This window comes from Triticum aestivum, chromosome 7B (assembly GCF_018294505.1).
Source record: "Triticum aestivum cultivar Chinese Spring chromosome 7B, IWGSC CS RefSeq v2.1, whole genome shotgun sequence".
NCBI classification, from domain to species: domain Eukaryota; kingdom Viridiplantae; phylum Streptophyta; class Magnoliopsida; order Poales; family Poaceae; genus Triticum; species Triticum aestivum.
The window spans coordinates 242,916,095-242,988,183 of record NC_057813.1 but is presented as its reverse complement, the minus strand read 5'-3'; the positions used below and the strand labels follow the sequence as shown (position 1 = coordinate 242,988,183).

Below are 72,089 nucleotides of genomic sequence, written 5' to 3'. Positions count from 1 at the left end.
ATCGAGCATATTGTGTGTATGATTGAAATGCTTGGTATGTGTGGGATCTGACTATCTAGTTGTTTATTCTTAGTAGCCTCTCTTACCGGGAAATGTCTCCTAGTGTTTCCACTGAGCCTTGGTAGCTTGCTACTGCTCCGGAACACTTAGGCTGGCCGGCATGTGTCCTTCTTCGTTCATGTGTCTGTCCCTTCGGGGAAATGTCACGCGATGGATACCGGAGTCCTGTTAGCCCGCTACAGCCCGGTTTACCGTAGTCCTGCTAGCCCAGTGCTACAGCCCGGATTCACTTGCTAATGACCGACACGTTCGATGCTGGGTCATGGATGTCTGTCCCTATAAGTCTGTGCCACTTTGGGTTTACGACTAGCCATGTCAGCCCGGGCTCCTTACCATATGGATGCTAGCAACACTATCATATACGTGTGCCAAAAGGCGCAAACGGTCCCGGGCAAAGGTAAGATGACACCCGTGGGAATACCGTGCGTGAGGCCGCAAAGTGATATGAGGTGTTACATGCTAGATCGATGTGGCATCGAGTCGGGGTCCTGACAGCGTTGGCATTAGAGCCGGACTGCCTGTAGGTTCTCCAAGCCAAACTGGTCGATGTTGAGTCTAGAAATGCTTTAGTTATATGTAGGGGAATTGTTTGTGGGATGGAACATAAGGCTCATTTTACTCCTTTATCTCATGACATTCTGATCTGAGTCAGTCTATTCTTCCACCGGGGGTTAAGGACTAGGATCTCTTCTCTCTATCAGGTTCACGTGTTACTAATCAGTAGTACCTTATAGGTTTGATGGGTACAAGCCTAGTTCAGTTCTACTACCCCATTATGTTGCTAAGATGGACCCAGAACCTTGATATGATGTTGTTGAGTGTCTATGCAATTCTTTGTCAAATGCCTCAAAATCCTTTTTGAGCATTTACAGCCGTTATGCTGTCCAATTTCTGCTAGGAATCTTAATGTCTTGTGTTTATCATGTTCCAGATGGCGTCCCGTCCTCAGAATCAAGTGGTTCGTTTGACTCGATGTCTAGATGTACCCGGCTATACTGCTATGTTGGTCAGGGTAATGACCGAGGCTGGATACCGTTGGTATCCTGAGTACACGGTCGAAGAGCAATTCCGAGACTTTAATCAAAGTCAATATTTTTGCACTGTTAGGATATTTCCATCTTATCCTGGATCTACCGAGCCCCTCCACTGTTCCTATGGACTCGGGGTTACTATTGAGATGGCTGTGCAGGATGCTGCCTACTCTATGATGACCATCATGCGAGTCAGGACTGGCCTATTTCGGGACTCCGACTTCCGGTTTATGCCAGCTTCACTCCCGGGAGCACAAGGGTATCTCCAGGCTATCTATGCTGACTCCACTCAGGAGGATTCACTGACCCGCACCACTGCACAGTTGCTTGAAGACAAGGACCGTGAAAATCGGGCCTTGAGACTAGAGCTTTTCAATACCCGTGCTGATCATTGGGCCACTTTGACTCGGTTTGCACCGGCTGTGCAAGCTGGATATATGGATATGCGAGATCTCTATCCTGTGAGATCTTCTCTGCTAGACGTGATGGATTGGCGTGATGTAGGAGGCATCACCCCACCTCATGGTCCCCGCAGGCCACCATTTGTTAGTCCAAGACCTCATCCTAGCCCCTATGGTCCACAAGCTCCACGGGACCGACTGTTTCCGGATGATCACGTTGAGCTTCCAGGCTATGGAGGTGACTTCTATGAAGACTACTACGGAGCTGTCTGAGTTAGTAGTAGTATCACTAGTATCGTACTAGCTGTATCATCCACCGTCCTGCGTGACTCGTGGGATATGACTTAGCTTGTACCGCCTTTCGGAGGTGTAGAAAAATAATGTATAGGAGCTTGGAATGCCTCCGATGAGATGTAATCCTCTTTTCACCGTAGTAGTACTTTGTTTGGTTCTGTACTAAACCTTGTATGGTGTGTATGACGATGGAATAAAAGAAGCAGTTTTTGTATCTACCATGTCATACGGATGCTCATCTTACATTCCGAGTTATCCATTACATTCTACATTTCTATGTCACAATCCTATCATCCTGGACTTAACCATTGTCTTGTTTTCCTAGGATGGTTAACACCCGCACCAATCCTGCTCCCCCAGAGCAGGCCGAAGGCAGCAGAGTTGGGGGAACAAACCTGCCTCAACCGCCCTCTCTGGCTGAAGTTATGCTGGAAGCCGAGAGAAACAAGCGGGAGACCAACCGTTTGTTGGAGCGCATCGAGCAAAACACGGCACACCATCAGACGAATAACTTGGTGTCACTCAGTGATTTCATCAAGTTACATCCACCCACTTTCCACCACTCCGTCGAGCCTCTCGACGCCGATGACTGGCTTCGCAGTATTACTCACAAACTGCGTTCTGCGCTAGTAGCTGAGGCTGATAAGGTCACCTTTGCTGCATATCATCTCGAAGGCCCCACCAGTCTCTGGTGGGAGAACTATGAAGCTATGCGCCCAGCGGGCCATGTCACTACTTGGGCTGAATTCAGCGAGGCTTTCCGTGAACATCACATTCCGGAGGGTCTCATGGACCGTAAACGCGAGGAGTTCTGCAGTTTCACTCAAGGCCGACTCTCTATTGACGCTTACAACAGGGAGTTCGGTAACCTAGCACGGTATGCAACTGAGGAAGTCTCTACTGATGCAAAGAAGCAAGCAAGGTTCCGCAAGGGACTTAGCCCTGAGCTTCGCTGCGACCTCCGTTTGCATGAGTGCACATCTTTTCAGAAGCTTGTTAACAAAGCCATCAGTGCTGAGTCTGGTCAGACTGATTATGAAGCAACACGCAAGCATGGCCGTGACATGGGTTCCTCATCCGGTGCTGGTCCTCAGAAGCGCCGCGTGTGGGTGCCTAACACTGCCCTGCCACCCAGGTTCACACCGAGGCCATCCTTTCAGGCGCCTTGCCCCGCTCCATAGTTTGCACCAGCCAAGCTCTATGGTGGTCCAACCAACAATGCTCCTCCACGTACCAGCTCTGTGACTTGCTTTAAGTGTGTGGAATCGGGCCACTACCTACGCGAGTGCCCCCAGACCAACCCCAACCAGTCTGGAAAAGCTGTTGGCCATGGCAAGCCGACAGGAAAAGTGTTCTACGCCAAGCCGGCCACCGCTGCACGTGGCCATGTCAACTGTATCTGGGCTGAAGAAGCTCAAGAGGATCCCAACGTCGTTCTTGGTACGCTCCTTGTTAATTGCCACCCAGCATCTGTTCTTTCCGATACTGGAGCATCTCATTCTTTCATATCCGAAAATTATGCTCGTTTGCATAACACCGCATTCTGTGACATGCCGTCCACTATGGAAATTTCTACTCCTGGTTCTAGATGGCAAACCTCTAGAGTAAGCCATGAAAATGAAATTCAAGTCGACCGACTTGTTTTCCTCGCATCCTTGATAGCTCTCAAATCTTCGGATATTAATATCATCTTGGGTATGGACTGCATGTCAGCCCATCATGCCAAAATTGATTGTTTCTCTAGGACTGTTCAACTCACACATCCTTCGGGAAAGATAGTCAATGTCTTGACCCGAGTAGCTAAGCGACAGCTATATTCTCTTAACGCCAGTCCATTGCCAGACCTCGAAGACGTTCCGGTAGTTCGTGACTTCCTGGATGTCTTTCCAGAAGAATTGCCAGGTGTTCCACCTGACAGAGATGTCGAGTTCGTAATAGATCTCATTCCAGGAACTGTCCCAATTTCTAGAAGACCCTATAAGATGGCACCTTTTGAACTAGCCGAGCTTAAGAAACAACTCGATGAGTCCTTGAAAAAGGGCTTCATCCGTCCTAGTTCGTCTCCATGGGCTTGCCCCGTCCTCTTTGTCAAGAAGAAGGATGGTACGGACCGGATGGTTGTAGATTATCGACCAGTCAACCTGGTCACAATCAAGAACAAATATCCGCTCCCCAGGATCAACGACCTGTATGATCAGCTCGCTGGATCCTCAATCTTCTCTAAAATGGATTTGAGGTTGGGCTACCATCAAATCAAAATCGGGAACGGGACATTCCTAAAATGGCCTTTGTTACTCGTTATGGGCAATACGAGTACACCGTCATGTCCTTCGGTTTAACCAACGCTCCAGCCACTTTCTCTCGCTTAATGAACTCAATCTTCATGGAGTATTTGGATAAATTCGTCGTGGTTTACCTCGATGATATACTCATCTACTCCAAGAACGAGGAAGAACATGCCGAACATCTAAGGCTAGTGTTGATGAAACTTCGAGAGCATCGCCTTTATGCCAAGTTCTCCAAATGCGAATTTTGGTTGCTAGAAGTGACCTATCTAAGGCATGTAATTTCCGGTAAAGGTATTGCTGTTAACCCCGAGCGAGTTCAAGCCGTCCTTAATTGGACTCCACCTGAATCGGTCAAGCAAGTTCGGAGTTTCCTTGGCTTAGCGAGCTATTGCCGCCGCTTTGTCGAGAACTTCTCCAAGGTTGCTAAACCTCTAACTGAACTCCTTAAGAAAGATAAAAAGTTCGAGTGGACTCCACAATGTGAGCATAGCTTTCAGGAACTGAAAAGACGCCTGACATCTGCTCCCGTATTGGTACCACCAGATTTCTCTAAGGACTTTGTTATCTATTGCGACGCCTCGCGACAAGGACTAGGTTGCATTCTCATGCAAGATCGTCACGTAATTGCTTACGCTTCACGGCAATTGCACCCACATGAGGAGAATTATCCTACTCATGATCTAGAGCTTGCAGCTGTAGTCTATGCACTTAAAACCTGGCGACATTACCTCCTTGGTAATCATTGCGAAATCTTCACCGATCACCAAAGTCTGAAGTACATCTTCACCCAACCGGATTTGAATCTCAGGCAAAGACGTTGGGTTGAGTTGATCATAGATTTTGACTTAGGGATAACTTACACCCCAGGAAAAGCCAACGTCATGGCTGATGCGCTAAGTCGTAAATCTTATTGCAACAATCTAATGTTGCAACAAAGTCAACCACTTCTCCATGAGGAATTTCGGAAACTTAACCTTCACATTGTTCCTCAAGGATTCCTTTCCACCTTGGTGGCGAAACCTACCCTTACGGATCAGATCATCAAAGCACAGAAGGTAGATCCGGGGATTTCCCGCATCAAAAGAAACATCAAGAAAGGAGTTGCGAATTGTTTCTCCATTGATGATCAAGGAGTCGTATACTTCGGGAACCGTCTAGTGGTTCCCAAAGTGCGAAACCTGAGGCGATTGATCCTAAAGGAAGCTCATGAATCTCCTCTCACCATTCATCCCGGTAGTACCAAGATGTATCAGGACCTACGCCAGAGGTTCTGGTGGACTAGGATGAAGAGAGAAATTGCTCAGTATATTGCTAGTTGCGACGTCTGTCGTCGTGTAAAAGCAGAGCATCAACGGCCTGCTGGCACCCTTCAACCCTTAGCTATTCCTGAATGGAAATGGGACAAAATTGGTATGGATTTCATTACCGGTTTTCCCAGGACCAAGAGAGGGAATAACGCTATCTTCGTCGTTGTCGATCGTCTTTCCAAAGTAGCCCATTTCTTACCTGTTCGCGAGAGTATAACCGCTAGTCAATTAGCAGACTTGTACATCTCCCAAATAGTGTCTCTCCATGGTGTTCCACTGGAAATTAACTCGGATCGAGGAAGTCTCTTCACCTCTCGATTTTGGGAAAGTTTCCAAAATGCTATGGGAACCCGCCTTTCCTTTAGCACTGCCTTTCACCCTCAATCAAGTGGTCAAGTAGAACATGTTAACCAGATTCTAGAAGACATGCTTAGAGCTTCTGTTATCTCATTCGGAATGGATTGGGAGAAATGCCTTCCATTTGCTAAATTTGCTTATAACAATAGCTATCAATCTAGCTTGGGTAAAGCCCCTTTTGAAGTTCTCTATGGACGAAGGTGTCGAACGCCTCTTAACTGGTCAGAAACCGAGGAAAGACAATTCTTTGGCCCGGATATGATCCAGGAAGCAGAAGAGCAAGTTCGCATTGTTCATGAAAAGTTGAAAACAGCCCAATCTCGTCAAAAGAGTCAATACGACCGAAAACATAAGGCTATGACTTTTGAGGTTGATGAGAAGGCTTACCTTCGGGTTACTCCTCTGAAGGGAACCCATCGTTTCGGTATCAAAGGCAAATTGGCTCCTCGCTACATTGGACCCTTTCGCATTCTCGCTAAACGAGGAGAAGTTGCCTACCAATTGGAACTACCTCTGCATCTCTCCAGAGTCCACGACGCCTTCCACGTTTCTCAACTCAGGCGTTGCTTCTCGGATCCTATCCGTGGAGTGGACCACAAAACGCTTGATCTTCAAGATAACCTCACGTATCGAGAGTACCCCGTTCATATCCTCGATCAAGCCGAGCGTACCACTCGACGTCGTAATATCAAGTTTCTCAAGGTTCAATGGTCGCACCATTCTGAGAAGGAAGCAACTTGGGAAAGGGAGGATCGTCTTCGACTTGAGTACCCCGCCTTCTTTCTGGAGGAACCTAAATCTCGGGACGAGATTCTTTTGAGTGGGGGTGAGTTGTCACACCCTAGCTAGTTCATGCATTAGAGTGTTGCATCATGTCTATTTTTCTCAACAGAAACATGAAATGGGGATGACAGAACCCCCAGCCCCCTCTGAAACCAACTAGGGTTTACTAAAAATATTTTCAATGAACCTGAAATGCCCTTCTAAAATGTCCATCATTTTTGTCTTGGTTCAGAACCTCTGCCAAAAGTGGTGCTCAATTTTCTAGGTCATCCTAAGGTTTTTGAATTAAATCATAAGTATTTGAGTTTGGCATTTAAATTATATAAATTATTTTAAATGCTCAAATATTTCCAAACTAAAATGTTCCATGCTGTATATATTCCAGCTAGTGGCCATGAGCAGGTTGGGAAATTTAGGAGTTGTTTAGGTATTTTTAATAAGTCGACAAAGTTACAGAATAATTAAAAAAGATAAAAAAAAGAGGAAAGTCTTACCTAGCGCCACCTAGCAGGCCACCTGCCGGCCCAGCCCAGCCACCGCTCCAGCAAGCTGCTTGGCTTGGCCACGCAGGCAGGCAGCTGCCCGACAGCGAGCACAGCATGCGTGCCACGTAGCTGCCCGCCGCCTCGCCGCTCCCCTCGTCCAGCTGTTGATGGGGAACGAACCCTCTCCCTCTCCCCGACCCTGCAGACACCCGCTCCTCCCCCAGCTCCTCTCCCTCGCTCTCCCGCACCATGGCCGACGCCACCGCAGCCGTACCGTCGTCGTAGTCGCGCTCTCCGTCAACCCCGCGCTGCGCCACCGTGTCCAGAAGCTTCGCCGCCCTCCGCTCCTTCGAGCAAGCCGAGCCCCGAGCGCTCGCTTGCCCTGAAGCCACTGCCCCGACCTCGTTCGACCTCGCCACCGCCGGAGATCCCTTTCGCTGTCGCCGCCGCACCAGCTCGTCCCCGACCGCGTCGTCTGCTTCCTCAAGACCGCTGTGAGCCTGGCTACCTCCTCCCCCTTCCCTTTCTCGCTCTCGTGCACCACCACGAGCACACGTAGCTCACCCACATGCGCTGCCGCGGAGCTCGTCGCCGACGTGTCTCCGGCTAACCACCGGCCACCCCACCATGTCTAACGCACTCACCGTGTCCCCAGGGGCCCAACGCACCTCACCACGTGCCTCGCCGTGCCCCATAGCCTCGGATTCATCTTCACCCGACTCCGGCGACCGCCAAAGTCGTCGCCGGCGATGTTTCCGGCCGCCCCGACCTCAACCACCGCCACCAAGAGCTGCGGCTTGCTCCCAACTACACGTAGATGCCCTCCGCCGCTCATTTGGTCGCCGGAATGCACAAAACCACTCTCGCCGCCGCGTTCGGCCTCGCCGGCGGCTAGACGCCAGCGTGTTTGACCTTGACTTTGACTAGGGTGGGTCCAAGTTGACTCCCCTGAGTCTATGACAAGTGGGCCCCCCCCCCCTCTGCTAATTAACCAGTTTAGATTTAACTAAATTTAGTTAGTTAATTAACTACTGACATGCGGGACCCACTGGTCAGTTTGACCTGGACCGGGCTGTTGACCTGCTAAGGTCAGCATGACATCATGCTGACGCAGTAATCCTTTTCTGGAATTAAAATAAATCTAGAATGATTTATAAATTTCAGAAAATGATCTAACTTCAAAAATTCATAGTAAATCATCTGTAACTCCAAATGCAAAGTTTTATATATGAAAAATGATCAGAAAAATCCAATCTATCCATCTGTACTGGTTTCATGCATGTTTAAGCGAGCTGACCTGATGTTTAGAGAAGAACTAGATAAAGCACTTATAAGGGCCATGTATGAGTTTGAAACTTGAATCTTTGATTCAAAATGGTTCAAACCCATCTGGTTTTAGTGGCATTGGCCCAATACACTCATGTTTGCCATGTCTCATGCATACATCATATTGTTGCATATTGTTTGGTGATGTTGTGTATCGGTGCTCTTTGCGGCAGGTTCTGCCTCCGAGGAGTACCACGATTACCCTAGCGAAGAACAATATCAGTGCATCGACCCATCAGGGAAGCAACCAACCATTTGATCATATTGATACAATCCCATGTTCTCGCTCCTGCTCTCTTTTACTGCATTAAGACAACGCGTTTCAAACTGCTGTGTGCTATGGTAGTTGAACCCATTTCCTCTGCATGACCTATCATTGCCACAGTAACTAGATGAAACCCACTAGCATGTGTAGGAGTTGTTTGAGCCATATGTATGTGTTGTTCCTACCTTGCTATGCCTGCTATGCTTAGAGTCGTGTCAGGTCTGGTTCATCTGGGTGATGGGATAGAGTGAAATGATCATGCCGGTAATGAGAGTAATGTGGTGAACACGATTTGGTAAAGGTATCGATGAAAGGCCATGTAGGAGTACATGGTGGGTTGTTTCATTGAAGCCGTCCTTAAGCACTGAGATCTGTATATGTGATTTAAGAATCAGCTACTACCATGCATTGGGCCCAAAACCAATGGACCCTCTCGGCTTCTTATTCACCCTAGTCCTCTGTCCAGGAGTTGCAAGTAGTTTCTGGTGTTTGTAGCCTACTGGAGGCCGTGGACGGCGCTGACCGTAGGGGTGCGCTGTGATGCGGTAGGTACGTGGCCGGGTGTACCGGATACCCGTTAGGTATCTCGGGAACCTTGTACACATTGTTCGGGGCCGTATGTGGAAACCTCGGCCGGACTCCCTGCGGATGGAACCTGGATAGGCGATAAACCTGGACTAGAGACTTAGGTGTTTAGGTAGGTCGTGGCCGACACCCACGTTGGGCTTCCACTTGAAGGTTGCCGAGTACATGTCGTGTAAACGGCGGTAAGTGGTGAGAGTGTGTATGAAGAAGTACACCCCTGCAGGGTTAACATTATCTATTCGAATAGCCGCGTCCGCGGTAAAGGACTACTTGGTTGCCTATACAGTTCATAGACAAGTAAATGGATACTACTAAAAATCTCAAGATAAGCGTGAGTGCCGAGGATGGTTCCTCCGTAGGATGACGGAGGTGGATCCTCGGTGGTGTATTGAAGTGGTGAGTAGTGGACTCGTGTGCGCAAAACCATTTCAAGTTGGTGTCTCGTAGGATAGCTTAGCCAAGAGTCAAAGCTGGCTTGCTGCAATAACCCCACCAACCCTTCTTGATAATGTGCATGTATGTAGGATCTGATGTAAGTCTTGCTGAGTACCTTTGTACTCATGTTGCTTAAATTTACATTTTTCAGAAGACGCTGCAACCCCTTCTGATGGGTTCTTCGTTGACGTTGACATCGATGAGTAGACCGAGGCCCAGGTGGTGATCCTGAGCTTGTGAAGGACCACGTAATATAGCCAGGCTTCCCAAGCCTCTTTTATTTTACTAGTTGTCTGTACTCAGACAAGTTACTTCCGTTGTTGGCTTGTGTGTCTGTCTGACTTGAATGTGGGTCGTGTGACCCGTACTTGTGTGTATGCTATGTATGGCTCTCTGAGCCCTTAAATAAAGTACTTGTGTTGTAGAGTCATGTTGTGATGCCTTGTTGTATTTGCACATATCGAGCATATTGTGTGTATGATTGAAATGCTTGGTATGTGTGGGATCTGACTATCTAGTTGTTTATTCTTAGTAGCCTCTCTTACCGGGAAATGTCTCCTAGTGTTTCCACTGAGCCTTGGTAGCTTGCTACTGCTCCGGAACACTTAGGCTGGCCGGCATGTGTCCTTCTTCGTTCCTTTGTCTGTCCCTTCGGGGAAATTTCACGCGATGGATACTGGAGTCCTGTTAGCCCGCTACAGCCCGGTTTACCGGAGTCCTGCTAGCCCAGTGCTACAGCCCGGATTCACTTGCTGATGACCGACACATTCGATGCTGGGTCATGGATGCCTGTCCCTGTAAGTCTGTGCCACTTTCGGTTTACGACTAGCCATGTCAGCCCGGGCTCCTTACCATATGGATGCTAGCGACACTATCATATACGTGTGCCAAAAGGCGCAAACGGTCCCGGGCAAAGGTAAGACGACACCCGTGGGAATACCGTGCGTGAGGCCGCAAAGTGATATGAGGTGTTACATGCTAGATCGATGTGGCATCGAGTCGGGGTCCTGACAGTAGGACGAAAAACAAATCATACCATAGGCTAGCTTCTAGGGTTTAGCCTCTTTGATCTCGTGGTAGATCTACTCTTGTACTACCCATATCATCAATATTAATCAAGCAGGAGTAGGGTTTTACCTCCATCGAGAGGGCCCGTACCTGGGTAAAAACATCGTGTCCCCTGTCTCCTGTTACCATCCGCCTAGACGCACAATTCGGGAACCCCTACCCGAGATCCGCCGGTTTTGACACTGACATTGGTGCTTTCATTGAGAGTTCCTCTGTGCCGTCGCCATCAGGAAGGATGCCTCATCCCGTCTTTAAACACAACACCGTTGCTAAAGGAGCTTTGGCCGTCTGCCAAACTCTCCGGCTAGGTGGTTTTCTTATGACCGCCTGTTCGGCCGCCGCGCCGGCGATGACTTCTCGGGTCATCAAAAGCAATCTTCACGTCAACTCGGAACTCGCTGAGCAGTTAGATCCGATGGAGCTCTCCTCCTTAAACGAGCTCTTGGATCGCATCGCCGCCCTGGGAGTCGCTACAGACTACGACCAGATTGGGCCTAAAATTGATCTGAGAGAGATTAACTCTCCCCAGGCTACCCACCATGTTGTCGTGGTAGAGGAACAATATGGCGACCCTTCTTCTATCCTAAGGACTAGCTATGTCAAGATTCCTAACCCCTCCATGCCGGATTCCCGCGGAGGGGAGAACGCCACTCAAGCCCTGAACGTAAAGTCAGGCAGCGGGCTAGATTTATCGGACAACATCCAAGAACCCAAGCTTCCAAGTTCGGAAGCTTCTTGGCCCCTGAGTCTTAGATCGGACGGAGTTCGGAATTTAACTCCACCCGCACACCCAAACATAAGTGATCTATCCCAAATCCGGCAAGAGCCCGCTGAAACAGTACATCATTACTGGGCCAGATTCCTCCTGGTCATGAACAGGATAAAGGACTACCGTGAAGAGGATGCAATTTCATTCTTCCGCATTAATTGCACGGATGAAGGAATCCTCAACGCCATAAGTCGTCGCGAAATTACACGCTTTGCTGACTTGGCATCCATAGTACGAAAGTACTGAGCGATGGAGAGCGCCTGGAAAACCGAAATCAAATTTTGGGATAATTCGGCCTTGAACACAACCCTAGTCCAAAGTAAAAGGGTGCATCATTACCACGCACCTGGGTTAAATACCAAAAAGCAAAAACCCTCTAAAGGGCATGGAACCGTACTGGAGGGATGGCTCAATGGACCCTGCAAAATTCATAGTACAGAGGGCGCCACGCCAACCCATAGCCTTAGAGCATGTTGGATACTACGGCAGGTGGCCAAAAGTGGCGAAGAGCTTCTAGCTCCAGAGCACCAGCCCAAAAATACCAGTACAGTATTAACAGTCTTCGAAACTTTCGCATCAAATAATATGCGGAAACGAACACTCCGCAGCCTCGCCGAAGTCCACCAGGTAGCAACAATAAATCCATGGAGTGACACGGCTATTACCTTCAACGCCAGTGACGAACCTAAATTCCGAACAGCCCGAGCACCAGCCGCATTGGTCCTCAGTCCAATAGTGGACGGCTTTCGCCTTACCAAGGTACTCATGGATGGCGGCAGTGGATTAAACCTCATTTATGAGGAAACCCTTCGAAAAATGGAAATAGACTGGAGCCGCATTGAGAGAAGCAGCGTAACCTTTAGAGGAATAATCCCCAGTCGGGAAGCATGCTGTACAGGAAAAATCACACTGGATGTGGTGTTCGGCACGCCGAGGAGGTCACATTCCAAGTGGCCCCATTCAGCAGCGGATACCACGCTCTATTAGGGTGAGAGGCATTCACAATTTTTCAAGCTATACCCCACTACGGGTACATGAAGCTCAAAATGCCCGGACCCAATGGAATCATCACTCTTTCTAGTGACCCGGACATAGCACTCCGCGCCAAAAATAAAACAGCCGCACTTGCCCTTGAGGCACTATCCGAAGCCCTAGTGGCTGAGGAACTCACTGCGCTGAGCTCCACGATGAACAGGGACGATGTGATACTCGATAAGAGATCCAAGTCCACCTCTTTTAAACCGGTGGACGAAATAGTCAAATTCCAAGTCCATCCAACAGACCCTACAAAAACGGCCTCCATCGGGGCACAATTAAACCCTGATGTAGACGCCGCACTACGTGAATTCCTACGCGAAAATTGGGACATCTTTGCCTGGCACCCTTCAGACATGCCAGGAATCCCACGTCGGCTGCCCGAGCACAGCCTAAATATCCTAAAAGGATTCAAGCCAGTCAAACAAGCTCTTCGGCGCTTCTCCGAACCTAAGAGACAGGCCATGGGAGAGGAGCTAGCCAAACTATTGGAGGCCGGATTCATTAGAGATATAAAACATACGGACTGGCTAGCAAACCTAGTAATGGTACCAAAGAAGGACAAATCATGGCGCCTGTGTGTTGATTTCAAGGACCTTAACAAGGCTTGCCCAAATGATCCCTTCCCCCTCCCCCGCATCGATCAAATTATCGACACTACCGCAGGACACGATTCATTGTGCTTCCTCGATGCATACTCCGGCTACCACCAGATTAAGATGGCAGAGCCAGACAAAGCCGCAACGGCATTCATCACTCCATACGGCCCATTCTGCTTCAACACAATGCCCTTCGGGCTCAAAAACGCCGGCGCAACATATCAGCGCATGATTCAGACATGTCTGGCAAACCAGATCGGCAAAACAGTGGAGGCATACGTAGATGATCTGGTCCTCAAATCTAAGCAGGTTGAAACTCTAGTAGATGACTTGAGGCTCACATTCGACAATCTCCAAGCATATGACATTAAGCTCAAGCCGGAAAAATGCGTTTTCGGCGTACCAGCCGGAAAGCTCTTGGGCTTCATCGTATCTGGTAGAGGAATTGAAGCAAACCCAGCTAAGATCCGAGCTCTGTCACAATTGGATATCCCAAAAGACCTCAAACAAATACAAAAATTGACTGGATGCATGGCGGCTCTAAGCCGCTTTATCTCCCGCTTAGGAGAAAAGGCATTACCCCTTTATCCCCTCCTGCGGCGCACCGAACACTTCGAGTGGACGGATGCCGCCACAGCCGGACTCGAAGAAATCAAAGCCATATTGGCAACAAATCCGGTCCTGGCTGCGCCCAACACGGGCGAACAATGCTATTATACATCGCGGCAACCCATCAAGTTGTAAGCGTGGTGCTCATTGTCGAACGAGAAACGGACGGACACAAGTTCCCTCTCCAAAAACCAGTTTACTACGTGTCCACTGTCCTAACTCCATGCAAGTCACGGTACCCGCATTATCAAAAGATAGCATACACGGTGTTCATGGCATCCCAGAAGTTGCGACACTACTTCCAAGAGTGTTTGATAACAGTAGCCTCCGAAGTACCTCTTAATGAAATTATATACAACCGCGACGCAACGGGCCGGATTGCCAAATGGGCCATCGAGCTCCTCCCGTTCGACATAACTTACAAGCCACGGCGAGCTATTAAGTCGCAGGTTTTGGCCGACTTCATCACCGAATGGACTGAAGCCGAACTCCCTAAAGAGTACGACGCATATTCCAACTGGATCATGCACTTCGACGGCTCCAAAATGTTGGCTGGCCTAGGGGCTGGCGTCATTCTGACATCCCCAACTGGATATATAGTCCAATACGTACTTCAGATAATGTACACGGACTCGAACAACGCAGCTGAATATGAGGCCCTTCTACATGGTCTCTGGATGGCAGTCTCCATGGGCATTCAGCGCCTAGAGGTCCGTGGGATTCAAACCTCGCGATATCCCAAATAAACGGAGACTTTGATGCCAAGGATCCGAAAATGGCAGCTTATCGCAACGCCATCCTAAAAATGTCAGCTCGGTTTGAGGGGCTCAAATTTCACCATATAGCCCGGGAGAACAACTAGTCAGCAGACATGTTGGCACGCAATGGCGCAAAGCGCGATGCCGTCCCTCCCAACATCTTCCTAGAGAGGCTTTTCAAGCCATCCGTATTACGGGAGGGAGAGTCGGGAAATAACATCCCGGACCCAACCACACTACCCCTCACCAAACATTCTCACATAGTTGGTGGCTCTGCCAACGAAATAACACCGTCAGCCCACACAATAATGGCAGTCATTGCCCCGCGGATAGAACCATTCCTAGCCTACCTAACTAGGCAGGAACTTCTCGAGGACCAAAACGAGGCCCGCTGCATAGTGCGGCGATCTAAAGCCTATAAGGTCCATGAGGGAGAGCTTTATAAGAAAAGCACAACCGGAGTCCTTCAAAGGTGTATCTCCGAAGAGGAAGGGCAGAATCTTCTGGCTGAAATTCATGTCGGACTCGGCGGGCACCATGCCGCAGCCCGGGCCCTTGTAGGCAAGGACTTCTGTACATGATTTTATTGGCCGACGGCCCAGGCAGATGCTCAGGACTTGGTCCAACGATGCGTTGGATGCCAGCTCTTTGTTAAAAGCCACATGCCACCTACCGCCCTCAAAACTATACCCATCACCTGGCCGTTCGCGGTCTAGGGGCTTGATATGGTTGGACCCCTTAAAGGAGGAACCCACAAGCAAAAATACCTATTGGTCATGGTGGATAAATTCACCAAATGGATAGAGGCAAAGCATGTTAAGACGGCCAAATCCAGACCGGTGATAGACTTCATATCAGGGGTAGTACACCGTTACGGCGTCCCCCACAGCATCATCACTGATAATGGCACGAACTTCACGGCCGATGAGGTCAAACTCTGGTGCAAAAACATGGGCATCAAGCCCGACTACGCTTTAGTCTATCACCCTCAAACTAACGGTCAAGTCAAGTGAGCAAATGGTCTAATAATGAGCGGCATTAAACCCAGACTAGTGCGGTACCTCAAGGAATCTAATACGCACTGGGTAGAGGAGCTCGACTCCGTACTCTGGGGGCTGCGGACCACGCCGAATCGCACTACTGGATTCACACCATTTTTTATGGTGTACGGCACAGAGGCAGTTTTGCCCTGCGACATAATTCATAACTCACCTCGCGTGCGCATGTACGAAGAAAGAGAAGCCGAGCTCGATCGGCAGGACAGTTTGGACGCCTTGGAGGAGGAGCGCGACGTGGCAAAAGCCCGTTCTGCATTCTATCAACAGCAGGCTCGAAGATACCAAAGCAGAGAAGTACGGGCCAAAGCTTACAATGTTGGTGAATTAGTTCTACGCCTGCCGGACAAGAAAAAGGACAAACTCAAGCCCAAATGGGAGGGTCCCTTCATCATCGACAAAGTCCTGACCGGCGGAGCGTACCGTCTGCGGAACACATTGGATAACCAACTAGAGCCGAACCCATGGAATGCAGCCCGTCTCCGAAGATTTTATGCCTAGTGCCGGACTCTGGGTTCGTCTCCTTCCTCCGTCTATATTTTATACTTTAACTGTCCTTTATTTTTCTCCTTCTCCCTCTTTTTTTCTGAAGCCGTTGGAGGCTCATCTGCGCACTATTCGCACACACTTGACGCGTTATCCGCGCTTAGTATACCTGGGGGCTTCATTAACAGAAGCTTATTTATACGGGCTTTATGCCCAACACATGTGTCACACTTCCGCATGTACCTTTTATTCACCATTATATGCATCGATATGACTTAAGTTTTGGCCAAGCTGGGTTGCCTAGCTCCTGTGCTTACCCCTATGTTCCCAATTGTTCGGCTAGGTGGTAAAGGGAGCACCTCTGCGATTGTTACCGCCGGGTCAGCCGGACGTGTACCTCAGACTGGGTGAAGCCGAAAGCTAGCGTTCTTAAGGGAATATTCGGTCGGTGAACTAAAAGAAGATTTCGTACTTAGTCATTTATCTGCCCCCAGATGTTTTTCTGCTTTTTTTCGCAGTCCGGACATGCACTTTAGGGCATGCATCCCAGGGAAAGGAACCCCTAACGAAACTATTCTCCCTGGAAGATGTTTCTTACTAACTATGTAATATAACATAACTAGTTGGGCACTTGTCTGATAGAGCACTAATGACCCCTACGCCTGGTCTCCACGCATGCCCCGGTTCTTACATAACCGCGAGGGTATTCGGACACACTCCAGACTATCGGGTCCCGAGGTTGAAGCGAAAGGGTCCGCTACGACAAACGATCTACAATCCGGCTAGAAGGTATTCTACATGTCATTTTTAATTACATAGTCAAATTGACTGATTGTATTCCTCTTCAATACCATCTAATAGGCTGTCTAGTTTACAGTCCCGCTGGGAATACTTTGCGGCCAACTCTACTTGGCCGTACACTAAGCTCGCAGGGATCTCCTTCCCATCGGGCCCCACAGGTCTGACCTCGGCCATGTGGTTTGGGTCAGCCTTCGTGTACCGCATCTTCACCATGGCCCAGGCCTCCCTGGCGCCTTGACGGCAGGCTAATATCTTCCATAGCCAGAAGCGCCGCCGTGCTCCCTGAAGCCTCTCTGCAATCTCTCCAAGGCCTTAGGGTGGGGAGATGGATGGCCACAAGGCCTGGCCGACGTCTCTTATCACCTGCCGAACTCATTTGTGCAGTTGCAGCAGCTCGGGAAGTAGGTCACCCGTTGAACCGGGCATTTCCTCTGCAGGACGATCTATGAGCATACCTACAGACATATTTCTGTTAGTCGACTTCCTCGCCGAACTCTTCATTTCAAAAAAGCTCGCTCAAGCACTTACTATAAATGTCGCGACGAAGCCGCCGATTCTCCCTAACGGAGTCAGACAGCTGGGCTCGAACATCCTTTAGTTCCTCACCCAGATGGGTGTTAGCATCTTGGAGATTGTTTTTCTCTTGCCTCACCCTTGTAAGCACATTCTCGCCGGCCTTTAAATGGCGCAGGAGATGTTGCTTGTGCGGATCTAGTCCGGCGCCATCTGCAATATTATTGTCAGACTTATACACACGTCGCACTTCACAAACTACTTATCTTTTGAAGTATATATTACCAGAGGGGGTCTCTGTGGCTCCCCCTGTGCCGGCTAGCGCGGCCTCAAGCTGGGCCTTGCACTCTTCAAGCTCCTGAGACAGTCGGGTATTCTTTTCCGTAAGATCCTGCATAACAAATGATCCGTAAATCAGTTCTCCTAACTATTTTAAGTCTTGGGGGCTACTGGCATATATAACTGTCAAATCTCCTCACCTGTATGTCCTTTACATACTGCTCTGTGGCTCTGGCTAGACCATCTTGAGCGGCACGGAGGTGCGCGTCTCCCGAATTGAAGGCGTTCAATGCCTCTTGGGAGAAACATGCGTCACAAAGAACTGTCTGGCGGCGCCTGTCATTCATGGCACTCTCCACCTCGGAGTTGGTGGCGGACAATCTGTCGGCATCCTCTGTCAGAGGAGCATTCGATGCACGCCTCGTGTTCACCTCCGCTTCCGGACCCGGCGTTGGAGCCTGGCTGGTGGAGGCTCGGTTGGCCATCTCTCCGGACACAGTCCGGCCAACGCTCTTTTTCCTGAAAAGAGCACCAGCGTTAATATACCTTCCCGGAATCAATCCCAGGAATATGGTGACACGCCTTACCGTTGCGGCTGCGCTTCAATCCGAACCGCACTTCTTTTTAGCCTGCGTGGCCGTGCTGCCCCTTGTTGGCTAGTCGCCGCGGGCTCGGCCTCCCGCCTCGAAGGCACCCCCTGCGAAACACCATTGATATACGATGATCAAAAATAAGCACCGATGGGTCATTATCAAAGTACTGGGGCTTCGGTCTCAGTTACTTGTGAGGCTGGAGGTATTCCAGGGTAGTCGGCCGTAATGGCGACCAAGGCATTATCGATGCTTAGTTGGTGAAATACCCCATCAATCAGCTCCACCAATATGTCCGGATCCTCTTGGAGGTCGGATCAAGGAACCGTTCCGGATCCTCGGGTTTCGGAGGTGGGCTGTTTATATCTTTTACGGCCCGACGCAGTTCCTGCGTCGAACTCACAAAATGAGATATATAACCATGGGAGTACGGATCGGATGTGCGAAAAAGGAGATGTTCACTTACCCAGCTTCGGGGATTGTTCATAGAAAATCCATTCAATGGACTGACACGGAGAAAATCCTCCTCTTCCCCCTTGTATAGCGCGGACAAGATCTGCACCAGATCGACGACCGATCCTGGCCCCTTACGGCCGTGACGGGTGGCATAGTCCACCCCGTTGAAATCCCACATGGGGTGGCCCCTATACTGGAGTGGCTGCACCCCCCGCATAATGCATGTGGCCATGACACCGATCATGGTTAGTCCGAAATGAGCTAGCAACCTTATTCGGCTCATCAGGTAAAGGATGTCCCTGTCGCTGTTCCTCTTGGGGCTCCGTGGACGCCAACTTAGGCGTTTCTTCAAGGGAGCATTACTGAACTCTGGGAGGCCAGTCCGAACGGGATCCGGTAGCGGGGCGTCTTCTATATAAAACCATTCCGAAGGCCAGTCTTCGGACGCCTTCTTCGGGGTTCCGGATAGATATCCGGTCCCGGCGATGCGCCATAGCTCGGCTCCGCACACTTGATATATTGACCCCTCATGAGAACGGGGTACGAGGCAGAATAATATCTTCCATAGCACAAAATGAGCCTCGACGCCCAAAAACAGTTCGCAAAGGGCTACGAAGCCCGCGATGTGCAGAATAGAGGCGGACGTAAGGTGGTGCAGCTGGAGGCCATAGAACTCCAGGAGCCCCCGGAGAAACGGATGTATTGGAAATCCGAGTCCTCTTATCAGATAAGAGAAAAAGCATACCGGCTCTCCTTTGGAAGGATCGGGGACGCTCTCCGCTTGCTTTCTGCCCTTATAGGTGGCGAGTCCGGCTCGAACCGGAACCATGAAGGCTGGGGGAAGAAATCCCTTGGTTTGGAGCGTCACTAGCTTGCTATGCAGGACTGAGCACCTCTCCCAATCCCCAGGCCGGGGGCTGGGAGCGCGAGAGGAGGAGCCGCGTTGACTGTCCATGATGGAATGGATTTTTTGTCAGAGGCGCTCCAATGAAAGCTTGCGAAGGGGGGATGGTGTGATTCGGATCTAGATCCTCGTCTCTTTTTATAGGCAGCTCATTTGCGTAGCTAGGGGGGAAAGTGTATAAATACCCTGGCTTTTCGCATTCGTTCAACACATGGAAGATGGCCATTATTGGGCATGGAAGCCAAGGAGCGCAGCATTTATCAGAAGCCGGACACTATTCGACAAGTATATGGAATTTGGAGAAGAACCCGCCTCGCAATGCCGAAGACAATCTACGCGCCGGACTCGTCGTCATTGAAGCCTTGTTCGGGCGCTACTAAGGGAGTCCTGGATTAGGGGGTGTCCGGATAGCCGAACTATCACCGTTGGCCGGACTCCTGGACTATGAAGATACAAGATTGAAGACTTCGTCTCGTGTCCGGATGGGACTTTCCTTGGCGTGGAAGGCAAGCTTGGCGATACGGATATGTAGATCTCCTACCATTGTAACCGACTCTGTGTAACCCTAACCCTCTCCGGTGTCTATATAAACCGGAGGGTTTTAGTCCGTAGGACGAACAACAAATCATACCATAGGCTAGCTTCTAGGGTTTAGCCTCTTTGATCTCGTGGTAGATCTACTCTTGTACTACCCATATCATCAATATTAATCAAGCAGGAGTAGGGTTTTACCTCCATCGAGAGGGCTCGAACCTGGGTAAAAACATCGTGTCCCCTGTCTCATGTTACCATCCGCCTAGACGCACAGTTCGGGAACCCCTACCCGAGATCCGCCGGTTTTGACACCGACAGTTCCCATCTCAGATTTCATGGCCTCAAGCCTTTTCGCGGAATCTAGGCTCATCATCGCTTCCTCATAGTTCGTAGGTTCGTCATGGTCAAGTAACATGACCTCCAGAACAGGATTACTGTACCACTCTCATGCGGTCCCTACTCTGGTTGACCTACGAGGTTCAGTAGTAACTTGGTTTGAAGTTTCATGATCATCATCATTAACTTCCTCAGTAATTGGTGTAGGAATCACTGGAACTGATTTTTGTGATGAACTACTTTCCAATTCGGGAGAAGGTACAATTACCTCATCAAGTTCTACTTTCCTCCCACTCACTTCTTTCGAGAGAAACTCCTTCTCTAGAAAGGATCCATTCTTAGCAACGAATATCTTGCCTTCGGATCTGTGATAGAAGGTGTACCCAACAGTCTCCTTTGGGTATCCTATGAAGACACATTTCTCCGATTGGGTTCGAGCTTATTAGGTTGAAGCTTTTTCACATAAGCATCGCAACCCCAAACTTTAAGAAACAACAGCTTAGGTTTCTTGCTAAACCACAGTTCATATGGTGTCGTCTCAACGGATTTAGATGGTGCCCTATTTAACGTGAATGCAGCCGTCTCTAAAGCATAACCCCAAAACGATAGTGGTAAATCGGTTAGAGACATCATAGATAGCACCATATCTAATAAAGTACGGTTACGACATTCGGACACACCATTACGTTGTGGTGTTCCAAGTGGCATGAGTTGTGAAACTATTCCACATTGTTTCAAATGAATACCAAACTCATAACTCAAATATTCACCTCCATGACCGGATTGTAGAAACTTTATTTTCTTGTTACGATGATTTTCCACTTCACTATGAAATTCTTTGAACTATTCAAATGTTTCAGACTTATGTTTCATTAAGTAGATATACCCATAAATGCTCAAATCATCTGTGAAGGTCAGAAAATAACGATACCCGTCGTGAGCCTCAACACTCATTGGTCCGCATACATCAGTATGTATTATTTCCAATAAGTTTGTTGCTCGGTCCGTTGTTCCGGAGAATGGAGTCTTAGTCATCTTGCCCATAAGGTATGGTTCACAAGCATCAAGTGATTCATAATCAAGTGATTCCAAAAGTCCATCAGCATGGAGTTTCTTCATGCGCTTTACAACAATATGACCCCAACGATAGTGTGATAAATAAGTTGCACTATCCTTATTAACCTTGCACCTTTTGGCTTCAATATTATGAATATGTGTATTACTATGCTATCTCTTGAGCATGTGTTGGTTTTTCCTTGAAGAGGAAAGGGTGATGCAGCAAAGTAGCATAAGTATTTCCTCGGTTTTTGAGAACCACGGTATCAATCCAGTAGGAGGCTCCTCAAAAGTCCCACGCACCTACACAAACAAACAAGAACCTCGCAACCAACGCGATAAAGGGGTTGTCAATCCCTTCACGGTAACTTGCGAAAGTGAGATCTGATAGAGATAATAAAATAAGATAAATATTTTTGGTATTTTTATGATATAGATTGGAAAATAAAAGATGCAAATAAAAGTAGATGGGAAACTTATATGATAAAAGATAGACCCAGGGCCATAGGTTTCACTAGTAGCTTCTCTCAAGATAGCATAAGTGTTACGGTGGGTGAACAAATTACTGTCGAGCAATTGATAGAAAAGTGCATAGTTATGAGATTATCTAGGCATGATCATGTATATAGGCATCACGTCTGTGACAAGTAGACCGACTCCTGTCTGCATCTACTACTATTACTCCACACATTGACCGACTCCTGCCTGCATCTAGAGTATTAAGTTCATAAGAACAAAGTAACGCATTAAGAAAGATGACATGATGTAGAGGGATAAACTGAAGCAATATGATATAAACCCCATCTTTTTATCCTCGATGGCAACAATACAATACGTGCCTTGCTGCCCCTGCTGTCACTGGGAAAGGACACCGCAAGATTGAACCCAAAGCTAAGCCCTTCTCCTATTGCAAGAAAGATCAATCTAGTAGGCCAAACCAAACTGATAATTCGAAGAGAGTTGCAAAGATAACCAATCACACATAAAAGAATTCAGAGAAGATTCAATTATTTCTCATAGATAAACTTGATCATAAACCCACAATTCATCGGATCTCGACAAACACACCGCAAAAAGAGTTACATCGAATAGATCTCCAAGAAGATCGAGGAGAACTTTGTATTGAGATTCAAAGAGAGAGAAGAAGCCATCTAGCTAATAACTATGGACCCGAAGGTCTATGGTAAACTACTCACAACTCATCGGAGAGGCCTTGGAGATGATGTAGAGGCCCTCCATGGTCGATTCCCCCTCCGGCGGAGCGCCGGCAAAGGCTCCAAGATGGGATCTCGCGGATACAGAAGGTTGCTGTGGTGGAAATAGTTTTTTGTGGTGCTCCCGGATGTTTTCGGGGTATGTGGATATATATAGGAGGAAGAAGTATGTCGGTTGACGCTAGAGGGGGCCACGAGGGTGGGGGCGCGCCCACCCCCTTAGGGCGCATCGGGCACCCTCGTGGCCGCCTCATTCGCTGCTGGACGTCCACTCCAAGTCTCCTGGATTGCGTTTGTTCCAAAAAGATCGCTCCCGAGGGTTTCATTCCGTTTGGACTCCGTTTGATATTCCTTTTCTTCGAAACACTGAAATTGGCAAAAAAATAGCAATTCGGGTTGGGCCTCCTGTTAGTTGGTTAGTTCCAAAAATGATATAAAAGTGTAAAGTAAAGCCCATAAACATCCAAAACGGGTAATATAATAACATGGAACAATCAAAAATTATAGATACGTTGGAGACGTATGAAGCATCCCCAAGCTTAATTCCTACTCGTCCTCGAGTAGGTAAATGATAAAAATAGAATTTTTGATGTGGAATGCTACCTAGCATATTTCTTAATGTAATTTTCTTTATTGTGGAATGAATGTTCAGATCCAAATGATTCAAAATAAAAGTTCATATTTACATAAGAAATAGTAATACTTCAAGCATACTAACTAAGCAATCATGACTTCTCAAAATAACATGGCATTAGAAGGTTCATCCCTACAAAATCATATAGTTAGGCTATGCTTCATTTTCATCACACAAAATACTCCCATCAAGAACAACCCCGGTTTCAGCCAAGCAATTGGTTCATACTTTTTAACGCGCTTCAGCTTTTTTCAACTCTCACGCAATACATGAGCGTGAGCCATGGATATAGCACTATGGGTGGAATAGAATATGATGATGGAGGTTTGATACGTCTCCAACATATCTATAATTTTTGTTTGTTCCATGCTATTATATTACCCGTTTTGGATGTTTATGGGCTTTACTTTACACTTTTATATCATTTTTGGGACTAACCTACTAACCAGAGGCCCAGCCTGAATTGTTGTTTTTTGCCTATTTCAGTGTTTGGAAGGAAAGGAATATCAAACGGAGTCCAAACGGAATGAAACCTTCAGGACCGATCTTTTTGGAACAAACGTGATCCAAGGGACTTGGAGTGGACATCAAGCAACAACCAAGGCGGCCACGAGGGTGCCCGGCGCGCCCTCTAGGGGTGGGCACGCCCCCACCCTCGTGGGCCCCTCGAGCATCCACCGACCTACTTATTCCTCCTATATATACCCATGTACCCCGAAAACATCCAGGAGCACCACGAAAAACTATTTCCACCACCGCAACCTTCTGTATCCGCGAGATCCCATCTTGGAGCCTTCGCCGGTGCTCCGCCGGAGGGGGAATCGACCATGGAGGGCCTCTACATCATCTCCAAGGCCTCTCCTATGAGTTGTGATTAGTTTACCATAGACCTTCAGGTCCATAGTTATTAGCTAGATGACTTCTTCTCTCTCTTTGAATCTCAATACAAAGTTCTCGTCGATATTCTTGGAGATCTATTCATGTAACTCTTTTTGCTGTGTGTTTGTCTAGATCCGATGAATTGTGGGTTTATGATCAAGTTTATCTATGAGAAATATTTGAATCTCCTCTGAATTCTTTTATGTGTGATTAAGTTATCTTTGCAAGTCTCTTCGAATTATCAGTTTGGTTTGGCCTACTAGATTGATCTTTCTTGCAATGGGAGAAGTGCTTAGCTTTGGGTTCAATCTTGCGGTGTCCTTTCCCAGTGACAGCAGGGGCAGCAAGGCACGTATTGTATCGTTGCCATCGAGGATAAAAGGATGGGGTTTATATCATATTGCATGTGTTTATCCCTCTACATCATGTCATCTTTCTTAATGCGTTACTCTGTTCTTCATGAACTTAATACTCTAGATGCAGGCAGGAGTCGGTCGATGTGTGGAGTAATAGTAGTAGATGCAGGCAGGAGTCGGTCGATGTGTGGAGTAATAGTAGTAGATGTAGGCAGGAGTCGGTCTACTTGTCATGGACGTGATGCCTATATACATGATCATGCCTAGATAATCTCATAACTATGCGCTTTTCTATCAGTTGCTCGACAGTAATTTGTTCACCCACCATAATACTTATGCTATCTTGAGAGAAGCCACTAGTGAAACCTATGGCCCCCGGGTCTATCTTTTATCATATAAGTTTACCATCTACTTTTATTTGCATCTTTACCTTTCCAATCTATATCATAAAAATACCAAAAATATTTATCTTATCATATTATCTCTATCAGATCTCACTTTCGCAAGTGGCCGTGAAGGGATTGACAACCCCTTTATTGCGTTGGTTGCGAGGTTCTTGTTTGTTTGTGTAGGTGCATGGGACTTTTGAGGAGCCTCCAACTGGATTGATACCTTGGTTCCCCAAAACTAAGGGAAATACTTACGCTACTTTGCTGCATCACCCTTTACTCTTCAAGGAAAACCAACGCAAGCTCAAGACGTAGCAAGAAGGATTTCTGGCGCCGTTGCCGAGGAGGTCTTCGCTCAAGTCAAGACATACCAAGTACTCATCACAAACTCATCTCCCTCGCATTACATTATTTGCCATTTGCCTCTCGTTTTCCTCTCCCCCACTTCACCCTTGCCGCTTTATTCGCCCTCTCTTTCCCAATATCCTCTCTTTTTCGCTTGTCTTTTGTGTGCTTGTCGCTATGGCTAGTCCTCCTATTATCGTTAATACTCCCTATCATGAAGTTCCCAATTTTAAATAAAGGGAGGGAGAAAAATTAAGAGATGCTTGGCATAGAATTTTCAATGCTCAAAATAGATCTACTAGGAAGCAATCTACTTCCGTTCGTCTTCGCAATTTTTATGTAGTCATTACTCCTTGGAATAGATATATTCTTGATACCATTACCGGAGGAAATTTCTTGGGTAGCCATACTTTTGATGCTTATAATGCCATCTTAGATTTGTTTGGTCCACCCCCTCTTTTGATTAATGGGACTGTTTTAACTTTGGAACATGTGATGCAAAGGCTTGAAATTATTGAAAATAAAGTTGCCACTGTTGAGTTAATTGAAAATTTGGATAAAAAGATCCACACTCAGATTACCCAATATGGATCTAGGGTTGGAGTTACCTTGAAATTTTTTAAAGAAAAAGAACCTATAGTTAATGAAATAATAGATTTAGATTCTACAAGAATTGGTAAACTGGAGGACATTATCACCAACTTAGGGTCTGCTTTTTCATCTGTGAAAAATACCCCAACTCCCCCTACCAAAATTGCCAAGGTCATGCATGTTCCTAAAAATAAGGGTGAGTCTTCTAGTAAAGGAAGTGCCGATCTCAAATCAATAAGTGTTCATCCCAATTTTCTCACTATCATTAAGAAACCTTTTGCTACAAACGAACTTCTTGATTTCTTGCCTAGGAGTTTAATCATTGCTAAAAATAATAAAACTCCTAAGGATTATAAGTGCTCTATTGAAGAGTTGAGTGCCAAAGATGGCACTACTTAGATCTATCCTCGCTTTTATGCCTAGCTTGGGGCATTAAATAATAGCGCTGGTTGGGAGGCAACCCAATTTTTTTTTTTTTGCTTATGTTTAGTAATAAATATTTCATCTAGTTTCTGTTTAGATGTGTTTTCATGTTTTAATTAGTGTTTGTGCCAAGTAGAACCTATAGGATAACCTATGGTGATAGTTAATTTGATTTTGCTGAAAAACAGAAACTTTTGCGCGCATGAGAATAATTTTAGTAATTCACAGAAACGTGCTTTTGCGTTGATTCTTTTTGATATACATAAATAGACAAATTTCCCAGGACTTCCTATTTCTGTAGGATGTTTAGAGTTCCATAAGTATTCGAGAGTTACAGATTGCGGCAGACTATTTCGTTTTTGACAGATTCTGTTTTTCGTGTGTTGATTGCTTATTTTGATGCATCTATGGCTAGTATCCGTGGGTATGAACCATAGAGAAGTTGGAATACAGTAGGTTTAACACCAATATAAATAAAGAATGAGTTCATTACAGTACCTTATGTGATGGTTTTTCTTTCTTGCACTAACGGAGCTTATGAGATTTCCTGTTGAGTTTTGTGTTGTGAAGTTTTCAAGTTTTGGGTAAAGATTTGATGGACTATGGAATAAGGAGTGGCAAGATCCTAAGCTTGGGTATGCCCATGGTACCCCAAGAAATTCAAGGATAACCAAAATCCTAAGCTTGGGGATGCCCCGGAAGGCATCCCCTCTTTCGTCTTCGTCTATCGGTAACTTTACTTGGAGCTATATTTTTATTCGCCACACGATATGTGTTTTGCTTGGAGCGTCTTGTATGATATTAGTCTTTGCTTTTTAGATCACCACAATCATCCTTGCTGTACACACCTTTTTGGAGAAGCCCACTTGATTAGAATTTATTAGAATACGCTATGTGCTTCACTTATATCTTTTGAGCTAGATATTTTTGCTCTAGTGCTTCACTTATATCTTTTAGAGCACGGCGGTGACTTAATTTTGTACAAATTGTTGATCTCTCATGCTTCACTTATATTATTTTGAGAGTCTCTTAGAACAGCATGGTATTTGCTATGGTTATAAAATTGGTCCTAGAATGATGGGCATCCAAGTTGGGTATAATAAAAACTATCATAGAAAGTGAATTTGATGCTATGATCAATTCGATGCTTGATAATTGTTTTGAGATATAGAGGTGGTGATATTAGAGTCATGCTAGTTGGGTGATTGTGAATTTAAATAATACTTGTGTTGAAGTTTGTGATTCCCGTAGCATGCACGTATGGTGAACCGCTTTGTGATGAAGTTGGAGCACAATTTTATTTATTGATTGTCTTCCTTATGAGTGGCGGTAGGGGACGAGCGATGGTATTTTCCTACCAATCTATCCCCCTAGGAGCATGCGCGTAGTACTTTGTTTTCAAAGGCTTGTAGATTTTTGCAATAAGTATATGAGTTCTTTATGACTAATGTTGAGTCCATAGAATATACGCACTCTCACCCTTCCACCATTGCTAGCCTCTCTTGTGCCGCGCAACTTTCGCCGGTACCATACACCCACCATATACCTTCCTCAAAACAGCCACCGTACCTACCTATTATGGCATTTCCATAGCCATTCTGAGATATATTGCCATGCAACTTTCCACCTTTCCGTTTATTCTGACACGCATCATCATTGTCATATTGCTCTTTGCATGATCATGTAGTTGACATCGTATTTGTGGAAAAGACACCTTCATAATTTTTCATACACGTCACTCTTGATTCATTGCATATCCCGGTAGACCGCCGGAGGCATTCATATAGAGTCATATCTTGTTCTAAGTATGGAGTTGTAATCTTGCGTTGTAAGTAAATAAAAGTGTGATGATCTTCATTATTAGAGCATTGTCCCAGTGAGGAAAGGATGATGGAGACTATGATTCCCCCACAAGTCGGGATGAGACTTCAGATTTTATATAAAAAAAAGAGGCCAAAGAGCCCACCAAAAAAAAGAAAGGCCAAATAAAAAATGAGAGAAAAATACAGAAGGGACAATGCTACTATCCTTTTTACCACACATGTGCTTCAAAGTAGCACCATGATCTTCATAATAGAGAGTCTCCTATATTGTTACTTTCATATACTAGTGGGAATTTTTCATTATAGAACTTGGCTTGTATATTCCAATGATGGGCTTCCTTAAAATGCCCTAGGTCCTCATGAGCAAGCAAGTTGGATGCACACCCACTTAGTTTCTTTTGTTGAGCTTTCATACATTTATAGCTCTAGTGCATCTGTTGCATGGCAATCCCTACTCACTCACATTGATATCTGATACGTCTCCAACGTATCTATAATTTATGAAGCATTCATGCTATTTTATTATCTGTTTTGAATGATTACGAGCTTTATTATACACTTTTATATTACTTTTGGGACTAACCTATTAACCGGAGGCCCAGCCCATATTGCTCTTTTATTGTCTGTTTCAGTATTTCGAAGAAAAGGAATATCAAACGGAGTCCAAACGGAATGAAACCTTCGACAACGTGATTTTTGGGAAGAATATCACCCAGGAGACTTGGAGTTCACGTCAGAAGAGCCTCGAGGAGGCCATGAGATAGGAGGGTGCCCCCCCCCCTACTGGGCGTGCCTCTGTCTAGTGGACCCCTAGAGCACCCTCCGACCGACTTCTTTCGCCTATATAAGCCTACGTACCCTAAAACCATCGAATATCAAGATAGATCGGGAGTTCCGCCGCCGCAAGCCTCTATAGCCACCAAAAACCTCTCGGGAGCCCATTCCGGCACCCTGCCAGAGGGGGAACCCATCACCGGTGGCCATCTTCATCATCCCAGCGCTCTCCATGACGAGGAGGGAGTAGTTCACCCTCGAGGCTGAGGGTATGTACCAGTAGCTATATGTTTGATCTCTCTCTCTCTCTCTCTCTCTCGTGTTCTCTCTATGGCACGATCTTGATGTATCGCGAGCTTTGCTATTATAGTTGGATCTTATGATGTTTCTCCCCCTCTACTCTCTTGTAATGAATTGAGTTTCCCCTTTGAAGTTATCTTGTCGGATTGAGTCTTTATTTGAGAACACTTGATGTATGTCTTGTCGTGTTTATCTTTGGTGACAATGGGATATCACGTGCCACTTGATGTATGTTTTGGTGACCAACTTGCGAGTTCCGCCCATGAACCTATGCATAGGGGTTGGCACACGTTTTCTTGACTCTCCGGTAGAAACTTTGGGGCACTCTTTGAAGTGCTTTGTGTTGGTTGGATGAATCTGAGATTGTGTGATGCATGTCGTATAATCATGCCCACGGATACTTGAGGTGACAATGGAGTATCTAGGTGACATTAGGGTTTTTGGTTGATTTGTGTCTTAAGGTGTTATTCTAGTATGAACTCTTGAATAGATCGTTCCGAAAGAATAACTTTGAGGTGGTTTCGTACTCTACCATAATCTCTACGTTTGTTCTCCGCTATTAGTGGCTTTGGAGTGACTCTTTGTTGCATGTTGAGGGATTGTTATATGATCTATCTATGTTATTATTGTTGAGAGAACTTGCACTAGTGAAAGTATGAACCCTAGGCCTTGTTTCCTACCATTGTAATACTGTTTACGCTCACTTTTACCATTAGTTACCTTGCTGTTTTTATAATTTCAGATTACAAATACCTTTATCTACTATCTATTTTTCACTTGTATCACCATCTCTTCGCCGAACTAGTGCACCTATACAATTTACCATTGTATTGGTTGTGTTGGGGACACAAGAGACTCTTTGTTATTTGGTTGCAGGGTTGTGTGAGAGAGACCATCTTCATCCTACGCCTCCCACGGATTGATAAACCTTAGGTCATCCACTTGAGGGAAATTTGCTACTGTCCTACAAACATGTGCACTTGCAGGCCCAACAACGTCTACAAGAAGAAGGTTGTGTAGTAGACATCAATATCTATTAATGGGCATCTCCATATCCTGTTGATACGCCTAGTTGATGTGAGACTATCTTCCTCCTTTTTGTCTTCTCCACAACCACCATTCTATTCCACATATAGTGCTATGTCCATGGCTCACGCTCATGTATTGCGTGAAAGTTGAAAAGGTTTGAAATTACTAAAGTATGAAACAATTTCTTGGCTTGTCATCAGGGTTGTGCATGATTAAATACTTTGTGTGATGAAGATAGAGCAACAGCCAAACTATATGATTTTGTAGGGATAACTTCTTTAGCCATGTTATTTTGAGAAGACATGATTGCTTTTATTAGTATGCTTGAAGTATTACTATTTCTTATGTCAATATGAACTTTTATTTTGAATCATTTGGATCTGAACATTCATGCCACAATAAAGAAAATTACATTGATAGTTATGCTAGGTAGCATTCCACATCAAAAATTCTGTTTTTATCATTTACCTACTCGAGGACGAGCAGGAATTAAGCTTGGGGATGCTTGATACGTCTCCAACGTATCTATAATTTTTGATTGTTACATGCTATTATATTACCCGTTTTGTTTGTTTATGGGCTTTACTTTACACTTTTATATCATTTTTGGGACTAACCTACTAACCGGAGGCCCAGCCCGAATTGCTGTTTTTTGTCTATTTCAGTGTTTTGAAGGAGAGGAATATCAAACGGAGTCCAAACGGAATGAAACCTTCGGGGGTGATCTTTTTGGAACAAACGTGATCTAGGGGACTTGGAGTGGACGTCAAGCAACAACCGAGGCGGCCACGAGGGTGCCCGGCATGCCCCCCACCCTCGTCGGCCCCTCGAGCGTCCACCGACCTACTTCTTCCTCCTATATATACCCATGTACCCTGAAAACATCCAGGAGCACCACGAAAAACTATTTCCACCACCGCAACCTTCTGTATCCGCGAGATCCCATCTTGGAGCCTTCGTCGGCACTCCGCCGGAGGGGGAATCGACCATGGAGGGCCTCTACATCATCTCCAAGGCCTCTCCTATGAGTTGTGATTAGTTTACCACAGACCTTCGGGTCCATCGTTATTAGCTAGATGGCTTCTTCTGTCTCTTTGAATCTCAATACAAAGTTCTCCTCGATCTTCTTGGAGATCTATCCGATGTAACTCTTTTTGCGGTGTGTTTGTTGAGATCCGATGAATTGTGGGTTTATGATAAAGTTTATCTATGGGAAATATTTGAATCTCCTCTGAATTCTTTTATGTGTGATTAAGTTATCTTTGCAAGTCTCTTCGAATTATCAGTTTGGTTTGGCCTACTAGATTGATCTTTCTTGCAAGGGGAGAAGTGCTTAGCTTTGGGTTCAATCTTGCGGTGTCCTTTCCCAGTGACAGCAGGGGCAGCAAGGCACGTATTATATTGTTGCCATCGAGGATAAAAAGATGGGGTTTATATCATATTGCATGAGTTTATCCCTCTACATCATGCCATCTTTCTTAATGCGTTACTCTATTCTTCATGAACTTAATACTCTAGATGCAGGCAGGAGCCGGTCGATGTGTGGAGTAATAGTAGTAGATGTAGGCAGGAGTCGGTCTACTTGTCACGGACGTGATGCATGTATACATGATCATGCCTAGATAATCTCATAACTATGTGCTTTTCTATCAATTGCTCGACAGTAATTTGTTCACCCACCGTAATACTTATGCTATCTTGAGAGAAGCCACTAGTGAAACCTATGGCCCCCGGGTCTATCTTTTATCATATAAGTTTACCATCTACTTTTATTTGCATCTTTACCTTTCCAATCTATATCATAAAAATACCAAAAATATTTATCTTGTCATATTATCTCTATCAGATCTCACTTTCACAAGTGGCCGTGAAGGGATTGACAACCCCTTTATTGCGTTGGTTGCGAGGTTCTTATTTGTTTGTGTAGGTGCGTGGGACTTTTGAGGAGCCTCCTACTGGATTGATACCTTGGTTCTCAAAAACTGAGGGAAATACTTACGCTACTTTGTTGCATCACCCTTTCCTCTTCAAGGAAAACCAATGCAAGCTCAAGACGTAGCAAGGTTGTGTGGAGAAGACAAAAAAAGAAAGTCTCATATTGACGAGGCTAATCAACGGGCTATGGAGATGCCCATCAATCGATGTCAACATGAGGAGTAGAGATTGCCATGCAACGGATGCACTAGAGCTATAAATGTATGAAAGCTCAACAAAAGAAACTAAGTGGGTGTGCATCCAACTTGCTTGCTCACGAAGACCTAGGGCATTTTGAGGAAGCCCATCGTAGGAATATACAAGCCAAGTTCTATAATGAAAAATTCCCACTAGTATATGAAAGTGACAACATAAGAGACTCTCTATATGAAGAACATTGTGCTACTTTGAAGCACAAGTGTGGAAAAGGATAGTAACATTGCCCCCTTTTTTATTTTCTTTTTCTTTCTTTTTTTGGGACCTTTTTGGCCTTTTTTTCTTTGGCCTTTCCTTTTTTTCTTTTTGGCCTTTTTTTATTTGGGGACAATGCTCTAATAATGATGATCATCACACTTCCATTTATTTACAACTCATGAGTTACAACTCAAAACTAGAACAAGATATGACTCTATATGAATGCCTCCGGCGGTGTACCGGGATGGGCAATGAATCAAGAGTGACATCTATGAAAATTTATGCATGGTGGCTTTGCCACAAATACGATGTCGACTACATGAACATGCAAGGCAACATGACAATGATGATGCGTGTCATGATAAACGTAACGGTGGAAAGTTGCATGGCAATATATCTCCGAATGGCTATGGAAATGCCATAATAGGTAGGTATGGTGGTTGTTTTGAGGAAGATATAAGGAGGTTTATGTGTGATAGAGCGTATCGTATCACGGGGTTTGGATGCACTGGCGAAGTTTGCACCAACTCTCAAGGTGCGAAAGGGCAATGCACGGTACCGAAGAGGCTAGCAATGATGGAAAGGTAAAAGTGTGTATAATCCATGGACTCACATTAGTCATAAAGAACTCATATACTTATTGCAAAAGTTTTATTAGCCCTCGAAGCAAAGTAATACTACGCATGCTCCTAGGGGGAGGTTGGTAGGAGTTAACCATCGCGCGCCCCCGACCTCCACACAAGGGAAGGCAATCAAAAGAGCACCCCATGCAATAAATTTGTTACACAACTTTTACCATACGTGCATACTACGGGACTTGCCAACTTCAACACAAGTATTCTTTAAATTCACAATTACCCAACTAGCATGACTCTAATATCACCACCTCTATATCTCAAAACAATTATCAAGCATCAAATTGATCATAGCATCCAATTCACTTCCTATGATAGTTTTTATTATACCCAACTTGGATGCCCATCATTCTAGGACCAATTTTATAACCATAGAAAATACCATATTGTTCTAAAATACTCTCAACATAATATAAGTGAAGCATGAGATATCAACAATTTCTACAAAATCAAGCCACCGCCGTGCTCTAAAAAGTATAAGTGAAGCACTAGAGCAAAAACTATCTAGCTCAAAAGATAAAAATGAAGCACATAGAGTATTCTAATAAATTCCAAATCATGTGGGTTTCTCCCAAAGGTGTGTACAGAAAGGATGATTGTGGTAAACTAAAAAGCAAAGACTCATATCATACAAGACACTCCAAGCAAAACACATATCATGTGGTGAATAAAAATATAGCTCCAAGTAAAGTTACCGATAAACGAAGATGAAATAGGGGATGCCTTCCGGGGCATCCCCAAGCTTAGGCTTTTGGTTGTCCTTGGATATCTTGGGGTGCCATGGGCATCCCCAAGCTTAGTATCTTGCCACTCCTTATTCCATAGTCCATCAAATCTTTACCCAAAACTTGAAAACTTCACAACACAAAACTCAACAGGAAATCTCATAAGCTCTGTTAGTGCAAGAAAGAAAAACCACCACATAAGGTACTGTAATGAACTCATTATTTATTTATATTGGTGTTAAACCTACTGTATTCCAACTTCTCTATGGTTCATATCCCCCGATACTAGCCATAGATGCATCAAAATAAGCAAACAACACACAAAAAACAGAATCTGTCAAAAACAAAACAGTCTGTAGCAATCTGTAACTTTTGAATACTTATGGAACTCTAAAACTCCTACCAAAATAGGAAGTCCTGGGAAATTTGTCTATTTATCTACATCAAAAAGAATCAACGCAAAAGCACGTCTCTGTGATTTACTAAAATTATTTTCGTGCGTGCAAAAGTTTCTGTTTTTCAGCAGAATCAAATTAACTATCACCGTAGGTTATCCTATAAGTTCTACTTGGCACAAACACTAATTAAAACATAAAACCACATCTGAACAGAAGGTAGATGAAATATTTATTACTAAACAGAAGAAAAAAGTAAGAAAAAATAAAATTGGGTTGCCTCCCAACAAGCGCTATCGTTTAACGCCCCTAGCTAGGCATAAAAGCGAGAATAGATCTAAGTGATGCCATCTTTAGTTTTCAGTTTTCTAGCGGAGTCATGCTCGAATCCGGGAGGTTCTTTAAGTTTCCCTTCATACTCAGAAATTTTTAGATCTAAGGAATCCAACCGCTTATTGCAAAGAGTAATCAACATATTCATGCGGTGAAGATTTCCGCTAACACTTTTAAGAGGTTCAAGAGACTTTTGTAAGATTTTTGTTACTTCGCAAATCTTTTCAAAAACTTGTGTCTCTTCTTGGGTAGGATGTGGCCCTCCCTTTTGAGGTAGTGTTCCCACTATTCCCTCTATAATTTCATGTGCAATATTGGGATCAATTTCAATAAAATTTCCTTTGGCAATGCAATCCAAGAGTTGTCTATGGGACATATTTAGCCCAACATAAAAATTGCGAAGTAAAATTCTAAATTCACCTCTAGGGTGCAATCACGATAAGATTCCATCATCCTATACCAAGCATCTTTTAAGTTTTCTCCTTGCCTTTGCTTGAAGTGAAGAACTTCAAACTCGGGAGACATAGGAGCGTATAAGGGACTAGCCATGACGACAAGATAAACGATCTAACACACGAGGACACAAGAGGCAAGCGAAAAAGAGGCGAACGGAAAAGAGAGGGCGAATAAAACGGCAAGGGTGAAGTAGGGGAGAGGAAAACAAGAGGCAAATGGCAAATAATGTAATGCGAGGGAGATGAGTTTATGATGGGTACTTGGTATGTCTTGACTTGAGCGAAGACCTCCCCGACAACGGCGCCAGAAATCCTTCTTCGTACCTCTTGAGCATGCGTTGGTTTTTCCTTGAAGAGGAAAGGGTGATGCAGCAAAGTAGCGTAAGTATTTCCCTCAGTTTTTGAGAACCAAGGTATCAATCCAGTAGGAGGCTCCTAAAAAGTCCCACGCACCTACACAAACAAACAAGAACCTCGTAACCAACGCGATAAAGGGGTTGTCAATCCCTTCACGGTAACTTGCAAAAGTGAGATCTCATAGAGATAATAAAATAAGATAAATATTTTTGGTATTTCTATGATATAGATTGGAAAATAAAAGATGCAAATAAAAGTAGATGGGAAACTTATATGATAAATGATAGACCCGGGGGGCATAGGTTTCACTAGTGGCTTCTCTCAAGATAGCATAAGTGTTACGGTGGGTGAACAAATTACTGTCGAGCAATTGACAGAAAAGTGCATAGTTACGAGATTATCTAGGCATGATCATGTATATAGGCATCACGTCCGTGACAAGTAGACCGACTCCTGCCTGCATCTACTACTATTACTCCACACATCGACCGACTCCTGCCTGCATATAGAGTATTAAGTTCATAAGAACAGAGTAACACATTAAGAAAGATGACATGATATAGAGGGATAAACTCAAGAAATATGATATAAACCCCATCTTTTTATCCTCGATGGCAACAATACAATACATGCCTTGCTGCCCCTGCTGTCACTGGGAAAGGACAACGCAAGATTGAACCCAAAGCTAAGCACTTCTCCTATTGCAAGAAAGATCAATCTAGTAGGCCAAACCAAACTGATAATTCGAAGAGACTTGCAAATATAACCAACCACACATAAAAGAATTCAGAGAAAGATTCAATTATTTCTCATAGATAAACTTGATCATAAACCCACAATTCACCGGATCTCGACAAACACACCGCAAAAAGAGTTACATCGAATAGATCTCCAAGAAGATCGAGGTGAACTTTGTATTGAGATTCAAAGAGAGAGAAGAAGCCATCTAGCTAATAACTATGGACCCGAAGGTTTGTGGTAAACTACTCACAACTCATCAGAGAGGCCTTGGAGATGATGTAGAGGCCCTCTGTGGTTGATTTCCCCTCCTACAGAGCACCGACAAAGGCTCCAAGATGGGAACTCACGGTTACAGAAGGTTGCGGTGGTGGAAATAGTTTTTCGTGGTGCTCCCGGATGTTTTCGGGGTACGTGGATATATATAGGAGGAAGAAGTATGTCGATTGACGCTCGAGGGGCCCACGAGGGTGGGGGCGCGCCCACCCCCTTAGGGCGCATCGGGCACACTCGTGGCCGCCTCGTTCACTGCTTGACGTCCACTCCAAGTCTCCTGGATTGCGTTTGTTCCAAAAAGATCGCTCCCGAAGGTTTCATTCCGTTTGGACTTCATTTGATATTACTTTTCTTCGAAACACTGAAATAGGCAAAAAAAAATAGCAATTCGGGCTGGGCCCCTGGTTAGTAGGTTAGTCCCAAAAATGATATAAAAGTGTAAAGTTAAGCCCATAAACATCCAAAACGGGTAATATAATAGCATGGAACAATCAAAAATTATAGATATGTTGGAGACGTATCATACTACAATCAAGATTCAACAAAAATAGACCACTCATCAAGGGCGCATGACCATAAAAGATATTACTCATACAAACAGAACAACCATTATTCTCTGATTTAAATGAATAACCATTTCACATCAAACAAGATCCAAATATAATGTTCATGCTCAACGCTGGCACCAAATAACAATTATTCAGGTCTAAAACTAATCCCGGCGGTAGATGTAGAGGTAGCGTGCCGACGGCGATCACATTGAATTTGGAACCATTTCCCACGCGCATCATCACCTCGTCCTTAGCCAATATTCGTTTAATCCGTAGTCCTTGTTTCGAGTTGCAAATATGAGCAACAGAACCATTATCAAATACCCAGGCGCTACTATGAGCATTGGTAAGGTACACATCAATAACGTGTATATCAAATATACCTTTCACTTTGCCATCCTTCTTATCCGCCAAATACTTGGGGCAGTTTCGCTTCCAGTGACCAGTCCCTCTGGAGTAGAAGCACTCAATTTCAGGCTTAGGGCCAGACTTGGGCTTCTTTCCTTGAGCAGCAACTTGCTTGTCGTTCTTCTTGAAGTTCCCCTTCTTTCCTTTGCCCTTTTTCTTGAAACTAGTGGTCTTGTTAACCATCAACACTTGATGCTCCTTCTTGATTTCTACCTCCGCAGCCTTCAGCATTGCGAAGAGCTCGGGAATTATCTTTTCCATCCCTTGCATATTATAGTTCATCACGAAGCCTTTATAGCTTGGTGGCAGTGATTGAAGAACTCTGTCAATGACACCATCATCAAAAAGATTAACTCTCAACTGAGTCAAGTGGTTATGATACCCAGACATTTTGAGTATATGTTCACTGACAGAACTATTCTCCTCCATCTTGCAGTTATAGAACTTGTTGGAGACTTCATATCTCTCAACTCGGGCATTTGCTTGAAATATAACTTCAACTCCTGGAACTCATATGCTCCATGACATTCAAAACATCTTTGAAGTCCTGATTCTAAGTCGTAAAGCATGGCACACTAAACTGCCGAGTAGTCATCAGCTTTGCTCTACCAGACGTTCATAACGTCCGCAGTTGTTCCTGCAGCGGGCTTTGCTCCTAGCGGTGCTTCCAGGACGTAATTCTTCTGTGCAGCAATGAGGATGATCCTCAAGTTACGGACCCAGTCCGTGTAGTTGCTACCATCATCTTTCGACTTAGCTTTCTCTAGGAACGCATTAAAATTCAAAGGAACGGTAGCACGAGCCATTGATACACAACAACATAGACATGTAAAAAACTATCACATACTAAGTTCATGATAAATTAGAGTTCAATTAATCATATTACTTAAGAAATCCCACTTAGATAGACATCCCTCTAGTCATCTAAATGATCACGTGATCCATAGTAACTGAACCATGTCCGATGATAACGTGAGATGGAGTAGTTTCTAATGGTGAACATCACTATGTTGATCATATCTACTATATGATTCACGTTCGACCTTTCGGTCTCAGTGTTCCGAGGCCATATCTACATATTCTGGGCTCGTCTAGTTTAACCTGAGTATTCTGCACGTGCAAAACTGGCTTGCACCCATTGTATGTGAACATAGAGCTTATTACACCCGATCATCACATGGTGTCTCGGCACGACAAACTGTAGCAATGGTGCATACTCAGGAGAACACTTATACCTTGAAATTTAATGAGGGATCATCTTATAATGCTACCGCCATACTAAGTAAAATAAGATGCATAAAAGATAAACATCACATGCAATCAAAATATGTGACATGATATGACCATCATCATCTTGTGCCGTTAATCTCCATCTCCAAAGCACCGTCATGATCTCCATTGTCACCAGCTTGAAACCTTGATCTCCATCATAGCATCGTCGTCATCTCGCCAACTATTGCTTCTAGGACTATCGCTACCGCTTAGTGATAAAGTAAAGAAATTACATGGCGGTTGCATTTCATACAATAAAAGCGACAACCATAAGGCTCCTGCCAGTTGCCGATAACTTTTACAAAACATGATCATCTCATACAACAATTTATATCTCATCATGTCTTGACCATATCACATCACAACATGCCCTGTAAAAACAAGTTAGACGTCCTCTACTTTGTTCTTGCAAGTTTTACGTGGCTGCTACGGGCTTCTAGCAACAACCGTTCTTACCTACGCATCAATACCACAACGATTTTGCGTCAAGTGTGTTGTTTTAAACTTCAACAAGGACCGGTCGTAGTCAAACTCGATTCAACTAAAGTTGGAGAAACAGACACCCGCCAGCCACATGTGTGTGAAGCACGTCGGTAGAACCATTCTCATGAATGCGGTCATGTAATATCGGTCTGGGCCGCTTCATCCAACAATACCACCGAATCAAAGTAAGACGTTGGTGGTAAGCAGTATGACTATTATCGCCCACAACTCTTTGTGTTCTACTCGTGCATATAACATCTACGCATATACCTGGCTCGGATGCCACTGCTGGGGAACGCAATATTTCAAAAAAAATCCTATGATCACGCAAGATCTATCTAGGAGATTCATAGCAACGAGACAGGAGAGTGTGTCCACGTACCCTCGTAGACCGAAAGCAAAAGCGTTTAGTAACACGGTTGATATAGTCGAACGTCTTCACGATCCAACCGATCCAAGTACCGAACATACGACACCTCCGTGTTCATCACACGTTCAGCATGATGACGTCCCTTGAGCTCTTGATCCCGTAGAGAGTCGAGGGAGAGTTTCGTCAGCACGATGGCGTGGCGACGGTGTTGGTGATGTGATCCGCGCAGGGCTTCACCTAAGCACTACGAGAATATGACCGGGGTGGTGAACTGTGGAGGGGGGCACCGCACACGACTAAGAAACAACTGTTGTGCCTTTGGGGTGCCCCCTGCCCACGTATATAAAGGAGGGGGGAGGAGGAGGCCGGCCAAGCGGGAGGCGCGCCAAGGGGGGGAGTCCTACTAGGACTCCAAACCTAGTAGGATTCGCCTCCCCTTTCCCTCCAACAAAGAGGGGGAAAGGGGAAAGGAGGGAGAGGGAGAAGGAAAGAGGGGTGCCGCGCCCCCTCCCCTTGTCCAATTCGGATTGGGGCAAGGGGGGCACGCCCCACCTCCTGTGGCGTGCCTCCTCTCCTCTACTATGGCCCATTAGGCCCAATAACTTTCCCATGGGTTCCGGTAACCTCCCGGTACTCCGAAAAATCCCTGATCTTCTTCGGAACCATTCTGGTGTCCGTATACAACCTTCCAATATATCAATATTTAGCTCTTGGCCATTTCTAGACTCCTCGTCATGTCTGTGATCTTATTCGAGACTCCGAACAAACTTCGGTCACCAAAACACATAACTCATAATACAAATCGTCATCGAAAGTTAAGCATGTGGACCCTACGGGTTTGAGAACTATGCAGACATGACCGAGACACATCTCCGGTCAATAACCAATAGTGGAACCTGGATGCTCATATTGGCTCCTATATATTATATGAAGACCTTTATCGGTCAAACCACATAACAACATACGTCATTCCCTTTGTCATCGGTATGTTACTTACCCGAGATTCGATCGTCGGTATCATCATACCTAGTTCAATCTCATTACTGGTAAGTCTCTTTTCTCGTTCCGTAATGCATCATCCTACAACTAACACGTAGTCACATTGCTTGCAAGGCTTATAGTGATGTGCATTACCGAGAGGGCCCAGAGATACCTCTTCGATACTCGGAGTGACAAATCCTAATCTTGATCTATGCCAACTCAACGAACACCATCGGAGACACCTGTAGAGCATCTTTATAATCACCCAATTACGTTGTGACGTTTGATAGCGCACAAAGTGTTCCTCTGGTATTTGGGAGTTGCATAATCTCATAGTCAGAGGAATATGTATAAGTCATGAAGAAAGCAATAGCAATAAAACTAAACGATCATAATGCTAAGCTAACAGATGGGTCTTGTCCATCACATCATTCTCTAATGATGTGAACCCATTGATCAAATGACAACACATGTCTATGGTCAGAAAACACAACCATCTTTGGTTAACGAGCTAGTCAAGTAGAGGCATACTAGGGACACTTTGTTTGTCTATGTAATCATACATGTATTAAGTTTCCGGCTAATACAATTCTAGCATGAATAATAAACATTTATCATGATATAAGAAAATATAAATAACAACTTTATTATTGCCTCTAGGGCATATTTCCTTCAGTAGTTATGGTCATAATTGTGTTATTTACATACATGGCAGAATTCTTATACAAAGCATGGCATTTTTAATTAAAATACCATGACAAATTTTAATATACATATGCCATGGAAATTTTGGTCAATTTTTTTGTTATTTTCATTCGTGGAAAATTTCTTATACAAAGAATGACAATTTTAATTATAATACCATGTATTTTTTTAATATACATCGGTCATGGTAATTTTGGTCATAATTTGTTTTTTTACTATTCATTTTGGTTTTTACATGATATTTTTTTGGCCTGGCGTTTCCGAACATACTTTTTTGCCATGGCAATTCTAGAAAATTGTCTTGTGAGCATTATCAGATATGTTGGAATATTCTTGCCCTTCTTTTTTGGAATAATATAAAACTTGCCATTTTAAAAAGAACATCATGGCAAATTGTTAAATAGTTTGTTCTAGTCAAATGGAAAAAAAATGTTTTCATTGGACAATTTTCATATATATTTTAACTTTTTTGCCACTTTAGGTTCAAACATAATGGCAACTTTCATACTATTTGTTTAGTTTTTCTTTTCATGTTTGTAAGATATGACGTATTTTAGTTGCTCATGCATGGCACTTAACTAAATTCCATGCATGTGACTGACATAAGGCAAACTTATGTTCAAACATCCCCCTTCCACCCCACTATCATGGCAAACTTACACCGGTTATGCTTTTCTTGGTTTTGATCGGCATCATGGCAATTTTTCTACAAGTTTTGTATCTCTACATTTCCATGCAAACTTTACTATGCACATTTTTTTGTTATTGTAATAGACGTCAACACTTTCTTTCTAATATAAATGTCCATTCTTTTGTACACTACATGGTAATACATACTGCATATGTCATGTACTAAAGTTTCTATTTTTTATATGTATTTTTTGACACTTTTTATTTTATTTTTTGTGCAAAGGTAATTGTGTTGTGCCGGGAGGCCTAGTTAAAGGGCCCGCCTTGCGTACTATTCACACTGGGGGTTTACCGTATTGGATGAAATCATTTGTTGGGCGATCGGTTGTAACGAACTTTCATTTGCTCCATCCCACCCCGAAATCTGACGTCCGCCTCACATTGGGGAAGATATACTTGACATGACTAATGCTGAACCACTAGAATATTTATGTTTCCGTTGCAACACACAGATATTCTGCAGGTACATTTTACATGTGACTTTCGACCTTCCACGTGGAGTCATTGAAAGGATGTACACGGACCGTACTAATCCTACAAGGTTAATATGATCCAGTTATCAAATTTGACCAAAATTATATCTTGTTTCAAATTTCAAGAAAAAACACATGCATATATTATAATATAAACAATAAAATTCAAGCATGTCCATTGATAATTTGCAAAATACCCGAGAATCGCAACATAAGTTCTTTACAGCAAGTTAATTAATGGCTTAAATTATAGGTCATGTCCCCCCACGAGAAGTAGCGTAGCATAAACTTGATGGAAATCAATCAATGCCGTGTCCATTAAAAACTGAATGCACTCTCCATATTTAGTAAATAACAAACTGGAATTTGTATTTTTGTGTGGAATTGGTACGTTTTCCATTTTTATCACCATGTATTTACACTTGTTAATATGCAATCTTAATCCTTTCCACATGTGCATGTGATACCAATGCTAAACGTTTATGAGTTGCCCTTGTACCGTCCGTTACTCGCCCCAAAACGTGTATGAGGATAAGCTTATATTGCAAGTAAAACGTGTTTGCGTCATGTTTTCCTATATATATTTTGCACTGTTTCACTCTCAACCACCAAATGCCCAATCTCCACGAGATAAATGCTTCGTTGTTGTTGTAAATAGAAATCCCTGACGAGTGTCCCTGCGATTTTCCAGGCTCTCCTTCACTGTTTGTCGTCCGGAAAATAGGCGCACGCAAATCCAATCTGCAAGCCGATGAACAGAACGAATAGGCCAGGAATTCTCTTCTTTCTCTTGTCGTTTGAATCCAAGGTGGTTGCTGTTCTTCCTCGCGCGATCGATATACCAGAAAAATGTTGGTTTGTTTAGATCTTCTCCTTTTTGCAGTACCGTCCAAACCTCAACGTTTTCCGTCACGATTCCTGACCACATTCTCTCAATTCCGTAATCCAACAAGAACGTTGGACCAAAAAATTTGCGTGGAGGGATATTCTAAAGGGAGATTCTTGGAGCCAAGAACATGAGCAGGTCTCCGGTCCCGGATGGCGGCGGCGGCGGCGGCAATCGCTTGCCGCCAGTGAAACCGTCGGTGTCGCTGTCACCCTCGTCGCCGACGGGCCCTCCGGAGAGCGACATCTGCCACATGCCGGACTCCCCTGCGCGCAGCCTCGGCCACCGCCGCGCGCACTCCGAGATCATCGGCCTCCCCGACGACCTCGACCTCGGCGTCCCAGGCTGCGGCGGCGGCGACGGGCCGTCGCTGTCGGACGAGAACGAGGAGGAGCTCTTCTCCATGTTCCTCGACGCCGAGAAGCTCAACGCGCAGCTGCGCGAGGCGTCGGAGACGGAGTCGTCGTGCGCCTCGGCTGGCGCCGGTGCGGGGCCGAGGCCGCGGCATCACCACAGCCATTCCATGGACGCGTCGAGCTCTTTCGACGTGGAGCAGCTGCTTGGGACGCCGGCGGTGGAGGGGATGTCGACGGTGGAGGCCAAGAAGGCAATGTCCAACGCAAAGCTCGCAGAACTGTCGCTTGTCGACCCTAAGAAGGCAAAAAGGTTTGGTCTCTTCTCTTCTCTTCTTGCGAAATTCCATCCGTAAGATTATCCACTGTTCATCACAATTTGATAAGTACTTACATTTTTTTTTCATCCCAGGCTATTTCTTATCGAATACTTACAGCTGTTATATGGATGAAGAAAGAATGAAAGGGGTCTGAAATGTTGTCAAAAGAAACAAAATACATAGAACATTAGAAGATTTATCGTGAAGGAGATTAAAGTTTATAAATTAAAACTGATTGAACGTGACCTAGAGTTAACATTTATCATGAACACGAAACGTGTGTGATGTGACCCTACTAACGAGCACTGACAATTACAATTTATTCCTCAATTTTTTTGTCCAATGTGTTGTTTTTTGGGGAATGGCTAGGAGTCAATCGACTGAAATTTTGATTTGGGTCAGTCAATTTGGCCTGGATCAGTTTGAAGCGTTAGATGGAAAATGAACGGCCCGGATTATGTCTTCTTCCTCCGTGTGTTTTCCAGATTGCATCTTCCTCCTCCCACCGACTGCAGCCACCGGCCGGGCCGCCTGCTGCCGCCGCCCGCGACCGCCCTCCCTTCAACCTCCCCCCACCGCCGGTCTTGTCACCGCCCCGGGCCATCCCTCTAGCCCCGCCTGAGTACTTTTTTTTTCTCTGGCGAAGCCCCACCACCGCCCGGACCCTGAACCTTAAGATAGATAACGGGATGATGACGGCGAGCCCCTTCCTTCTCTCCGATGAGGCCCTTCCTTCTCCTTTCTTCATTCAAAATCGACTGACCCGAATTCAAAATTCAGCTGACTGACATGTAGCTAAACTGGTGTTTCTAAGGTCAAAATCTCTCGGATGAAAATGCTTCTTAGCCATAAGTATAAGCTAAACACACGATGTGATCCGAAGAACATGCAAACCTTTACCTAGAAAATGGCAACTAACCCTAGTTAGTCCTTCTGTTCGAAAAGTTCATAATTATCTATGTTTACTTAGTCTCCATAATTCATGTGATAGGATTTGGGCTAATAGACAATCGGCGGCCAGATCGAAAGAAAGGAAGATGCGGTATATTTCTGAACTTGAACGGAAGGTGCAAACCCTGCATGCAGAAGCAACAACATTGTCAACACAGCTGGCACTCCTACATGTAAGAACTGCCCCTCTTCAACTTCTGTTATTCCTCTTCTCCCAATATTATGTTTAAAAATGTGGAAGAAAATCTTGACCTATCTGTTTTGATCGGCACCTGTAATGCTGGTTTACACGGCAAGAAATAGAACTAACTAGAAAATCTAACAGAAGAATACTACTCTCTCCGTTCACTTTTATAAGTCGTTTCAGACAAGTGAAATCGAGCTGTTTTACACACTGTCTGAAGCATCGGATCATGCGTATCCTCTCCCATAGATTTCATGTAGTTTTCACTATCATGGTGAAAATTGTCCAAGCATGTCATAGCTACCTTCAACAGGTAGACAATGCCATCATCCCCATGTTTGTGTCAGGTAGCTTTATCCACCTTGTTAGCTGCTAGGTAGTGGTCTGCATCTCAGTTCCCACTGTTATGGCTAACAACAGAGAGAAGAAATAATTTGCTTGATATGACTGAGGGTGTGTTAATTATGGGTCGATAGCTAACCTTGTTCCCTTTGCCACGTTGGTAAATGACACAGAGAGACACTGCTGGGCTCTCTACCGAGAACAGCGAACTGAAGATGCGCCTGCAGAACGTGGAGCAACAAATCCACTTACAAGATGGTAAAGTCAGTAATTCCAGTTACTCGTTGTCTTTCACCTTCTTCGTTCTGCCATGAATGTAAGACAATCTTGCATGTTCACCATGCGGGAGAAGGTGATTAAAAGGTGCTGTGAACTTCTTGATCAGCTTGAGGGGCGCTCTAGCACGTACAAGAAGGAAAGATAATTTGTCATGACCATTTTGTGGTTTTTCGTCGAAAACTTACCATCTGCTGCTGTTGTCGCAGCTCTGAATGATGCACTGAAATCTGAGCTGCAAAGGCTGAAGATGGCGACGAGCCAGATGGGCAATGCTGTCGGGGGAATGATGAACTTGATCGGCCCACCCCCGCCGCACTCGTTCGGAGGAGGAAACCAGCCAATGTTCCACATTCAGGGCCAGGCTGCAATGCAGCCACTGCAGCAGATGCAGCAGATTCACCCTCAGCACCAGCAGCCGTTGTTGCATCCGCTGCAACTGCAAGCACAGCAGCTGCTGTTGCAGCAGCAGGCTTCTGCTGCACCACCACCCAACCCGAAGATGAAACGGGCCATCTCCGCTCCCAACCAGTGGATTGGTGGGTGGTCCGAGAGCAGTGGCAACTGATCGAGCTCCTGTCTGGATTACAGGAATTTCACAGGGATACTGTGAAACGAAAATCCCTACCGGGCAAAATCCATGGTATCTGTCAGAGCCGAGCCGATTCAGGGGGTTGTTGGGGTATCACCCAAGTGTAGATGGATCATCAGCAAGTATATAGCCTATATATACAGGGTTCGAGGCTACTCAAGTTACAGTCAGTTGTCTAGTCTTCCTTCTGAAGAAAAGTTTTGTTCTTGTGGGTTCTACAGGTGCGGATGTTTGTTGAAGGAAAATGTTACCAACTCATGCAGATTCTTCGGATTTGAAAATTTCTGGGGTCTACAGGTGCGGATGTCTGTTGAAGGAAAATGTTACCAACTCATGCAGATTCTTCGGGTTTGTTGATAAGCTGTCAATCTGATTAAGAAGCTGGTTTACAAAGGAAGATGCTGCTCCATTTCTTAATCTCATGCGCTGGCCTTTGTATGTACAGATTGTTTTATTTGTTTTGGTCTGGGGCCTTTTCATCGTGGATTCATGGTCACTTTTGGTGACTGGCAAGTTTTAATGTCCTCTCTGCGTTCTTCAAATACAAAATGATGCGTATTTAGCAGCATATTCATCGAAGAAACAAAGACAATCTGACAAGTGTGATTTATACTAGTGTTTTTTAAAAGACTCACCAATTTAGTACGTTAGTAGTTGGCTTAATTGCACAAACCACATGTTTTGGGACTACGGTTTCACGTAACCACATGTCTTGCAAGAAAAAGGGAATCGCAGATCCCTCAAAAAGGAAAAGCACAGAACCGTGTATTTATTGAAAGACTAGAATATGGATTAAGAAACCACTCTATTGAGTGCTCCATGTTCCTTTTTGGGCGAGCAAATCTGACACTTAACTGAAACACACACCAAATCTCCACGTAAAACACTGGGCAAGTGAATAGAAGGATTAGCACATATCTTTATATCACTAAGGCTACATTATTCCATTCACAACCAAGGTTGCTATGCACTTAATACAAATAATCACACTTTCGTATAATTTGCTGCCGAAAACAATGTCACTCTACATATATGGTAATTCATAAACAGAAAATCATTCTCTTCAGCTGCCTCATGTAAAGTTGCAAGATGATGCTTTTACTCATCGTCATCAAGACCAGGTACGAACAATAGGTTGACGTCAAATACGACGGGGCTGCTCGGAGCCACTCTTGGCCTCCCGGGAGCTGATGTAAGGCCCTTAGGGAATGCTAACTGCTCAGATCAAGAAGATGGGAAATCATCACTATCCTGTCCAGATATCCCAGACTGAAGAAACACAGCGCATGGTCATTGGAGGAAAAGGTAAAGTTTTCTTGCACAACAGCTAGTTTTGTTTTGTTTCGTTCTTGGCATTGCTTTGCTAAACTCGACAAGGCAAGACTACTTACTTGACCAGGTATGTACAATCGACGTAATCCTCCAACTTTCATCGACAAGATTCCTTCATCAAGTCCCTTTATCACCTGATATTGCCAAACATATGAATGAGAAGATAGAACACCATGCCAAATCTGATACTTTGAAGCTATGAACTGCATATATGTAAGTATATGACAAATTTAGATTTCCTAGGGTAGACAACGAGGCAAAACTGCTTGTTAGTCCACAATTGCAGATGATAAAGATGAGCATGAAATTAATTTAGTTGTGCTACAATTAAAACAAAGGGTTATATCCTTTGAAGATGAATGCGAGACCATTTGGCATGAATGGTGAGCTATATCAAAAACAATGAAGATGAATGCGGAGCGCTGTCAATAAACAATGAAGATCAATTCACAGCTGTACGGGTTAATTTTAGTCGTCACTTCCAGAGGGGCATGCAAATCGCTTGATGTAGAGGCCGGGCTAAACAAAGAGGGGCATGCAATGCATCAGAGCCTGCAGTAAATACCTGTCCAGCGCCAACACGGAATATGTAGGGCTGGCCTTTCTCCAGCGAGCTGCACAACAACATCAGGACATGGTAAGAGTGTTACTGACCAATTATGTGCACGCTGAATGCACGGTCAGTCTGTCACCCATCAAATGCGCTCAGCTCAGTGATCTCTCACCTGTCGAATATCTGTCCGTTTGGCACCATGGCGATGCAGTTTGCAGCAACCTACACACACGGTGGTTAGTAACTAGTAAGTGATCAAGAAGCTTACGTGTTTGCAGACAATCGTCGAAGCGAAAGAGAGAGCAAAAAGAAAGAGGTAAGGGTGAGCACCTGGAAGCCAATGGGCGGACTCGGCCCTTGCCCGACTTTGATGTCCTTGTACTGCAAACCGGACTCCGTAGTCACCATAGGCAGCTGAAAAGGCAGGAAAAAAAATTGTGGCCTGATTCCATGGATTTTGCAGGAAATACTGCATGAATCAAGCAAACGAAATGCTGCATTCCAACGAAGTGGGGCATGGCGAACGTACATTTTCGAGCTCTGCCTCGCAGGCGGCGTCGCAGAGCTTGGGCTTCTCCTCCGGCGGCAGCCCGCCGGCGACGGCGTCGAGCGCGGCCTGCAGGCAAAACGCGGAGGAGGACACCCCGAGAGCCACCGCCCCGACCACGCCCCTCCGGGTGACCACGCCGCCGTTGTCGTCAGCTCCTCCGCGTTGAGCCGCGCTTACGCCAGCGGCAGCCCTGCAGCAGCATGGCGCCCTGCTGTTGCCACCTCTGATGAACGCCCTGCCGCCGCCGCCGCCGCTGGGAAGACAGGCCCTCGAGCTCGCGCCACGCGGCCCTGACGGGAGGAGAACCGGCGAGGCCGAGGAAGAGGCCGCAGCAGCCATTGGATTAGGGAGGGGGAGGGGGAGGAGGAGGAAGACGGCGGGGAAGAGGACCACGGACGAGTCCACGAGAGAGAGTGGATAGAGCAAATTAAATCCGCGGTGCGCCGGTGTCCGTCCAGCCTCCACCACTCGCTTCGCGCGTGAGTACGTGACGCACGGCGCACGGCGACGGCAATCAACGGCCGTTGTGTGCAGCTTTGTGTTAAATCAACGCCGCTAGATTTTTTTTTGTTCTTGTACGGGACGCTTATTATTATTATTTCTGCACATGCACACCCTACCCCTATGAACACCTCCGAAAGACTGAAATGGCATATCATTTTGAGATTTTACAAAGTCACCTTAGGCACCTCGCAGTCTACTGTTTTCCAGTGCTTTACACCTATAAGAAAATACATACTCCCTTCTCCGAAAATACTTGTCCTAGAAATGGACAAATGGAATGTATCTATAACTCAAATAAGTCTAGATACAACCATCACAAGTATTTCCGGACGGAGGTAGTACCTCCATCCGTCGTTTTCTTTCTCGGTTGATAATCACATATTGGTTGTAAAATACAACTGTAGAATAAATACGGGTGTAAAAAGAAACACCGATTCCAAGCGGGTCCTTGTGTTGTCCACCCCCTATTTACTAGCTCACCTTTAGCGCTACGACAAACCCAACCTCAGTTCTTGCCACGATCGACCCCGGTGACTCAGATCTGCGGAAGCGGCGGCAGCGAAGGTGGCGACTTCAATCTCCGGCGGCAAGATGCTTCTCCCCTTCGTCTCCGACCCTGTCTCATCCTCCTTGTCTGCGCCATGGGTGGGTGGGCGGCTCCAATGGGTCTAAGCAACGTACAACCCCCCCCCCTAGGTCGTTAGGTATGGTGCAGGGTCTGTTTCTCTATTTCTCATCGCACCATCGATGTCACCATTAGGTTATGGACGAACAAATGAAGCTGGTTATTCAGGCATCATCACTCATAGCTGTGATTCAGGTCTGGGTCCGGTTGGTCCACAAAAGAGGTGTACCTCGGAGTGATACGTCTATCATCTGTTATGGTCCAATATTAATTCGAGATAGGGAGGTGCTGGTGAATTTGAACTACATTTACAACTGCAACAACGTAGAGGCTCTGCATGTTGTAGGTCATAATAAGAGTTTTAGGGTTATTCACAAATCACAACACACCCCAGAGATAAAATTGAGACCATTTCTAGATATTTCAAGCAAGTCTTGCATGCTATTGGGGAGATCAAATGAGAGATGATCAAGGCATCAACTTGGTAAACTCCTAGCAAGATTCAAAAACAACCCAAGATGGTATCCGTATTTCAAGGTGAGGACCACTCATAATTCATGCCTTGACATGCTTTTATTGTTCTGAATACAACCATAACATTATGTTTTCATGCCATCACAGTATAGCATTGGGGCAATAGATGGTACTCATGTGACCGCTAGAGTGTCGAGGTCATAGGCTGCAACGTACTGGGGTAGAAAGCATTGCACAAGTTAGAATGTGTTCGCTGCTCATAGGGGGTAGAAAGCACTACACAGGCTAGAATGTGTTCACTGCTCCTAGGGGGTAGAAAGCACTACAAATTTTCGGCGGGCGCAAATGAGGATAAAGTACATGGGAAAGACTAGTCTTAATCTGTGAGGCCAGTCTAGATCCTAGGTGGTAGCCATGCGCAACGGCCAGAAATCGATGGATCAACTGACTGGTTTGGTTGGGGCGTTACAACGAGCATGTGTCGACGCACGATGACACGACATGCCAATGACCTTCGCGAGCATCCGAGAACATTGGGGAGGGGAGAGGCATGGAAAGAAGATAATGACAGCTCGAATTCCTCGATGCCATCTCTCCTCGCGAGGCGAGCTTGGTGAGTTTATTTTTAGGAGGTGGCCGTGAAGGAAATATGCCCTAGAGGCAATAATAAAGTTATTATTTATATTCCTTATATCATGTTAAATGTTTATTATTCATGCTACAATTATATTAACCGGAAACTTAGTACATGTGTGAATACATAGACAAAACATAGTGTCCCTAGTATGCCTCTACTTGACAAGCTCGTTAATCAAAGATGGTTATGTTTCCCGACCATAGATATGTGTTGACATTTGATGAACGGGATCACATCATCAGAGAATAATGTGATGGACAAGATCCATCCGTTAGCTTAGCATTATGATCGTTACAGTTTTATTGCTACTGCTTTCTTCATGACTTATACATGTTCCTCTGACTATGAGATTATGCAACTCCCGAATACCAGAGGAACACCTTGTGTGCTATCAAACGTCAGAACGTAACTAGGTGATTATAAAGATGCTCTACATGTGTCACTGAAGGTGTTTGTTGGGTTGGCATAGATCGAGATTCGGATTTGTCACTCCGTGTATCGGAGAGGTATTCTGGGCCCTCTCGGTAATGCTCATCACTATAAGCCTTGCAAGCAATGTGACTAATGAGTTAGTTACGTGATGAAGCATTACAGAACGAGTAAATAGACCTGCCAGTAACGAGATTGAATTAGGTATGATGATACCGACGATCGAATCTCGGGCAAGTAACAAACCGATGACAAAGGGAACAACGTATGTTCTTGTGCCGTTTGACCGATAAAGATCTTCATAGAATATGTAGGAGCCAATATGACCATCCAGGTTCCGCTATTGGTTATTGATCGGAGATGTGTCTCGATCATGTCTACATAGTTCTCAAACCCGTAGGGTCCGCACGCTTAATGTTCGATGATGATTTGTACAATGAGTTATGTGTTTTTGATGACCGAAGTTTGTTTGGATTTTCGGATGAGACCACAGACATGACAAGGAGTCTCTAAATGGTCGGAAGGTAAAGATTGATATATTGGAAGGTTATATACGAACACTGGAATGGTTCCGAAGAAGATCGGGGATTTTTGGAACCCCCGGGAAAGTTATTGGGCCTATTGGGCCATAGTGGAGGATAGGAGGCTGGCCACGGGAGGTGGCACGCGCCCCCCTTGCCAAAATCCGAATTGGACAAGGGGAGGGGACGCGGCCCCCTTCTTTCCTTCTCCCTCTCTCCCTTCCACTTTCCCCTCTCCGTTGATTGGAAGGAGGGGGCCGAATCCTACTTGGACTAGGACTCCCCCCTTTGGTGTGCCCTCCTTGGCCGCCGGCCTCCTCCTCCCCCTCCTTTATATACGATGGCGGGGGGCGCCCCAAAGGGACACCAAGAATTCTCTTAGCCGTGTGCGGTGCCCCTTCCACAGTTTACTCCTCCGGTCATAGCATCGTAGTGCTTAGGTGAAGCTCTGCACGGATCACATCATCAACACCGTCACCACGCCGTCGTGTTGACGAAACTCTCCCTCGACCCTCTACTGGATCAAGAGTTTGAGGGACGTCATTGAGCTGAACGTGTGCTGAACACGGAGGTGCCGTACGTTTGGTACTTGGATCTGTTGGATCGTGAAGACATTTGAATACATCAACCGCACTAACTAACGCTTCTGTTTTCGGTCTACGAGGGTACATGGACCCACTCTCCCACTCTCGTTGCTATGCATCTCCTATATGGATCTTCGTGATCGTAGGAAAATTTTGAAATTGCATGCTACGTTCCCCTACAGTGGCATCCAAGCCAGGTCTATGCATAGATGATACGCACGAGTAGAACACAAAGAGTTGTGGGCGATGATAGTCATACTGCTTACCACCAACGTCTTACTTTGATTCGGTGGTATTGTTGGATGAAGCGGCCCGGACCAACATTACATGGCCGCGTCCATGAGACTGGTTCTACCGACGTGCTTTGCACACAGGTGGTTGGTGGGTGTCTATTTCTCCAACTTTAGTTTAATCGAGTTTGACTATGGCCGGTCCTTGTTGAAGGTTAAAACATCACACTTGACGAAAAATCATTGTGATTTTGATGCGTAGGTAAGAACGGTTCTTGCTAGAAGCCCGTAGTAGCCACGTAAAACTTGCAACAACAAAGTAAAGGACGTCTAACTTGTTTTTGCAGGGCTTGTTGTGATGTGATATGGTCAAGACATGATGTGATATAAATTGTTGTATGAGATGATCATGTTTTGTAACAGAGTTATCAGCAACTGGCAGGAGCCATATGGTTGTAGCTTTATTGTATGAAATGCAATCGCCATGTAATTGCTTTACTTTATCACTAAGTTGTAGCGATAATCGTAGTAGCAATAGTTGTCGAGACGACAATGATGCTATAATGGAGATCAAGGTGTCAAGCCGGTGACGATGGAGATCATGACGGTGCTTTGGAGATGGTGATCAAAGGCACAAGATGATGATGGCCATATCATGTCACATATTTTGATTGCATGTGATGTTTATCTTTTATGCATCTTATTTGCTTAGTACGACGGTAGCATTATAAAATGATCCCTCACTAAATTTCAAGGTATAAGTGTTCTCTCTGAGTATGCACTGTTGCTACAGTTCGTCGTGCCGAGACACCACGTGATGATCGGGTGTGATAAGCTCTACGTTCACATACAACGGGTGCAAGCCAGTTTTGCACGTGCAGAATACTCGGGTTAAAATTTACAAGCCTAGCATATGCAGATATGGCCTCGGAACACTGAGACCGAAAGGTCGAACATGAATCATATATTAGATATGATCAACATAGAGATGTTCACCATTGAAAACTACTCCATCTCACGTGATGATCGGACATGGTTTAGTTGATTTGGATCACGTGATCATTTAGATGACTAGAGGGATGTCGATCTAAGTGGGGGTTCTTTAGTAATATGATTAATTGAACTTCAATTTATCACGAATTTAGTCCTGATAGTTTTTTGCATATCTATGTTGTTGTAGATCAATGGCCCGTGCTACCATTCCCTTGAATTTTAATGCGCTCCTAGAGAAAGCTAAGTTGAAAGATGATGGTAGCAATTACACGGACTGGGTCCGTAACTTGAGGATTATCCTCATTGCTGTACAAAAGAATTACATCCTTGAAGCGCCGCTAGGTGTACCACTAGCGCGAGCAACTACAGACATTGTGAATGCTTAGCAGTCGCATGTTGATGACTACTCGATTGTAACATCCCAATTTTCAATTTGGATGTTATACATAGATCATTCGTATGGATACATGATTTATTGCATTTTGTTGTTTTTTTTTGTTGCATTCTGATCCAAGAGGCCTTAAGCAACTCAAGGACCAATTTGAGAGAGTTGGAGGTTTCACAAAAATCCAATTTTGATTTATCAAAATTTGGTAATTGGATCAATTTGTTTTTCAAAATTCTTTTTCCTAATATTTTAAAAATAATGAAAGAAGATAAAATGACTTCTTCAATTCAGTAGAAAAATATTGGAAATTGAATTTTGAATTTTTGAGAGTTTATTTGATTTTATTCGCTAATTTATTTATTAGTTAGCGGAGTAATTATTACTCTAATGTTTGTTTTTAGTTTAGGCGTTTTAGTCCACAAAAATGTTCACGAGGTCACTAATAAGGCCATTTAGCTACGTGAATTTTTCTTGTATTTTTAGAACTATATTTATATTTATTTTGAGTGTTTTTATTCTCTGGAATTTTTTAAAAAAACGCATGTCGCCGAACTAGGCCGGCCCAGCTCCTGCCACCGCCTTCGCCACACGCCGCCGCGTTTCCGAACTGAACTCCGGCTAGGAGTCCGTGCTGCCGCCGCCGTCGCTTGCCTCCTCCGCAAGTCGGATGCCCCCAAGCCTTTATATACGGGACCCCCAGCCTCGTTCCTCTCACCCCGAGCCTTCGCCGCCGCTTGCGCAGCCGCCGCCCCGCGAGCTCCGCAGCCGCCGCCGTCGACCTCACCTCGCCTCGCTGGAGCCCCGCCGAAGCCGGAGCCGCCACTACCGCCGTCGGTTTTTCTCGCCGCCGTTTAGCCGGTAAAAACCCGATCCGGTTCGCCCGGTCTTTTCCAGTTTTTTTGGTTTACTATTAGATCAGTTTATTTATTTTAGTTCATTAGTTAGCGAACGTTCACCCGTTTAGATTTGTTAATGAACGAGTTCGTTCGTTAGTCTCTGTTAGCGGACGTTCGTCCGATAGAGTTTCCTTTTTCTGTTATTTTTCGGCCAGGGACCTATCCGTGAATAGTTTTATCGCAGTTTAGCCCTGATCTTCAAACTAGCGTAACTTTTAGCTCGTTTGACCAAATTCGATGAAACCAACGCCTAAATCTTTAGAGTGATCTCACCTATCCAGTAAACCAACTTGAACATGATTTTGACAATTTAAAATTTGAGTTTAGTGAGTTTGATCTTGTTTTGTTCGTATCTTGAGTTTCGTAGCTCCGTTTGAGTTGATTCTTTTTGCAAATCGTAGCTAATCACATGTACCTAATGTTAAGATCTAATCCACATAAATATAATGTTGATAGAATTTGTTTTCTATTTAGATTAGTTATTTGCTTGTTTCGAGTTTATTTGGATCTTTTCTTGTTTTCTCTTTGCATCGTTTGCTTGATTGCTTATGTATGCTATTGTTTGTCTACGCTAGATTTTCCGGAGTGCGAAGCTTTTTACTACGAATCTCTATAGTTTTCCGATCATCAGCAAGGCAAGTTACACTTTGATCATACTTTTTCATACCCATTTTTACTATGCATTAGTTTTGCCCCTCAAATATTTGCATGAGTAGGATTGGGAACATGTGGTTTGGTTGTAGTACGTGAGGTAGGAACCTATTAGCTTTGATCACCCCGGGAATGTACGTTATTCTCATATATTGCTTAGACATGCTTGTAGACAGGGATTGGATCGTGATGTACATGGAAGTTGAGAGAGATAATAATTTTGGATAACATTAAGGTGGAAACTTTAATACACATCTGGGTGGATTGGTTGGGGGACCTGGAGAAACCAATGCTTGCCCATGGGAATCCCAGAGTACCCGTGTGATTTTCCCTCAGTTCGCCACCCAGGCTCAAAGGGATCATATGATATTTCATGCCTAGAAACTTCCATGTGCAGCCACAAGCCATTATGGGCTCTGGCATAGTTGAGTAAGTTGTGTGAGCTCTTGAAGAGGTGGACTAGCAAATGTAGGGGAAAGTAGGTGTACCGGTCTACCCAGAGTAGAGAGTTAATGCTTCAGAAAGACTATGTCTCGATCTTCTAATCATGGATGCGGTGGAGTCTTGTAGGGAAAAGTGTGCAACCTCTGCAGAGTGTATAAACTAATCATGGTTAGCCGTGTCCTCGGTTATGGACATTTGAGTATCTAGAAGTAGATATTATTGTTGATATCATCACTCTTTAATTAATGAATTGGGTTTAAATGATGATACTTGGTTAATGTTGGGATTTGAGTTGGAGGAACCTTCTCAAATATTGGTTTAACTTTGTAGTAAATAAAATGTATTCCTTTGTTGTAGGAAAAAATTAGCTTTATGCAAAAATGTTAAACCTAGAGCCTCCACCAGCCAAATATGCATGTAGATATAGTTTCTTGCATTCATTTTTCTCTAGTGTAACTCTGCCAGCATATTCCATGTGATGACCGACACGGCTGCAACGCCTCATGTTGCAGACTTTACCGATGAAGAATAAGGTGCGATAGGTCGTTGTTATGCACTCAGCTATGCCGTTGGAGTTGATGGACTCATTTATCTTCGAGGCTTCCGTAGTTATTTAGTTTAGATGGCCTTCTGCCATATTATTTGTGTAACAGATACTCTTTATGAGGACCTCGATGTAATAAGTGTGTGATTAAACTATGTTATAATTCCTCGAGTATTGTGTGTGTCAGCATACCGATCCAGGGATGACACTTAAGCACAGAGACTTTGGTCCATTGGGATCGTGGTTGCTACAGGATGGTATCAGAGCACACGCTGACTGTAGGACGTGACCACTAGGATAAGCCACAAGATACTATTCTATGCTCATTTCTAATTCTCCTCTATTTCTACTCTAATAGATGGCAGACCCCAGGAGCAAGTTTACTCAGCCGGATGACGACACCCCTTTCGGACGACACTTGAAGGAAGTCACGAAGTATCTGAACATCGGACTACCAAGCTTCACTAGAGCCTTCACTGCAACATTACCGGAAGAGGAGCGCTGGAGGATCAAAGTTCGTGTACCTGGGAGGACGTTTGTGCCAACAACAGAGCCCATTGATTTTACCTTGGATGCACCAAGTTGGAACTCGGGAAAGAGCATGGCAGCACACATCACTTTTGGACGCATTTGTGAGGTGTACCACAAGGAGCTTGAAGACACCGTCTATCAGGTATGTGGACGCCAAGACGAGGAATGGGAGATGATTCGTACCAGGAAGGATGGATCAATTGCAGCATACATTCAGGAGATGGATCAGCACATTCATCGATATGAGAACCAGATGTGCGCTATCATGAAGAAGACCAAGAAGCTGATGAAGAGGAATATCAAGCTAGAAGAGGAACTTAAGTCAACAGATGATGGATATGAGGAAGAAATTGTTGTGCTATTGGAGAAGCATGAAGACCTGAAGAAGAAGCTAGGAATGCACGAGGTGAACCCAAAGCAAGAGCCTGAAGTGGAGATCCGTTCAGAGGACTACATCATATTGGACGACACCGACACGAACATTGATGCAAATGATGACAGTGATTATGACTATGAAGACGAAGCTGGAGCAAATATTATAGAATCTTCCACCGACCAAAATTTCTAGACGACCACCATGTTATTAGTAGTATTCTTCCAAGTAGTTAGATCGATTGATTTGTAATCATAGCTTAGATCATTTGTGTGAACCTTGTTTGATATTGAGTGATGTGAATTGATTGTATTTGCCTCATATGCATATGGGTAGTGAAATCTCTCATAGACCTCATTCTATTCTGTTTTCTCACCCCCCCCCCCCTCCCTCTAACCCATCAGATGCCTTCGAGACATGACACCAGATTCGCTTCCCCACCGAAGCTCACTCAGCTGATCCAGCAGCAGAATGCCTTGATGCAGATGTTAGTCCAGAACCAGAACCAAGGCAACAACAACAACAACAACAACAACAACCCACCACCACCACCACCCCTGTTGACAACCTATCCCACTTTCTGAGGTTGAACCCGCTGGTGTTCTCTGGCAGCATCGAGCCAATTGTATTAGATGATTGGCTCCGCAAGATTGGAAGAGAGCTGACCACTGCCGGATGCACAGATCTGGAGAGAGTGCGCTTTGCCGCACATCAGCTTGATGGACCCGCAGCATCTTGGTGGGAGAACTTCACCACCACTTATCCCATAGCTACTGTTACATGGGATCAGTTTCACCGGCCTTCCGCACTGCACATGTTTCAGCTGGAGCTATGAGCTTGAAGAAGCGTGAGTTCCACAACTTGCGCCAAAGGAGTTGTACAGTGGGATAGTATGTGGATGAGTTCAGCAAGTTAGCACGCTATGCCCCAGATGATGTGGCCACAGATGTCGCGAAGCAGGAGAAGTTTCTTGAGGGACTCAACGATGAGCTAAGCATGCAGTTGATGGTGGCAACTTTCAACAACTACCAGGAGCTGGTAGACAGGGACCTCATGATAGAAGGCAAGTATTAGTAGATTGACAATCGCAAGAGGAAGTACGGACAGGGGAGGTACAATTCTGGAGCTCAGCAGAAGCCTCGCTATTCCCCGTACTCGGGAGGACACACTCATAACCATGGAGGGCATAACCATGGAGGACATTCGCACAATGGAGGAAGTTCACACAACCATAGTGGCCCTAAGAATGGCAATATGAATGGAGTAAGCAATAGTCGGAACCGTTCCAACCCCGCGACACCCGCCAAGAAGGATCTGAGTCACATTACTTGTTTCAAGTGCGGGAAGACCGGACACTACGCCACTGAATGTTCTGAAGCAAAGAATGGAAATGGCAACGAAAGTTCTGTAAAGAAGCCCAACCCCTTCACCAGAGGTCATGTGAACCACGTCAGTGTGGAGGAGATTGAGGAGCAGCCCGATGCAGTTGTCGGTAAGTTTTTGATTAATGCATCTATAGCACTTGTTCTTTTTGACACCGGTGCGTCTCATTCATTCATATCAAGGGGATTTGTGGAGAAGTTTAAGTTGCCAACCATAGCCCTTAAGTCACCTATGTTAGTAAGTTCCCCAGGAGTAGAGTATATGGCTAGTCGGGGATGTTATCAGTTGCCAATAACCATAGGTATACATGTTTTCCCCACTGACCTTATTGTCCTGGAGTCACAAGGATTGGACGTGATCCTAGGCATGGATTGGCTATCCAAGTTTGAGGGAAACATAGATTGCGCCAGTAAATCAATTCTTCTCACCACCCTAGAAGGAAAAAGGATCAAGTATGTGTCTAGGCATGCACCGAGGAGAACTCAAGTAAATTCCCTATCGGGAGTTGTTCAGGAGGAAGTACCAGTGGTGAAGGATTATCTCGATGTATTTCTGAAGGAGTTACCAGGCATGCCACCAGATCGACATATTGAGTTTCTAATCGAGTTATTGCCAGGCACAGGACCATTATCAAAGAGACTGTACCGGATGCCCGCAAATGATATGGAGGAAATTAAGAAGCAGATTAAGGAGTTACTGGAGAAAGGTTATATTTGACCGAGCTCATCACCTTGGGGAGCCCCAGTGCTTCTAGTTGAGAAGAAGGATGGATCTTTGAGGATGGTTGTTGATTATCGTGCGCTGAATGAGGTGACGATCAAGAACAAATACCCTCTGCCGATGATCAATGATTTGTTTGACCAGCTGCAAGGAGCTAAGGTTTTCTCCAAGATCGATCTTCGATCAGGTTATCACCAGCTGAAGATCCGAGAGCATGATATACCAAAGACAACTTTTACCAGGAGGTATGGGCTATATGAGCATACAGTTATGTCATTTGGTTTGACTAATGCCCCTGCCAATTTTATGAGTATGATGAACAAAGTGTTCATAGAGTTCTTGGACAAGTTCGTCGTGGTTTTCATTGATGACATATTGGTCTACTCGAAGAATGAAGAAGAGCATAAGAAACATTTGCGCTTGGTTCTCGAGAAGCTCAGGGAACATCAGTTGTATGCCAAGTTCAGCAAATGTGAGTTTTGGTTGAAAGAAGTTGGATTTCTCGGACATGTTATATCAGGAGAAGGAATAGCAGTAGACCCTACCAAGGTTGCATCTGTCACTAAGTGATTGGCACCCACCACGGTTGGAGAGATCAGAAGTTTTCTTGGACTCACAGGTTATTACCGGAGATTTATTGAGAATTTTTCCAAGATAGCAAAGCCCATGACGGAGTTATTGAAGAAGGACACCAAGTTTAAATGGACTGAGGATTGTGAGGCCAGTTTTCACGAGTTGAAGAAAAGTTTGGTTATAGCCCCATTGTTGATTCTCCCAGACATACACAATGATTTCCAAGTATATTGCGATGCTTCACGTCAAGGACTTGGAGGTGTGCTTATGCAGGACAAAAGAGTTGTTTCATATGTCTCACGACAACTTCGACCTCATGAGTTGAATTATGCTATGCATGATTTGGAGTTAGCAGTCGTAGTGCATGCGCTCAAGACATGGAGACATTTTCTTATCTGTAACTATTGCGATGTTTACACGGATCATAAGAGTTTGAAATACATCTTCACGCAGAAGGAGTTAAACCTCAGGCAAAGGAGATGGTTGGAGATCATAAAGGATTATGATATGAGATTACATTATCATCCAGGGAAGGCCAATGTCGTAGAGCCGCGGGAGTTATGTCAACACGCTGATAACTGGAGGATTACCTCAGGAGTTAGCAAAGGATCTCAGAGAACTTCGCTTGGAGATAGTTTCGAGGGGCTATGTAGCAGCATTGGAAATTCAACCCACTTTACTGGGAAAGATCCGAGAAGCCCAGAAGACGGACAAGGAGATTGCAGAGATAAAGGAAAGGATGAGTAAAGGAAAGGCTAAAAGTTTTTGTGAGGATGAACACGATACTTTATGGTTTGAGGATCGTATCTATGTGCCTAATGACCCTGAGATTAGGAAGTTAATTCTTAAGCAGGCTCATGATTCGCCTTATTCGATTCATCCAAGCAACACCAAGATGTATCTGGATTTGAAGGAGAGTTTCTGATGGACAGGAATGAAGAAGGATATTGCAGAGTATGTAGCAGTATGCGACGTATGTCAGAGAGTTAAGGCAGAGCATCAGAAACCAGCAGGGTTACTTCAGCCTTTGCCAATACCCGAATGGAAGTGGGATAAACTTGGAATGGATTTCATCACCGGATTACCCAGGACCCGTTCAGGCTATGACTCTATCTGGGTTGTAGTTGATCGCTTGACGAGGGTAGCCCATTTCATCCCCGTAAAAACAACTTATACGAGTGCTAAGTTGGCGAAGATATACATGACCAGGATCGTATGTCTGCATGGAGTTCTGAGGACCATCGTATCAGATAGAGGAACATAGTTTACTTCAAAGTTTTGGAATCAGTTGCATGAAACTTTGGGTACCAGGCTAGAGTTCAGTACAGCCTTTCATCAACAGATAGATGGACAGACCGAGAGAGTCAATCATATTCTGGAGGACATGTTGAGAGCTTGTGCGCTAGATTATGGATCTAGTTGGGATGACAATTTGCCCTATGCAGAGTTCTCCTATAACAACAGTTATCAAGCCAGTTTGAAGATGACCCCTTTCGAAGCCTTGTACGGAAGGAGGTGCAGGACACCATTATCATGGAATGAAGTTGGAGATCGACAGTTGTTCGGACCAGATTTAATCAGAGATTCTGAGGAGAAGGTTAAGTTGATTCGAGATAGACTCAAGATAGCCTAGTCTAGGCAGAAGAGTTATGCAGATACCAAACGCAAGGAGGTAGCCTATGAAGTCGGAGACAGAGCATATCTTTGTGTGTCCCCACTTCGAGGAGTTAAGCGTTTTGGAGTCAAGGGAAAGCTAGCACCACGATTTGTGGGACCATATAGAGTTTTGGAACGTATGGGAGAAGTTCCCTACAAGTTGGAATTACTAGAAGGATTGTTAGGAGTTTGATACGTCTCTGTCGTATCTATAATTTTTGATTGTTCCATGCCAATATTATTCAACTCTCATATACTTTTGGCAACTTTTTTATATTATTTTTGGGACTAACATATTGATCCAGTGCCCAGTGCCAGTTCCTGTTTGTTGCATGTTTTATGTTTCGCAGAAACCCAATATCAAACGGAATCCAAACGGGATAAAAACGGACGGAGAATTATTTTGGAATATTTGGGATTTTCCGGAGAAGGAATCAACGCGAAACGGTGCCTGAGGTGGCCACGAGACAGGGGGCCGCGCCCTCCCCCCTGGGCGTGCCTGGCACTCTCATGGGCCACTCGTAAGGCGGTTGACGCTCTTCTTTTGCCGCAAGAAAGCTAATTTTACGAGAAAAATCTGGGCGAAAGATTCACCCCAATCGGAGTTACGGATCTCCGGATGTAAAAAAACGGTGAAGGGGCAGAATCAGGAACGTAGAAACAGAGAGAAACAGAGAGATAGATCCAATCTCGAAGGGCCTCTCGCCCCTCCCATGCCATGGGATCCAAGGACCAGAGGGGAAACCCTTCTCCCATCTAGGGAGAAGGTCAAGGAATAAGAAGAAGAAGGGGGCCTCTCTCCCCCTTGCTTCCGGTGGCGCCGGAACGCCGCCGGGGGCCATCATCACCACCACGATCTTCACCAACACCTCCGCCATCTTCACCAACATCTCCATCACCTTCCCCCCTCTATCTACAGTGGTCCACTCTCCCGTAACCCGTTGTACCCACTACTTGAACATGGTGCTTTATGCTTCATATTATTTTCCAATGATGTGTTGCCATCCTATGATGTCAGAGTAGATTTTTGTTGTCCTATTGGTGGTTGATGAATTGCTATGATTGATTTAATTTGCGTTATGTTGCTGTCCTTTGGTGCCCATCATATGAGCGCGCACGTGGATCACACCATAGGGTTAGTTGTATGTTGATAGGACTATGTATTGGAGGGCTAGAGTGACAGAAGCTTCAACCTAGCATAGAAATTGATGCACACGGGATTGAAGGGGGGCCAATATATCTTAATGCTATGGTTGGGTTTTACCTTAATGAACGTTAGTAGTTGCAGACTGCTTGCTAATAGTTCCAATGATAAGTGCATAGAATTCCAAGTCAGGGATGCCATGCTAGCAGTGGCCTCTCCCACATAATACTTGCTATCGGTCTAGTAACGTAGTCAATTGCTTAGGGACAATTCCACAACTCCTACCACCAGTTTTCCACACTCGCTATATTTACTTTATTGCATATTTATCTAAACAGCCCCTACTTTTTATTTACGTGCTCTTTACTTTCTGGCAAAGCTATCCAACAACACCTACAAAGTACTTCTAGTTTCATACTTGTTCTAGGTAAAGCGAACGTCAAGCGTGCGTAGAGTCGTAACAGTGGCCGATAATACTTGAGAGAGTATTTTTTTCTACCTTTAGATCCTTGTTGGGTTCGACACTCTTACTTATAGAAAGAGGCTACAACTATCATGTATACTTGCAGGTCATCAGAGTTCATGATGTGTTTCACGTTTCCCAGTTGAAGAAGTGCCATGCAGAGATGGCTGACATTCCCCTGACAGATACAGTGCCACTAGAAGCGGTACATTTGGATAGCGATCTGACCTATGAAGAGAAGCCAGTTAAGATTCTCGAGTTTTCCAGTCGAGTTATTCGCAACAAGGTCATCAAGTTTTGCAAAGTTCAGTTGGGCCACCATACCGAGGAGGAAGCTACCTGGGAGCGAGAAGAAGACCTCCGCAAGGAGCACCCACACCTTTTGGCTCACCAACCCGAATCTCGAGGGCGAGATTCATCTTAAGGGGGTAGGTTTGTAACATCCCAATTTTCAATCTGGATGTTATACATAGATCATTCATATGCATACATGATTTCTTGCATCTTCTTATCTTTTTTGTTGCATTTTGATCCAAGAGGCCTTAAGCAACTCAAGGACCAATTTGAGAGAGTCGGAGGTTTCACAAAAATCCAATTTTGGTTTATCAAAATTTGGTAATTGGATCAATTTGTTTTTCAAAATCCTTTTTCCAAATATTTTAAAAATAATGATAGAAGATAAAATGACTTATTCAATTCAGTAGAAAAATATTGGAAGTTGAATTTTGAATTTTTGAGAGTTTATTTGATTTTATTCCCTGGTTTATTTATTAGTTAGCGGAGTAATTAGTATTGTAATGTTTTTTTTAGTTTAGGCATTTTAGTCCAGAAAGATGTTCACGAGGTCACTAATAAGGCCATTTAGCTACATGAATTTTTCTGGTATTTTTAGGACTATATTTATATTTATTTTGAGTGTTTTTGTCTCTGGATTTTTTTTAAAAAAAACGCACGCCGCCAAACTGGGCCGGCCCAGCTCAAACCAGGTCGTGGCCCAGCTCCCGCCACCGCCTTCGCCGCGCGCCGCCGCGTTTCCGAGTCGGACTCCGGCTAGGAGTCCGTGCCACCATCGTCGCTTGCCTCCTCTGCAAGTCGGACGCCCCCCCAAGCCTTTATATACGGGACTGCTACCTCTTAAGCACTGCGTCGGTTTTCCCTTGAAGAGGATAGGGTGATGCAACAAAGTAGCGTAAGTATTTCTCTTAGTTTTTGAGAACCAAGGTATCAATCCAGTAGGAGGCTCCTCAAAAGTCTCTCGTACCTACACAAACAAACAAGAACCTCGCAACCAACGCGATAAAGGGGTTGTCAATCCCTTCACGGTAACTTGCGAAAGTGAGATCTGATAGAGATAATAAGATAAGATAAATTTTTTTGGTATTTTTATGATATAGATTGGAAAGTAAAGATTGCAAAATAAAGATAGATGGAAAACTTATATGATAAAAGATAGACCCGGGGGCCATAGGTTTCACTAGTGGCTTCTCTCAAGATAACATAAGTATTACGGTGGGTGAACAAATTACTATTGAGCAATTGATGGAAAAGTGCATAGTTATGAGATTATCTAGGCATGATCATGTATATAGGCATCACGTCCGCAACAAGTAGATCGAAACGATTCTGCATCTACTACTATTACTCCACACATCGATCGACTCCTGCCTGCATCTAGAGTATTAAGTTCATAAGGACAGAGTAACGCATTAAGAAACATGACATGATGTAGAGGGATAAACTCAAGCAATATGATATAAACCCCATCTTTTTATCCTTGATGGCAAAAATACAATACGTGCCTTACTGCCCCTGCTGTCACTGGGAAAGGACACCGCAAGATTGAACCCAAAGCTAAGCACTTCTCCCATTGCAAGAAAGATCAATCTAGTAGGCCAAACGAAACTGATAATTCGAAGAGACTTGCAAAGATAACCAATCACACATAAAAGAATTCATAGGAGATTCAAATATTTCTCATAAATAAACTTGATCATAAACCCACAATTCATCGGATCTCAACAAACACACCGCAAAACGAGTTACATCGAATAGATCTCCAAGAAGATCGAGGAGAACTTTGTATTGAGATTCAAAGAGAGAGAAGAAGCCATCTAGCTAATAACTATGGACCCGAAGGTATGTGGTAAACTACTCACAACTCATCGGAGAGGCCTTGGTGATGATGTAGAGGCCCTCCATGGTCGATTCCCCCTCCGGTGGAGCGTCGGCAAAGGCTCCAAGATGGGATGTCGCGGATACACAAGGTTGCGGCGGTGGAAATAGTTTTTCGTGGTACTCCTCGATGTTTTCAGGGTACGTGAGTATATATAGGCGAAGGAGGTAGGTCAAGGGAGCCACGAGGGGCCCACGAGGGTGGGGGCGCGCCCACCCCCCTAGGGCGCGCTCTCCTGCCTCGTGGGCGCCTCGGCTGCTTCTTGACGTCCACTCCAAGTCTCCTGGATTGCGTTTGTTCCAAAAAGATCGCTCCCAAAGGTTTCATTCCGTTTGGACTCCGTTTGATATTCCTTTTCTTCGAAACACTGAAATAGGCAAAAAAACAACAATTCGGGCTGGGCCTCCGGTTAGTAGGTTAGTCCCAAAAATGATATAAAAGTGTAAAGTAGAGCTCATAAACATCCAAAACGGGTAATATAATAGCATGGAACAATCAAAAAGTATAGATACGTTGGAGACGTATCAAGAATCCCCAAGCTTAATTCCTGCTCGTCCTCGAGTAGGTAAATGATAAAAACAGAATTTTTGATGTGGAGTGCTACCTAGCATAATTCTCAATGTAATTTTCTTTATTGTGGTATGAATGTTCAGATCCAAATGATTCAATACAAAAGTTCATATTGACATAATAAATAGTAATACTTCAAGCATACTAATAAAGCAATCATGTCTTCTCAAAATAACACGGCTAAAGAAAGTTTATCCCTACAAAATCATATAGTTAGGCTATGTTTCATTTTCATCACACAAAAATACTCCCATCATGCACAATACCGGTTTCAGCCAAGCAATTGGTTCATACTTTTTAACGCGCTTCAGCTTTTTTCAACTCTCACGCAATACATGAGCGTGAGCCATGGATATAGCACTATGGGTGGAATAGAATATGATGATGGAGGTTGTGTGGAGAAGACAAAAAAAAGAGAAAGTATCACATTGACGAGGCTAATCAATGGGCTATGGATAGGCCCATCAATTGATGCTAACATGAGGAGTAGGGATTGCCATGCAACGGATGTACTAGAGCTATAAATGTATGAAAGCTCAACAAAAGAAACTAAGTGGGTGTGCATCCAACTTGCTTGCTCACGAAGACCTAGGGCATTTTGAGCAAGCCCATCGTTGGAATATACAAGCCAAGTTCTATAATGAAAATTTCCCACTAGTATATGAAAGTGACAACATAAGAGACTCTCTATATGAAAAACATGATGCTACTTTGAAGCACAAGTGTGGAAAAAGATAGTAACATCGTCCCCCTTTCATTTTCTTTTTTGGGCCTTTTTTGGCCTTTCTCCTTTTTTTATTTGGCCTTTCTTCTTCTTTTCTTCTTTTTTTATAAGGGACAATGCTCTAATAATGATGATCATCACACTTCTATTTATTTACAACTCATGAATTACAACTTGATTCTAGAACAAAATATGACTCTATATGAATGCCTCCGACGGTGTACCGGGATATACAATGAATCCAGAGCGATATGTCTGAAAAATTATGAAGGTGGCTTTGCCACAAATACGATGTCAACTACATGATCATGCAAAATCAATATGACAATGATGGAACATGTCATGATGAATGGAACGGTGGAAAGTTGCATGGCAATATATCTCAAAATGGCTATGGAAATGCCATAATAGGTAGGTATGGTGGCTGTTTTGAGAAAGATATCAGGAGGTTTATGTGTGATAGAGCGTATCATATCACGGGGTTTAGATGCACCGGCGAAGTTTGCACCAACTCTCAAGGTGAGAAAGGGCAATGCACAGTACCAAAGAGGCTAGCAATGATGGAAGGGTAAGAGTGCGTATAATCCATGGACTCACATTAGTCATAAAGAACTCATATACTTATTGCAAAAGTTTTATTAGCCCTTGAAGCAAAGTACTACTACGCATGATCCTAGGGGAAGGGTTGGTAGGAGTTAACCATCGCGCGATCCCAACCTCCACACATAAGGAAGGCAATCAAAAGAGCACCTCATGCAACAAATTTGTCACACAACTTTTACCATACGTGCATGCTACGGGACTTGCCAACTTCAATACAAGTATTCTTTAAATTCACAATTACCCAACTAGCATGACTCTTAATATTACCACTTCTATATCTCAAAACAATTATCAAGCATCAAATTGATCATAGCATCCAATTCACTTCCTATGATAGTTTTTATTATACCCAACTTGGATGCCCATCATTCTAGGACCAATTTTATAACCATAGCAAATACCATGCTGTTCTAAAAGACTCCCAAAATAATATAAGTGAAGCATGAGAGATCAACAATTTATACAAAATTAAGCCACTGCCGTGCTCTTAAAGATATAAATAAAGCACTAGAGCAAAATTATCTTGCTCAAAAGATATAAGTGAAGCACATAGAGTATTCTAATAAATTCCAAATCATGTGAGTCTCTCCCAAAAGTTGTGTACAGCTAGGATAATTGTGGTAAACTAAAAAGCAAAGACTCATATTATACAAGACGCTCCAAGCAAAACACATATCATGTGGCGAATAAAAATATAGCTCCAAGTAAAGTTACCGATAAACGAAGACGAAAGAGGGGATGCCTTCCCGGGCATCCCCAAGCTTAGGCTTTTGGTTGTCCTTGAATTATCTTGGGTTGCCATGGGCATCCCCAAGATTAGGCTTTTGCCACTCCTTATTCCACAGTCCATCAAATCTTTACCCAAAACTTGAAAACTTCACAACACAAAACTCAACAGGAAATCTCATAAGCTCCGTTAGTGCAAGAAAGAAAAACCACCACTTAAGGTACTGTGATGAACTCATTATTTATTTATATTGGTGTTAAACCTACTGTATTCCAACTTCTCTATGGTTCATACCCCCGATACTAGCCATAGATTCATCAAAATAAGCAAACAACACACGAAAAACAGAATCTGTCAAAAACAGAACAGTCTGTAGCAATCTGTAAATTTCGAATACTTCTGGTACTCTAAAACTCCTACAAAAATAGTAAGTCCTGGGAAATTTGTCTATTGATCGACTGCAAAAAGAATCAACTAAAAATCACGTTTCTGTGATTTATTAAAATTATTGTCGTGCATGCAAAAGTTTCTGTTTTTTAGCAGAATCAAATTAACTATCACCGTAGGTTATCCTATAGGTTCTACTTGGCACAAACACTGATTAAAACATTAAACCACATCTAAGCAGAAGCTAGATGAATTATTTATTACTAAACAGAAGCAAAAAAGTAAGAACCAAAAATAAAATTGGGTTGCCTCCCAACAAGCGCTATCGTTTAACGCCCCTAGCTAGGCATAAAAACGAGAATAGATCTAAGTAGTGCCATCTTTCGTATTCAACTCATACGTGGCTCGCATAAGAGATTCATAAGGTAATTTGACTTTCTTTCTAGGAAAGTGTTCCATGCCTTTCCCTAATAGAAATTGGAATCTAATATTTCCTTCCTTCATATCAGTAATTGCACCAATCGTTCTGAGGAAAGGTCTACCAAGAATAATAGGACATGAAAGATTGCAATCTATATCAAGAACGATAAAATCTACGGGCACATAATTACTATTTGCAACAATAAGAACATCATTAATCCTTCCCATAGGTTTCTTAATAGTGGAATTCGCAAGGTGCAAGTTTAAAGAGCAGTCATCAAAATCATGGAAACCCAGCACATCACATAAAGTTTTTGGAATTGTGGAGACACTAGCACCCAAATCACACAAAGCATAGCATTCATGATCTTTAATTTTAATTTTAATAGTAGGTTCCCACTCATCATAAAGCTTTCTAGGTATAGAAACTTCCAATTCAAGTTTTTCTTCATAAGATTGCATCAAGGCATCAACAATATGTTTGGTAAAAGCTTTATTTGACTATAAGCATGAGGAGAATTCACACGGATTGCAATAAGGAAATACAATCTATTAAAGAAAAATTATCATAATTAAATTCCTTGAAATACATAATAGTGGGTTCAATGCTATGTAAAGTTTTGACCTCTCCAATCCCACTTTTACCAAATTTAGCATCAAGATCTAAAAACTCCGAATCATTGGGACGCCTTTTAACTAAAGTTGATGCATCTCCAGTCCCATCATTATCAAGATTCATATTGCAAAACAAGGATTTAATAGGGGATACACCAATAACTTTTAGATCTTCATCATTATTTTCATGGAAACTAGAAGAACACGCTCTTACAAAGCAATCTTTCTTAGCATGCATCCTAGCGGTTCTTTCTTTGCACTCATCAATGGAAATTCTCATGGCTTTGAGAGAATCATTGATATCATGCTTAGGTGCAATAGATCTAAGTTTCAAAGAATCAACATGAAGAGAAAGTATATCAACGTTTCTAGCCAATTCATCAACTTTAAGCAATTTTTCTTCAAGCAAAGCATTGAAATTCTTTTGAGAGATCATAAATTCTTTAACACTATTCTCAAAATCAGAGGGCATCTTATTAAAATTTCCATAAGAATTGTTGTAGGAATTACCATAATTATTAGAGGAATTACTAGGAAAAGGCCTAGGATTAAAGTTTCCTCTATACGCGTTGTTACCAAAATTATTCCTACCAACAGAATTCACATCCATAGATTCATTATTATTCTCAATCAAAGTATACAAAGGCATATCATTGGGATCAATAGGAGCACTCTTAGTAGCAAACAATCTCATAAGTTCATCCATCTTTCCACTCAAAATATTAATTTCTTCTATCGCATGAACTTTTTTACTAATAGATATTTCGGTGTGCCATTGAGATAACTAACCATAATATTATCAAGGAGTTTAGTAGCTTCTCCTAAAGTGATTTCCATAAAAGTGCCTCCCGCGGCCGAATCTAAAAGATTTCTAGAAGCAAAATTCAATTCGGCATAAAAAAATTGTATGATCATCCATAAATTCAAACCATGTGTAGGGCAATTGCGAATCATTAATTTCATTCTTTCCCAGGATTGGGCAACATGCTCATGATCAAGTTGTTTAAAATTCATAATATCGTTTCTAAGAGCGATGATCTTAGCGGGAGGAAAATACTTAGAGATAAAAGCATCTTTGCACTTATTCCATGAATCAATACTATTTTTAGGCAAAGACGAAAACCAAGTTTTAGCACGATCTCCAAGAGAAAACGGAAATAACTTCAATTTAACAATATCATTATCCGTATCTTTCTTATTTTGCATATCACACAAATCAACAAAGTTGTTTAGATGAGTAACGGCACCTTCACTAGGACGGCCGGAGAATTGATTTTTCATAACAAGATTCAGCAAAGCAGCATTGATTTCACAAGATTTAGCATCATTAAGAGGAGCAATCGGAGTGCTAAGGAAATCATTATTGTTGGTATTGGAATAATCACACAATTTAGTATTATCTTGAGCCATCGTGACAAGCAATCCAACACACAAGCACACAAAAGGCGAGCGAAAGAGAGGGCGAATAAAACGGCAAGGGTGAAGTGGGGGAGAGGAAAACGAGAGGCAAATGGCAAATAATGTAATGCAAGGGAGGTGAGTTTGTGATGGGTACTTGGTATGTCTTGACTTGAGCGAAGACCTCCCCGGCAACGACGCCAGAAATCCTTCTTGCTACCTCTTGAGCACTGCGTTGGTTTTCCCTTGAAGAGGAAAGGGTGATGCAACAAAGTAGCGTAAGTATTTCCCTTAGGAGGCTCCTCAAAAGTCCCTCATACCTACACAAACAAACAAGAACCTCACAACCAACACGATAAAGGGGTTGTCAATCCCTTCACGGTAACTTGCGAAAGTGAGATCTGATAGAGATAATAAGATAAGATAAATATTTTTGGTGTTTTATGATATAGATTGGAAAGTAAAGATTGCAAAATAAAGATAGATGGAAAACTTATATGATAAAAGATAGACCCGGGGGCCATAGGTTTCACTAGTGGCTTCTCTCAAGATAGCATAAGTATTACGGTGGGTGAACAAATTACTGTCGAGCAATTGATAGAAAAGTGCATAGTTATGAGATTATCTAGGCATGATCATGTATATAGGCATCACGTCCGCAACAAGTAGATCGAAACAATTCTGCATCTACTACTATTACTCCACACATTGACCGACTCCTGTCTGCATCTAGAGTATTAAGTTCATAAGAACAGAGTAACACATTAAGAAAGATGACATGATGTAGAGGGATAAACTCAAGCAATATGATATAAACCCCATCTTTTTATCCTCGATGGCAACAATACAATACGTGCCTTGCCGCCCCTTCTATCACTGGGGAAGGACACGAAAGTGTGTTATATCGACTAGA

At 44.2% G+C, this 72,089-nt stretch overlaps 2 protein-coding genes across 2 annotated transcripts; one reads left to right on the top strand and one right to left on the bottom strand.

The window, feature by feature from the left end:
• The first annotated feature begins 43,083 nt into the window (after positions 1-43,083).
• Positions 43,084-46,936, top strand: LOC123159972 (transcription factor RF2a). The gene is made up of 4 exons (XM_044577780.1): positions 43,084-44,009; positions 45,008-45,140; positions 45,667-45,751; positions 45,979-46,936. Exons 1-4 carry the CDS (start codon positions 43,474-43,476, stop codon positions 46,335-46,337), a joined length of 1,113 nt encoding a protein of 370 aa, XP_044433715.1. The 5' UTR covers positions 43,084-43,473; the 3' UTR covers positions 46,338-46,936.
• A 320-nt stretch (positions 46,937-47,256) lies between these two features.
• Positions 47,257-49,279, bottom strand: LOC123159973 (peptidyl-prolyl cis-trans isomerase FKBP16-3, chloroplastic). Its single transcript, XM_044577781.1, has 6 exons — positions 48,776-49,279; positions 48,577-48,660; positions 48,419-48,468; positions 48,259-48,307; positions 47,753-47,827; positions 47,257-47,576 (listed from the first exon to the last, which is right to left on the bottom strand). Exons 1-6 carry the CDS (start codon positions 49,133-49,135, stop codon positions 47,460-47,462), a joined length of 735 nt encoding a protein of 244 aa, XP_044433716.1. The 5' UTR covers positions 49,136-49,279; the 3' UTR covers positions 47,257-47,459.
• Between the last annotated feature and the right edge of the window lie 22,810 nt (positions 49,280-72,089).

Excerpts from the sequence above, each read along its gene's own strand:
- LOC123159973 (XM_044577781.1), bottom strand. The coding sequence starts at position 49,135 with ATGGCTGCTGCGGCCTCTTCCTCGGCCTCGCCGGTTCTCCTCCCGTCA. Across the intron at positions 47,828-48,258 it reads TCCGTGTTGGCGCTGGACAG|GTGATAAAGGGACTTGATGA; the intron begins GTATTTACTGCA and ends TGGCAATATCAG. Across the intron at positions 47,577-47,752 it reads GATTGTACATACCTGGTCAA|TTAGCATTCCCTAAGGGCCT; the intron begins GTAAGTAGTCTT and ends TGATCTGAGCAG.
- LOC123159972 (XM_044577780.1), top strand. The coding sequence starts at position 43,474 with ATGAGCAGGTCTCCGGTCCCGGATGGCGGCGGCGGCGGCGGCAATCGC. Across the intron at positions 45,141-45,666 it reads CACAGCTGGCACTCCTACAT|AGAGACACTGCTGGGCTCTC; the intron begins GTAAGAACTGCC and ends TAAATGACACAG. Across the intron at positions 45,752-45,978 it reads ACAAATCCACTTACAAGATG|CTCTGAATGATGCACTGAAA; the intron begins GTAAAGTCAGTA and ends CTGTTGTCGCAG.